Here is a 72,089-nt window from a genome sequence, read left to right on the forward strand (position 1 = left end):
CCTCTTTTGTGCTGCTATTTCAATCTGGGATTTGCGACTGTTTTTGATCTTTCCCCTTTTCCGCCATTATTTCTAGGCCCTTAGGAACTTTCTTCATCCCTCTATCCGAGCAACCCAGCGTGATCTGTTTAGGCCCCATGGGCAATCCAGATCCAACCAATATAATCAACCTGGAAACTGGCAGAACCCCTCTTAAGGCTTCAAATATGACCTCAAATTGGTCCCTTGCTTTTAGATCTTGGCCGAGTGTCACCCCAGGATGGAGGAATTGGTTCCGGAGAGTAGCGAGAGTTTATCGGGCTGATTGGGAGCAATATGACATTAGCCAATGCCTAAACCTCTCTTTATCTGAAATGGTCAAGAATGAGCCGATGCTCGCATCGGCCTCCTATTTCTGCTCTGACGCCATCAATGCCTTCTTGTTTGGTCATGGCCCAATGACTCCAACCTTACTAGATGTCATGATGTTGACTGGTCTAAATATCACTGCTCCCGACTGATCCTTTAATTTCTTAGACCAAGCTTTCTTCAAGATAAAGACCAGAACCATCGGTGGTTGGAGCGGATATGTCACCGAGAACATGAAAATTGGTTCTGTGACAGTCAGGGAACACACCGCTTTCCTCAACATGTGTTTGGAAAAATTCATCTTTTGTGGCAAAACAACCGGACCAACCAACAATACATTGAAGATGGCCGAAACCCTAGCCAGTGGAAACCCAGTGCCTCTTGGGAAACATCTTCTTGGATCAATTTACCACTTACTCCATCAAGTATCGGCCAAGCTAAAGGCTGATCAACCAATCTCCAACTTAGGAGGTCCACGGTGGTTCATTCATCTATGGTTGAACATGTACATGCATAAGACCATGGGCATCAGGCTGTCAGAAATGTCTTTCCCATCAGAAGAATTTGACGAAGAAGAAGACCCAATCACTCGCCGTTGCACCTCCTTCAGCGAAGCAGCTATTTTGATCACCAACAACTCCAATATTTTTGGCAAAACTGATTTCTTCAAATGTTTCTATAATGGTTTTACCGAGAATTCCACCATCTGGTTTGCGTACCATGATGACAATAAGGAATACGAAAACCCCTTCAAATTCAGCCTTGATTCCTGGAGAGATGATGAAGGAGCCACAAACATAATGAGAGATGCCATATCTCCAAGAATTCTGCCTGCCAACTTGACTTCTGGAAAGAGCGCCATCGGCTATGAATTCTGTTATCCATCAATAGTAGCCAGGCAATTGGGATTTGTTCAAGTACCGCCTCTTCTTTACTTTGCTGACAAGGTGCAGGCGAGAAACCCAATAGGCAACGCTCTTACATACAATCGGCTGAAGAGTTTGGAACCTGTCATCGACATGACACAGCTAGCCGATTGGCAAATAGCACCACTTACCACCATACCCTTTGCACAATGGTGGTCAGAATGGCAAGAACACCTCTTCCGTGGATCACTAAAGATCTACTGCATTGCCTTGGATGAAAATTACCAAAGTACCGATGATGAGGTAAACACATAAATTTTTCTTGCTGCAGTTTCACCTTATACTGCTTGCCTGCATTCTGACAAACCCTTTTAATAGGTTGATGGTACTTCACCCCCAACGATCAGCAGAAGCGGGCAGTCGATCAGATATTCTCCACCAACTAACTATCCTCTCATCGGTTATGACGCATCAACCCTTGCTGACGTTGTTGCTGGCAAAAAATGTAAGATGACCAGCACTAAAAGAACAGCTCAGAAGACCCAAGGCTCTTCTAGTCAGATCTTAACCATTGCATCGGCACCAAATGTCGATGCTCCAACAGACGTCGTCTCTTCTCCTTCAGAAGGTAATCTTTTCAATCCCTTTTCCTGATTATAATGCACATTTTACTAATCACATCACTCGGCATTCTAAACACAGCTGCCGAAGATACAGACGAGGAGGATGCCTAAGATATCGCCCCACAATCATCTCCTATAGTTCAGGTATTTTACTTGTTATACTCATCACCTTCTGATATGCATCTGACACTTGTATTTTCACACCAGATTCAACGCCTGCCCTCCAAGAGAACTAGAACAACCGCTTCACCAGTTCAGGTAACATAACCATTTTCTTCTTTTGATTCAATCTTACATCTGACATCGGTTTCTCTATCCAGCAAACATCAACTGTCGTGCAAGAATCATCAGTTATCCCTCAAGACGCTCTTCCTGATTCTGGTGTCCTAGCATTGCTACTTGCATCCTCTTCTGCACTGGTCATCGATGAAGTTCCTCTGATACAAGTAAGACTTTTCATTTTTCTAGAAATTCAGAAGGGCAATACTCAATTAACATTCTCTCTTCCTTGATCTAGCACAAGACAGTCCAGACAACAGTCTGTTTTCTTTTCAACTTAGGACCATCGGTGCAGAGGATGAAGCCACATTATCAGCAGAATCGGCTCCACTATCTGAAGAAACCAAGGCCAAACTCCATGAAATTCTACAGTTGTTGAATCAAGACATTGGCCAACTGGTTCAAGATGCTGAGCCTATTCGCAACATCCTGAAGTCTCTGAAGGGCACTCTCTCTGAATCTCTTGAGGAAGCACTGCATCCCGCTGCTTACATTGAGAGCCACCAGATCTCAGAACAAACGCACCTTCAATGTGTCGTTCTGAGCTGCTTCTCCACACTATATGATGAATCTGTTGATGTATTCCACTGTGGAGACTTCTCCCTTTCCAGAAAACTTGGTGAAATCTGGAAGCTTGTACTTGTGGGGTAATGGCAACTGATCATAAGCAGCTGGATATGGAGTTCTGTACATCAGATTCTGCTGCTTTGGCTTTAAATCAAACTGCTTTCTCATCACCTTAGCAATCTTGGATGCCCAGTCAATCTGTTGACCACCAGCTGATGCTGCCTGTGGTGCTAGTGGAGTCATCGGCAAAGCTGCCGATGCTGGCTGGACATTCGGTGTGGTCATCGGCTGAGTAGCCGATGCGGTCTGCGTGACTTACTGAGGGGATTGATTGGATGGCGATTGGTAGAGCACCATCTCATTACCATAACTTCTCTATGTTGCCCTCTGACTAGGCTGCTGTTGTGCCATAGGAGGTATGTTGGGCACATTCACGTGATGCACAAAGCCAGTCGCAAGATCATGGAAAACCCAGGTGACTCCATTGGCATGGGGAATCGTATTTGCTAGAACTTCTGTAGGAGACTTGGGCTGCAGTACCATTGCCAGATTCTGTTGTTGAGGTGTCGGCCATGGGGCCGACACATTGCTTGGGCTTGCTGGCGAAGGCACTGATGCAGGTGTAACTGACGACTGTGAAGCCGGTGCGGTATCTTGAGGCTGGGTCGGCTATGGAGCCGACGCATTGACTTGGTGATTCATCGGCTGAGAAGCCGACGTACTTGGTTGCCCTGTTGGAGATGGAATCATGTATTCTGGAGGCATACCAAATTCAGTAGTAGGATCCCAACCAGTTGGGTATCCTGACATGAAGCTTCCCTGTGCATATGTAGCCATTGGCGTGGAATTGGTGTACACAGGAGGAAACTGAGTTGACGCCACAGTACTAATCGGTTGTGCATCTATGACACCCTCATCTACCTGAGCTTGAGGATGAATCTGTGATGTCCCAGTAGCCGATCCAGTAGGAGAAAAGACCATCTGACCAGCCTGTTGATAGGCCGGTCCCACAAAGCCAGGTGTTCCCCTGTCTTGTAGTGTCTTGAGCACAGCGTTGTGGACATAGTTAGCCATGATCGGAGCATGATTCACAAAAGCATGTCCAATTGCCTAATTCATCTGATGTATCATCCTGTCCTCCTTCTGTGACTCATTGTAGGGTGGAAGAGTAGGAAAATTGTACTTTTTGATTACCTCTCCACTTCTATTGGTACTGTAGGATAAGAGGCACTGCCGCTCAAAAGCTTCCACGATCGCCTGGAGTTCTGCCTTTTATTCTTCCTTCAGCTTATCCTTGTCGATTGGGATCTAGTTATGCTCAGAAAACTCTGCTTTCCTGTCAGTTGACATCTTGATGTTTTTTGTCCCACCGGGCATGCCAAAAGATGTGTTGACGCGAGATGATCACACACCAAGCCCAAGAGCCCCGTTCGCCAAGCCCGGACTGCACTTGATTTGAACCAAGGCGTGTCAGTCAATTTGACCTATAAATTGACAAGGAAACAACAAACAGTCAAATTCAAGAGTGTATCAACTGGATTTCCGAATCATTCTTACGCGGGGTATCGGCAAAGCCCTGCCGATACAGAAGACGACAATAGATCGGGTATGATAAATGTGTAATAAAAGCGATCTATGAGGGATCGACAATGAGCTGCCTATGCCGATAAGCAACTAGACAGCTAGATCTAAAGCCGACACGTGCCAAGTAACAGTGTACAAACCCACAAATGTATGGACTGGACAAAGCTAAGCTTATGATCAATCTAATCGGCTTTACAAGATTTATCGTGATAAATAAGGAGCTTACAACCTATTAAACAAATCACTAAACCGGGTAGTTTGTCAATGAATCTAAACGAGAAAATAGCGATGTGCCCGAGATCAAAGCTTAGATAAATTCGATAAATTTTGAATAGATCTGAATGAAGCCACAGCGATGCCCCCGGAAGCTAAAGCTCAGATTTACTCGGTAAACAAAAACTTACCAGCAAACCAAATTGCTCGAATGTGAGGCGTCCTTGATCAGCTTGAAAGAACTCACGGAAAAGAAAAAGATGGTGAAGCCGCCAACGAGAAAGTAAATTGCAAGTAGAGTAAATTTGTGTCTGTTGGATGTGTATCAATCTTTACAATAGCCGGAGGGCTCATATTTTTACCCCACGCTAACACAGTCCTAGCCGATTACGGCAAAAGCATGATTCTATCTAAAGCAACAAAACTATCCTAATAAACAAAACGACACCTTCCAAACCGAGACCTCTTCGTACCAAATCCATCCATAAGCGCCAATATATCAAAACGGTACCAAATCACGACTGATCCTGCCATGCACATCGCCATCTTCCAACCCTGTATCCATTTCCTTCACCAATCCTTTGACACGTGCCAAAAAATGGTGTCAACAGAGGCTAGCAAAACAATAGGTACACAAAGGAGATAGATCGGTAGATGACAAGTGCCTTCCTTGAACGGACTCACCATTCGACAAAGCTCAAAATAACTCAAGATAGCTTATATAGGTTCATATGATACAATGTTATGGCTTTGTGTAGGATATGTAAACCAAAGGGAAATTCTTTACCATATTTTATTTTAAAGAAATTCCGAGAGGTTCCCTACTAGAGCATGCAGTTTTATTCGATTCGGGCCATCTCAAATCTCACAACAACTTAGACTAGGAAATCAAGTTCATGCTCCCACTTAAACCAGATTTTAGTGGAACTACTTATGTGCCAACTAGTTCAAGTACTAGGAGAGTAAAAAGTTGTAAACAAGGCACTTGCAAAGCATGGACAGAGCAATTATACATCATTTCCATGATAAGAGCTTACACGGATTTCCACACATAAAAGCTGGGAGTTTTATTCAAAGCATGAAACATTTTTTTGTGTTTTAATTAATTTATTTTGTTTTTGTTTTTATTTTTTTATACTTTCATTTTTTTTGAGTTTTTGAATGATTTAAACTAACTATTTTTTTAGGACACAAGATGAAAGGACATGTCAGATGACTTACCTGGACAAAATGCCCCCCTCCCCCACCAAGCTTGAATGAAGCTCAATAGGTTTGCCATCTTGGCCGATTTTTTTTATATGCAATGTAAAGTGAAAAGAATGCATTTGCGAGAATCTAGACATGCCATGATGTGAAAGGGAAAACTATGCAAGAAGATAATCTATCCTATATGCAAATGCAGGAATGGATAACTACCACGTACCTCACGGCAAGGGCTCGAGTTTCTCATCCTAATCGAGACTATCCATACCTTGGGTTCGGTCGTCGTCACCTAATGGAGACGTTGGTGGCGACACTTTCTTCTGCCATAGGTAGAGTTACTCCGATCTCTTTCTTCCCAAATTCCAGAAAATTCCTACATTGGATATTCCACTTCGCATTCCGTTGGTTATACACCTTAATCTCCTCTCGAGTTCAAAGATTCTCCACAAATTCGATGAGGGAATACGGCTTCTCCAGCTCTTTCACGGACTCCTTCCGGTTGAAACTTTTGATCTGTGAGCATTTTTCATCCTTCGGTCTGAAACTGAATCTCTCCTTCTGCCCATTGATGTTGAGTTGGATTACTCCAACTCCCGCATCAATGTGTGCATTTTCCGTACTCAAGAATAGCCTCCCCAATATGAGAGAGATCGTAGTGTACACCTCCATGTCGAGAATGACAATCAACAGGGACGAAGAAATTGCGTATTTTCACCGAAATATCCTCGACGATCCCCGCGGGATCATGAATTGATTGGTCTGCTAGCTGCAAACACATGGCAGTAGGAGCAAACACATGATGGTTAAGTTTATCATAAATTACCTTTGGCATGATGCTGATCCTTGCTCACAGATCACAAAGAGCGTGCTTAAAGTGTTGAGCTCCGATGAAACATGTGATGGTGGGGCATCCTGGTTTCTTTTTCTTCTCCCAGAGAGGACTGAGTATAGCGACCTCGGTGGTCGGCAGGACCCTCTTATTGCCAAGGATACCCCTGAGATACTTGGTGTATGTGAAAACCTCCATAGTATCAAGAAGTGGTATGTTGCCATAAAACTTCTTAGTTTCCTCAACGAACTTGCCGAGTTGCTCGTCGGCCATCGGCCTCCTTCTCCGCTCTGGAAACGGTAAGGCGGTTGTATCGTGACAGTCCCGTGAAGTTCTAGGGGGTTCCACGGGGTCTTCCTAGGTAGCAATGGTGTTGGATTCTTCGGCCTCCTCCAGCACCCCGTCTTCAGCATCAGTATTCCTGGTGGTTACGGTCTTTGTTGACGGCCATTATTTCACATTTTGGCCGTCAACTTCTCGGAAATAAATTGAGTTTTTGCACCATGTTCCATGCATAATTTATTTAATTCTAATAAGTTCCACATGTTTTGTATGAGTTGTGCTTGCAAGAGTCCACTGTCCAAAGATGGTCGAAATCAGAGAAAATCATGGCCGCCCGGCACATTCTGTGCCGACCGGCCTGACACCTCCACATACATGGTTCCAATATTCTTACTGGAGCAATGTGACACATTCATAAGGTTCCAGAACAAGATGAACATCTTATATCTTGTTGGTGGACTCGGAAGGCACAAGGTTCAACCCAAAGGCCCACATGCCAGTGCCAAGATCGTCAAATGGGGAAACCACCCATTCCAGAGGCAATGTGGAGTGTTTATGTGCAATGTCAGCAAAATGAAGGGCCGAGGGGCTCCAGAGGCAGGCCGCCCGGCCCAAGAAGGAAGCATCTGAGGAAACCACCCAGAGAACCGACATCCAGGAGAGATCAGGAGCCGTCCACGGGTGGTCGGTGGCTAGATGGCACACCCCTAGGGAGGGCCGCCTGGGCCCACCTTGCAGAGTCTCATCTCCCGACTTCATGTGGAAGTTAAGCACCACCACTACAGTTGCGTACACTGGGCACTACCTGAATTACCGGCCTTCTACCGACCTTGGAAGCCTATAAATAGCAATCTCCCCCTCACTTGTAAACACACACTCAAAGGAGCAATTCTCTCTTCTCAAGTCTAGTGTAGGTTAGTAGTTGGGAGTTAGAGTCGACTGGAGCTTGTCTCGGGGATCTGGAGTCGTCATCGGAGCTCGGTATAAGCTCTTGTATCTTTTCCTTTGACTATTTTAATATTAGTAATCTTCTTTATTTACTTGAGTCGGCTTTACTTTCCACAAGTTATTTATCTTTCCAAGTACTAGTACTTGTCTGTGGGAGTAAGTTTTACCTCTTGTTCAGTTTAAGTGCTCTTTCTTGTTTTGTCGGAGTTAGTCTTACAGGTTTTCTCGCCCGTACCACTGTAACGCAAGTTAGTTCACTATGTTGAGGGGGATTTCTCTTGAAGGCCACAAGAGAAATCCTAGTACCGAGAGCAGACATGGTGTCTGACTCAGTGCTAGCTAGGAAGTGTGTTCCACCCCACGCCACCGCAGTGGTAGGCGGCAAGTGGTGACAACCTTGTCCGTCCCTCGTAGTCCACCACGGTTGGGTGTTTTCATAGCAGTAGTTGCCGAAAGACGTCGGGCTCCCTTCTCATCCCTGTCTGAGCCCTTCTCTTAGGCCGCCGAAGTAAGCTTCTGGTTCCAACATCAAGATAGAGGCTTAGATTAGTTCTAGTGAGGCTAGCTCAGTAGTTTAGAAGTATTTTAGGAGTCCTTCCTTGCTCGTTGTCCTCCCAGCTGCTACCTCTCTAAGGTATAGAATCTCCTGTGTGTCAAACGGTCATAGACTGGTCATTTATCCTACCCGTTATCTGGCTTACCCCTGCTGAATTAATTGGTTGATAAACTCAGTAAAGGTTGCCACTACAATTTACGATATACTTTACCATAGTGCTTCCCTGAGGATTTCACGATACCCCAGAATACTCCGAGGTGAAGTGCTACACCAGTGAATTCTGTGCGCTTGCAGAATACCTATTCAGATTAAGCATAAGAGACACCAACAGTCCTCCACTGTGTACTTGCATCCTGCGGAGGAGGTGGTTTATGTGCGGATTGTCTTGCCCGCACAACTACCGCATTCACACTTTCTTTCGGGGTCACTTCCGGTTGCCCGGATAGCTTCCCCGTGTCATGGTTAAGGCAGGATGGTGTACCTGCATCCTGCGGAAGATGTGACTTTTGTGCGGATTGTCTTTCCCGCATAGCTACCGCATTCACATTTTCTTTCAGGGTCACTTCCGGTTGCCCGGATAGCTTCCCCGTGTCATGGTTAAGGCAGGATGAGCCCAGCTGAGTTACTTTAGTTTCTAACAATTTGTTGAAACTCAACTGATGTTTAACAACAGATTTAAACCCATCTAGTTGCATAGCCAAAGACTCAAGAATTTTATCATTAGTAAGAAATTTCTCACTAATGTTGTCATTCATTTGTTTTTGGCCGTTCATGAAGTTTTTAAGCGAGGGCTGAAAACTGTTATTAAAATTGTTACCTTGCTGTTGGCCGAAGGGTAGGTCGGGCTTAGAATTCCAACCTTGTTGAGGATGACAATCTGAGTCATTGGGAGTGTTGTTCCCAATGGAGTTCTCGTCCTCTTGAGTGAATGGGAAGGATTTGCCCGAGTGTCCAGTATTGCCACATTTCTCACATGTCATCTGAGACTCCAAAATCTGGTTAACCTCCTCGTGTGGAGATTCCAACTTTTTCATGAGAAGATTCATCTTGGCTGCCAGTATATTTACATTGTCAATTTCATGTATTTCTTTTGCATGGGCCAGCTGCCTACCTCCCTTCTAACTCAGGTTGGAAGCAATCTTGTCGATGAGCAATTTAGCTCATGCAACATCGAGAGAGAGGAATGCTCCTCCCGCTGCTGTGTCCATGTGATCTTGCGATCACTGGTTCAGGCCATGGAAGAAGTTATGAATGATAAGTCATTCTTCCATGCCGTGGTGTGGGTATGCTGCAATGTATTCCTGAAGACGTTCCCAGGCTTCCGGGACTGTCTTGTCCTGCAGTTGTTCAAAACTGGAAATCCTGTTCCGAAGGGCATTGGTCTTGCCCACTGGAAAGTACTTGACCAGAAAAGCATTGGAGCACGCATCCCAAGTGTCGAACGTGTCCTTATAGGTGTAGAACCACATCTTTACTTTCCCAAGCAAAGAGAATGGGAACAGTCAAAGACAACATTATCCATCATTGTGCCTTTTGGGTTGATTATGCTGCTCACTTCCAAAAAATTCTGCAGATGAGCGTGGGCATCCTCTGATGCCTTTCCGCAGAAGGGACTTGCTTGAACCATGTTGACAAGCCCAGTCTTTATCTCAAAGCCATCAGTGACTTGGTCATTGTTCAGTCCAGCAGGGATATGGCTATTAGACGGGGCTGAGAATTCATGGAGTGTCTTCTGAGCCAGGGGTATTGAAGCTGGTGTTGTCAAGCCTTGGTCCTAAGAAAATTTCTTCTGGTAGGATGACTATGCGTCAAACAATTCACCCAATTATTTCTAGTCCTGCACTGCTCTGCAGAAATCACAAAGATACCGAGAGCAATGGTAATCCCACTAAAATTACCGGTGATAAGTAGTAAATTTTATCAAACTATTCGATGATATCTTTAGCCAATTGCTTCCCCGGTAACGGCACCAGAAATGCTTGTTGGCATTTCTTATGCTCAATAGAATATGAATTCTGCAAGCGCACACAATCAACGCTATAGCACTTCACCTTGGAGTATTCCAGGGTATCATAATTTTCCTCAGGGAAGGACTATGGTTAAAGAGTATCAAAGAATCGAATGACAAACTTTACTAGAGATATCAACCGACTAACTTAGTGGGGGTAAGCCTGATATGATAGATAAGATAATAGCCACGATGACCGTCTAACACAGGAGACTCTAATCCTTAGAGAGATAAGCAGCTGGGAGGACAACGAGCGAGAAAGACTCCTAAAACACTTCTAAACTATCGAGCTAGCCTCTCTAGACTAGCTGACTCAAAAAGATAAAGAAGATAACTTATATTGATAAATGTCAAAGGAAAAGATACAAGAGCTTATAACCGACTTCCGGTGACGATTCCGGAATCCCGAGACAAGCTCGACTCGACTCTAACTCCCAGACTACCTAACCTACTCTAGAAAGTAAAAGTGAGAAGAGAGAACTCCTTTGATGTGTCTCACAAGTGAGGATGGGGGGTCTATTTAAGTGAGAGGATGGGGGGTCTATTTATACTAGCTAGAGGTCGGTATTTGGCCGCGAGGTGTCAGGTGTAAGCAAGAGGGTCGGTTGACGCAGCTTCCACGTGAAGTTGAGCACGAGACACTGCAAAGTGGGGCCGGCCGGCCTCCCCTATTCCAGCCGGCCTGGGATTTCCTCCGTTTGCAACCGCCTTTCTTGTGGACACTCCTGATCTCCTCCTGGTGTCGGTGTGGGTTGCTTGGCTTCAACGCTGAAATTTGTAGGCCGGCCGGCCTGGAGTTGGCACGTCTCGGCCCTCCATTTCACTGGCTTGCTGAACAACATGTGTATGAAGTCCAGAGAGGTGGTTCCGGTCCAAAAGATCGGGGTAAGTGCTGCAGGTGGGCCCTTCAATCCATGTGCTAGGCCTTTCAGTCCATTTGATCAAACCAACTTGCAATCCTTGGTTTAAAGGCTTTGTACACATGTCTCTTCGCTCCTGTACCAAAGACGGGGCACACATAGTGGAGGTGCTAGGCCGGCCGGCCGGCCTAGGTGAGGCCGGCCGGCCTGGGTTTTTTTTTCCAATTTTGCCTCATTTTTGGTATGTTAGTTTCTGTAACCACAACTCATCCAAAACTTGTTGCACTTGTTAGAAATAAGCAAAATATGTATGGAACATAGTGTGAAGCTCATTTTATCCACGAGAAGTTGACGGTCAAACTGGGAAATAATGGCCGTCAACAATGGACAAAAATTTCTAGATGTTAGACCTATACTGCAAAAAGCTATGTGTTGACGTAAATTTCGATCAACACATGAGAGCACTCGAGCGTACGAGTTGCAAACTGGTCAGACGGCAGCACGATCACGCCGGCCGGCCAGACTGGTTGAGTAAATGGTCAAACTGGTTTTCTAGAGTTTCACCGAAATCTGTCATTCGAGAGGGATAACTATAAAACTTATGTGGTGAACGACGGCGAGGTTGACGAGCAAACCAGCAAAGGATAACCAACGCGCTTACGTGATGAAGAACGACTAGTTTATGAGCTAACTAGCAAAGGCCATTAAATCTCTCGCTCGGGAGTGACCCCGTCGGGGTGTGAACATCGTTGGACGTGCCCTAGGTTGACCAGCAAGCCTTAGATGCTATCTATGGCTGTAGGGGTCAGTAGACAAACAACATGTTGAGGTTGGAAGAGTTATGGTTTGGAGAGGTAAAAAGTAGATGCAAAGTTGATTTGTTCAATTGGATGTGTCTCAATCGGCCATAGCCCTTTATATTTATAGGGTGGGAAGGTTAGTACCCATTAGGTGTCGAAACACTTATATCACGTGTCAAAATACAACTCTTAACTCATATTGGGCTTTTTTGATCGGTGCCTTCTAACCGGTCTGACCGCCCCTGGACTGTTCTGACCGGTTAGACTGAGGTGCAGGTCTTCCTGGAGGCATAACTTTCTCATCTGGAATCTAAATTGGATGTTCTATATATGCATTTTTATCGCCTCGATGAAATCTACACAATGGTGCAGTACAATTGGTAATTTCACAAAAATTTCTAGACCAATCTGACCGATTTACATGACCAGTCTGACCGGTTTGCCTAGATCGTCCAGCAAACCTTAACTGTGTCAATTTTAGGTGTCAACATATGCCCCCTGTTTCTTGGTCAAGCTTACGTACCAAGAAACATTTCTCATAGCCAAAATTGCAATGAAACAATGAGAAGCACCTATACATAAATCACACCTTGTCTCTAACGATGAAGGAGTCTAATTAACCACATATCTTGATATGGCTGAAGATAATGGTTTCACTTTGCTACTCATGTTCCTGCATCTTTGTGAGATATGAGCCTGAGTACACACCACCTTGGCTATGAGTATTTGAAATACTATTCAAAAATCATTCCAACATCTTCAAATGTCCACGGATGCACATATTGACCAAATTGCGATCACTGGCAATTGGTCTTTACAATGTCTTCCAAATTTAAGACCGAGAGTATAGAATGGCTAAAGATAGTATCCACCAGACTTATATTCATGAATCATAAATCTCTAGCTAGAATAAAAGAACCATATTCGGCTTGCTTATTGGTGTAAAACACTACAATCGGCCTCAAAAATGAATATGCCACAACCAAGATGCAAATGGTCAAGATTAAATTATTGTCAAGAACTAAACCACGATATCTTGATGGTATAACTCATCATCAAAATATAACTGAATGTAAAATGTGGATCCTTTATACATCTAGAATTCTGCTAATAATCAATAAAAGATTTTCCCCAAACACTAACCTTGGCTGCATTATGATTTTGGGCAACTATAGCCGACTTAGTGTTTTCAGCAGGAAAAATGGTTAGACCGGTTTTACCGGTCTTAGAATCCGGTCAAACTGATCTCATGAGCCAGTTGGACCGGTTTATCCAGAGAGAACACTTTGGCATCAAGAAACATCGCCCCTTTCATCTGAAATTGACCCTTTTTAATCATGTAGCAAGATGTTTTATGTGTCAAAATATTAGCTCTGTTAATGATATGTCTAGGTGTATGATAAATGATGAATTCATCAAAGCAAGATATCACATCTAGACATTCTTATAATAAGAATTTAGTGATTCAAATAATCATTAATTTAACTAAGTTACTTGCTGCACCTATTAATATTAAACCACCAAACACTTTTGGATACATACCTATAGATTACAAGATTTCTAGATCAAATACAAAACTTCATATTCGGCCTAATGCAAAAGTAATTAAATCGGCTATAATTCCCAAAATAGCATCACTTGATGAAATAAAACATTATCAATGCCAACTCTTTCAAGCCGATTCAACAAAGTATAAAATCCATAGGGGAAAAATACACAACTTATAAACATCTTGCCTCCCAAGCATCAAATCATGAAGATGACGACAATTGAAATCCCACCGGGGAATCACCAATTTAGCGCGATGACCAAAACATTCATCAGCTATACATATTGCTAAGGTCGGTAATAAAGATACCGGCCATATATAATTCATCCATAAGAGTATAAATAACCAAAATAAATAGAGAAAAAATATGCATGTGAAAACTGAATCATGAGAATCTCATAAGTATTTTGGCTTTGTAAATTAATAGCAATCAAGATTGCAATTAATTAATATGCATAATAATATGATTTCAACCCTACTTGATATAAAGGCCCGTATGGAACCCAAGGATCAAAATTAAAATATGAGAGGTAACCAAACAAATTATAGGATGGATTCCATGACATAGGCATATGTGGCATTTGTGAATCAAATGGATGATGTACTGACCAATAATTTAGATGATTTGATGCAAACCTAATATTTGAAGATCGTCTCTTAGACCTTCTCTTCTCCTTTAATTGTGTTGCATTTTGTTTGTGAACATCATCCTTGCCTTGAGTTCGATTGCTCCCTTTAGGAACCCACACCATGTTGCTTTCTTTCAACTCCTGGACACTAGTTTCTGGAGCTTCTTCTTTTGCCAATTTGATAAACCGAATAAGCATCTCGGTCGTACTTCAATTTTGGACAATGGCAGTTCCTTCTTGACTTTTGTCCATTTGAACTTACTTTGTTCAGATTTGACACTAGAAATATCAGCACTCAATTTTCCCTTTCCTTTGCCATCAATAGCCGAAGTCCTCAACACAACAATAGGCTTCTTACTAATTCAATTCAGATCTGAACTTATACTTTTGCAGCCATCATTTTCACCACATAAACCTGTTTGACAACCTTTTTCTTCTCAAGAACTCTAGACCGATTCTTTGACTCAAAATGGTCATTTTCAACATATGGTTTCCATGCATATGATGGCTCTCTTGGTGAGCGGCTCTCGTACCCGCCCCTGCAAACCGCCATTTTTAGCAGCGAACAGTAGGGGCGGTTGCGCCATCCGCCCCTAGAAATGGATTTTGGCCCGCCCCTACAAACCGTTTCAGTGGATGGAGCTACCAGAAAGTGTCATCTTACTTTAGTTCAACTTCAAGATGAACTACAGTTGACCTTCAGTCTAGGTTATATATATACTGAGCTTGTCTACAGTTTCACATAACAAGTTGACTAGCTGGTGAGTCGTCATGCACACAAGGAGTTAAGGAGTTCTAGAATTTTAAGTATAATCTGTCATATGATGTTCTCTCTAGATCTAAGAAGATGTATATTTAGTAGAGAACTCATTTGTTCATTTTATTGCAATAGCTCAAAGGTGGTAACAGAATCATACGATTATGTATGTACAAGTTGTAAACAATATGTATATGAAACTATCCTACAAATTGGATTTTATGTAATCATATATGTGGACCTGCGTGTGTGTATATTATTTTCTTATCTTTTTTGGCTGGTTTAAGAAGTTGTAATCATGCAGATCTATATTTGTAAATATATTATTTGTTTACCTCTTTTAGCTCTCTGCGAAGCATCATTGCAAAGGCATCGGGCAAAGATTTGAATCATTGTCGAGTGCCTTGATTCAGGCACATGGCAAACCCTCTGTTACCGTTATTTGGCCATCCCCCTAACTTTTTTTTTGCCGAGAGCCAACTCAGCACTTGGCAAAGCTTTGCCGAGTGCCCGAGAAATAGCACTCGGCAAAGGCGGCTTTGCTGAGTCTTTGGTTGCCGTGTGACGTATGTCGTGTGTGGCACTCGGTAAAGTCTTTGCCGAGTACATTTAGGGCTTTTGCCGTGTGCCTTAGGCACTCGGAAAACAGGCGGAATCCGGTAGTGGACTACGTTGGTGTGAGCTACCCCAACTCTTCATCTGCTGTGCTGTGCGTCTAGTGGTAACCATCTATATATGCTCATCTGTTTACATGAGATCTTTGATGAACGCAGTAGAATTATGAATTTATGCTGGCGTAACATTTCCTTTTCCTAACAAATTACAGATTGGCTATTCAAGATATACAATCTATACTATATATTTAGCCATAATGTATATCGATATCTATGTGCATACTAAAAGCTATGTATTTTATTAGATAAACCAGGATTTATAGTTTGGAACAGAGAGGGTATTATCTTTCAGTATTTTCTTTTAAGATAATAATAGCAGGAGGAAATTGTCACATACCAAAAACGATTGTTCTTTTGAGGTGAAAAAGAGAAAATTCATTGTTCTTTAATTTGTATTGAAATTATTACTACAGACCATGTTCTTCCACGCATATTCATATTGTTCCCAACTTTTTATATATAAAGTACACAGTACATTATTTTCAACACAGTCTCACATGTTACATATATACTGATCACAAGATCCATTTATTGGCCAAGTGGAGGAACCGTAAAACCTGAAAAAAAAAACATACGAAATCAATCTTACATATACTTCAAAAAAAGCATATATAGTTATATGTATATATGTGCAGAGTAGTCTTTCACTTACTCCCGCACTTGTAGCCAGGCTTGAAGGGCCTCTTGCAGTAGTTGGAGACGTAGAGGACCTTCTCCATGCACCACACCTTCTCTACCTCCTTGGTGACCCTTTTGCAGAGGCACGGGATGTCCGCCTTCTGCCACACAGCGCAGCACGCTGCCGACGGCGGGATCTTGGGCTCCGCCGGGAACATCTCGTACTTCTTGCACTCCCGGATCATGTCCTCCCGGTCCCCGTCGCAGCCCCCGGCCAACGTTGTCCCTGCAACAGCAAGGACAAGCAGAAAACCCAGAAGTAGTTTCACCATGGATATATAGCTTGTTGTGTTTGTGTGGTACACGAGATGTGTGCTCCTTCTGTGAGTTCTTTTGGTGGGATCGTTGGGCTTATATAGGCTCGGATCAGTCGGGGGATGCCCTTAATCGTAATGTTGACGCAGATGTGTATACTACATCTGCTTTAGATGTGCACCTATATCATACAAAGAGATATCGAATTCTATCCACAAGGAACCCCAACAAATATTTAACTATATCATATTGACATACTGTTCATATTGTATAGATTTAAAAAGAATTGCATGTCTGCTGGAGATGTATAACCACATATCAAACCCAGACATCGAACAAGTGTCCACAAGAGGATACATACATTCCATACATCCCTATTCCATGGATTAGAAATTAGAAGATAAATAAATAGCATGTCTGTTGGAGATATTGCGACGCCATACATTTAGAGATTACTACAAAACATGGATACTGTAACACACTCTTGTAACACATTCATCATTGTGTTACAGAGAAGTTTAATAGTAACACAAAACTATATGTTACAGATAACTGTTGTAACACATTGCACATGTTCTATAAAAATGTGATACAGAAAATATTTGTTGTAATACAAAAGTAATGTTACACCTAAAGTGTTACAAGGATAGTAGTATTTAGTAACACATACAAAATAATGTTACAATTTAAGTGTTACAAAGAAGCCCTGCGTATTGTTTCCCTTTCACGAAGTGCCATGAATGTGGCACTAGATATCATCACGAGTAGGCAATTGGGAATGTAGAAGAAATCACAAAAAGACTCATTTGTTGACATCAAGATACAACTATATTTAACATGAGGTCAGCTCGATAGATAATGATAAGGCAAGGAGTACATGTACAAACAAAACTTTGAAAATATGACAATAAAGTATATTGTACTAGTTTTTATTACAAATCTAGCTTTTGCACTGTGATGAAAACAAACTATGATATATCTGCAACTCATAGCTATCTCCAATTTTTATAATTCTGCAATAAAAAGAGAAAAATTAGTAACTCCAAGTGTCACACATGAGGGAAACTTGGTGGAGGAATATGAGTTGTAGCATATATGAACTATAAACTTTGCAAAATCTATAAAACATGAACATTGGCTTAAAAAAAATCTACATTATTAGTAGAGATAACTAGCTAGTAAAAATTCATAGTGGAATTTCACATTTATTTTATACAAATTACTTTTTACGTTTGTATTTACATGATCATTTGATTTTTGTATGAAATTAAATTCTAGAGATACTAATATTTTTAAATAATGTAGCTATATATAGATCTTTTAAAATAATGAGATAACTTCAATAATGAAATAAAGAGGACAAATTATAGAAATACAAACTGTTGAAGAAACAATCTATGATTGGTCATTCAATCCACTAGTGCTAATATCCACTGTTGTTCCCTCAATGTCCGTTCTAACCCATTGATGTCTGATCTTTGCATTATTAAACATCTCTCCGAGGTGTGTGACATGGAATGGTTCAGTTTCGATATCATCTTCCCATTCGTCACAAGCGGCATCATATATATCTCTTGGGTTCATCTTCATGACCACAGATCACCCAGGATTTAATTTATCTTCAACATAAAACACCTGGTCAGCTTGGTTAGGAAAAATGAAAGGTTCATGCCCAATCTTTTCTCCAGTATGTATCAGGTGTGAGAAGTTGACAAGTGTGTAGCCATATTTGTCCTTTTGTATTCCTCTTCCAGATAGAACATCAACCCATTCACATTTGAAAAGAACCACCGAAAATTTTCTAGAGTAGTTCAACTCAATAATATCAATTATCCTCCCATAGTATGTCACATCGCCTAAAACTGGTCTATCATCACTTGCACTGGCATAACTAGAAGTTTTAGCAGTCAGCACTACTCAACTATTTTGTGTCACCCCATCCAACCGTTTGGGCCTAAATCGAAAACCTCGACTGTTGAAAGCACGGTACCTTTTTGCTGCTTCAACAGGACCACGGGCTAGCCATCTGATGTCATCTTTCATACCATCAATGCCATTTTCCCTCTCAATCTGCATAATCTGAACAACCATAAAAGTTTAGTTTTGCACTTGAGTTCTAGATGTAAAGGATGTGAGATATGACACTTACATGGCCTCTAAACCATAGATGGAACTTCTCATTTTGTATTTTCTCGACATCTCTATGGCTCGCTCGACGGCCATTATGCCTAGCCGTGATTTGTTCAGCATGAGCCCTGTAAGTACCTTGTAAGGAAACTTGTGTCATGAAAAAAATTGAATTTATATTTCTGAGTTTGAGATATATATATTACCTAAGGTATGGATTGACATTAGAACAATTAAATAGCACATATCTATGTGCTTGTAGTTTTGCCAAACCTCTTATAACATAGCTACTTGGCTTTCCAAGTGCCATGCCAGCATAAGAAAAAAGAGTTGATGCCTGGCTAGTATCACATCCCTGTGTTTCATCATAATCATCATTCCTTGAGACCTTATTAAGCAAGCTTTCAAAACCATCAATAAATCCTGAACAAAGTGCCATAACCTCTTTTGCTAAAACTGATTCAGCAATGCATCCCTCTGGACGAGCTTTATTCCTCACAGTTGACTTCAACTCACCAAGGTATCTACATAGGCCAACATTGTATAAATAAAATGTTAAATAATAATGCACAACAAAAAACAAAAAATGATCCTCTAAAAATATAAAGAACAGCATACCTCTCCACAAAATACATTGATCGATAGCAAACAGGACCACCAATTTTTGCCTCTGATGCTATGTGAAGGACAAGATGAACCATAACAACAACAACAACAACAACAACAACAACAACAACAACAACGTAGCTTTTTTTCCTAAGCAAGTTGGGGTAGGCTAGAGATGAAACCCGAAAGAAATAAGTTCAAGGTTCAGGCACATTGATAGCTATTCTCCAATCGCTTCTATCCAAAGCTATCTCTTTAGAGATATTCCAATCCTTAAGGTCTCTCTTAACCGACTCATACCACGTCAGCTTAGGTCTACCTCTACCCCTCTTTACATTATCGACCCACTCAAGAACCTCATTACGCACCGGCGCCTCAGGCGGCCTTCGTTGGACATGTCCAAACCATCTCAGCCGATGTTGGGTAAGTTTCTCCTCAATTGGTGCCACCCCGACCCTATCCCGAATAACTTCGTTCCGGACTCTATCCCTCCTTGTGTGCCCGCAAAACCACCGCAACATCCGCATCTCTGCTACACTCAGTTGCTAGACATGTCACCTTTTTGTAGGCCAACATTCAGCATCGTATAACATCGCCGGACGAATTGATGTCCTATAGAATTTGCCTTTTAGCTTTTGTGGCACCCTCTTGTCACAAAGGATGCCAGAAGCTTGCCACCATTTCAACCAGCCAGCTGAAATTCTATGCCTAACAACTTCATCAATGTCGCCATCCTTTTATAGCACCGATCCTAAATACCGAAAAGTATCCTTCTGGACCACCACTTGCCCATCTAGACTAACGTCTCCCCCTCATGCCTAGTCGCGCTGAAATCGCACATCATGTACTCGGTCTTGGTCCTACTAAGTCTGAACCCTTTCGACTCTAACGTGCGTCTCCACAGCTCTAACTTCCTATTAACCCTTGCCCTACTCTCGTCAACTAGCACCGCATCATCAGCAAAGAGCATACACCAAGGGATCTCACCTTGTATATCCCTTGTGACCTCATCCATCACTAAAGCAAATAAATAAGGGCTCAATGCTGACCCCTGGTGTAGGCCTATATTAATAGGAAAGTCAGTGGTGTTGCCATCACATGTCCGGACAAACATCGTCGCATCCTTGCACATATCCTTAATGAGGGTAATGTACTTAGTTGGGACTTTGTGCTTCTCTAAGGCCCACCACATGACATTTCTCGGTACTTTGTCATATGCCTTCTCAAGGTCAATGAAGACCATGTGCAAGTCCTTCTTCTGCTCCCTATATCTCTCCATCAATTGTCGTATTAAGAAAATCGCCTCCATGGTTGACCTTCCAGGTATGAACCCAAATTGGTTTTGGGTCACACTTGTCACTCTTCTTAGGTGATGCTCGATAACCCTCTCCCAAAGCTTCATCGTATGGCTCATCAGCTTAATCCCACGGTAGTTAGTACAACTTTGAACATCGCCCTTGTTTTTGAAGATAGGTACTAATATAATTGTCCTCCATTCTTTTGGCATCTTGTTTGACCGAAAAATGAGATTAAAAAGCTTAGTTAACCATACAATTGCTCTATCTCCTAAGCATCTCCGCACCTCAATGGGGATACCATCAGAGCCCATCGCTTTACCTCCCTTCATCCTCTTCAAAGCCTCCCTGATCTCTACCTCCTGAATTCTCCTCACAAAACATATGTTGGTATCGTCAAAAGAGTCATCTAACTCAAGGGTAGGGCCCTCACTCTCCCCATTAAACAACTTGTCGAAGTACTCTCTCCATCTATCCATGATCTCCTCATCCTTCACTAGCAGTCGATCTGTCCCATCCTTAATGCATTTGATTTGGTTGATGTCCCTTGTCTTCCGCTCGCGGATCCTAGCCATCCTATAAATGTCCTTCTCCCCTTCTTTCGTGCCTAGTCGCTGATACAGGTCATCATACGCCTTACCCTTTGCTACACTCATAGCTCTCTTTGCAACCCTCTTCGCTAATTTATAGCCCTCGACAAGATGAACCATCATAGTAAAAAATCCAAGTGGAAATATCATCTCCATTCGACATAATGTCATTACAATTCTATCTTCTAACTTCTCAAGTTCATCTTTGTAGAGCACTTTTGCATTTAATTCTCTAAAATATCCGCATAGATCAAATAAGGCAGATGTAACATCATCGGGGAGAAGACCTCGCAAAGCAACAAGCATAAGTTGTTGCATTAGTATATGACAATCATGACTTTTTAGGCCTGTAATTTTTGCTTGAGCAACATTTACACATCTAGAGATGTTACTAGAATAACCGTCTGGAACTTTTATATCATGAAGGACCTTACAGAACTGTTGCTTCTCCTCTTTAGACATGTTATACAAAGCTGGAGGCAAGTAGTACTTATCATTAGCCCTTCTTTGTGGGTGTAGATCTGGACGGATGTTCATTTCTTGCAAGTCTTTTCGTCGTGCCTGTAGATTGTCCTTTGATTTTCCCTCTATTTCTAAAAGTGTGCCATATGTATTTTCACAAACATTCTTCTCAATATGCATAAAGTCAAGGTTGTGCCGAAGCAAATTATACTTCCAGTAAGACAAACAAAAAAGGCCACCAACACCCTTCCATGTTTTTGACTTTTCAAAGTCAGAAATTGATTTTATCTTTTCCAAAATAGCTTCTCCAGAATAGGGTACTGGTTTTGATCTATGCTCTTTAGTTCCATCAAAAGAATCCGCATCATATCGAAACTCATGGCCATCAGGCAAGAATCGTCGATGCCCCCATGTAACATTGCTTGTACTTCAACCGTTTGTAACTTGTTTCTTCTTCACAAGAAAAGCAACCCAACTGGCTATTGGTACTAAACTGTACCAATATCCCAGCCCCAGGATAGTCACTCACTGTATATAATAATACAGCATGAAGTTGGAACACCTCATCTCGATATGCATCATATGTAGGCATACCATATTCAAAAAGCTCATTTAGGTCATCATAAACTGGTTGCATAAATGTATGAAAGTCCTTTCCAGGGTAACCAGGAATTGTTAATGTAAGCATGAGAGAAGAAGCTTTCATGCATAACCATGGAGGAAAGTTATAGGGCACCAAGACAACAGGCCACACAACTGTGGGTTGAATTACACTTCCCAAATGGGTTAAACCCATCACTAGCTATTGCAAATCTCATGTTCCGAGAATCTAATGCAAAGTCAGGATATTGAGTATCAATAGCTTTCCAAACATCTGAATCAGCAGGATGGCGCAATGCCCCATCCTTTGTACGCTCCTCATCATGCCATCTAGTTAACCTAGCTGTTTCTTTGTGCATAAAAAGCCTTTTAAGCCTAGGTTTGATTGGAAAGTAGCGCAGTACCTTATTTGGGATTGCCTTTCTTCTTTCCTTCTTTGTTAAGGCTGTGTTGTCTGCTTTATTTTTCCACCTTGAAGCCCCACATTTTGAACAGAAATCATGATCTTTCTTATCCTTTCGGTAAAGCTGACAATTATTTGGGCACACAAGAATTTTCTCATACCTAAGACCAAGCTTTGCAATGATCTTCCGAGCCTCTGCAAATGTTTTTGGTATATTAGCACCATTTGGCAGAGCAAGCTGTAAAATTCCAAGCAAATCATCTAATGATTTATTGCTCCACTTGTTGATGGACTTCACATGGAACAAGAGGACTAAGAAAGTTAGTTTTGATAATTCACAACCTTCCCATAAAGGTTGATCAGCATCTGTAAGCAAATCAAAGAAAGCTTGTGAATCTGCATCTAGTCCAGCTTTAGAAGAACATGCAACATCATGTTCATTTGTGTTTAGTCCATGGTCAACATATCCAAATGCTTCCTGGAGTACCTGGCGCATATTATGGTTTAGATTTGGAAGTTGTGACTCTGAATCTTTGTTTGCAGAGATATATGATGCTGTTTCCCCATGGCAACCCCATATGGTGTATCCACGCAGCATTCCGTTGCACAGTAAGTGATCATACACTGTATCCTTCTTTTGTAGCATCCTGTTAACACAATTGAGACATGGACATCGAATCTTCGCATCGGGCTTCTTCTCCCTATATGCAAACTTGAGAAAACCTTCTACCCCAGCTATATAGTCATCACTTGGTCTTTCAGAAAGCAACAACTTCTTAATTTCTCTTAAGTCCATAAGCTCTGCTTCTGAAATTTCACAGCCTGAAATTATTATGAAGCACTGAATTTCCATTTGTAATAGTGATTTCCGATTTGAGGCACTAATTAATTTAGAGATCCAAGAGTTAACATTTACATGCTTCACGTTTCTCGTATGCAGGGAAAACCGAAGAATGGAAAATTACTACTAGAATCATCAACTACAAAACATTACTATTGAGTCAGTGGAGTATGAATTCCTGATCTAGACTACGTCTCAAGTAGTATGAATATGATTAGGATACTTTCCCCTAACTTACATGGTAGTAAATAATCAGCAGATGTGCTTATCAACATTTTAAAACTAGTAAAAATTTTATTCTCACTTGTATTTAATTTGTGCATGTGTGTCAGATGGTGAACAATCCACAAGTAACATGAAACAAGTACTTGAATTATGCCGCAGTAAAAAGTAGCTGAGTCTGAACCAGATAACAAGATCAACTTGAGTCTTCTATTATATCCAGTCTAATGTAGTACTTCTACTATGCACATTTTGCAAAAGAAATCAAGAAAAGAAAAAATGCATCTAGTGTTACCTTACTTTTTGTGGAGAGACATGCAAATAGCGATGAGCAGTAAATAATTAGGTAAGACTAAAGCGATAACAAGACCGATGACAGGACATTCAAGGAATTTTGAACAGGCATTACATGAAAGGTTCACTCTCGCATTTCAAAGAGAATGGTGTATTATCTTCGTCGATGAATTGAGTAGATCTACTATTTGGTTAAGATATTGTGCTTACAGTGAACGATCCGTCGGCCTGTGACTGGGAGCCTGGGATACGGGGACGCCGGTGCTGGGGCTCGGCGCGGCAGCTACTCGGGGCAGGGGCGAGCGGCGCGAGTGGGGACCCGGGATGGCGGCGGGCGGCGGGCGGCGCGCGGCGCGAGCAGCTCCTCGGGGCAGGGGCGAGCGGCGGCACTGCTTCAACCTGCGGTCGCGTGATATCGGACGTCCAACAGGGATCCTACGATGCTCCCAGATTGGCTCGCCATGTGCTCCCAAGTCTATCTAGCTCGGCTCTCCTGCCTAAGGCTCGGCTCGGGCCACAGGAGAAGGAAACGCGCGATTGGGGCGAACACGACCGGGAGTCCCCGCCGGCCGCCGCACGCCGGACTCTCGCCGCCGGATTCCTCGCCGCCCAGCCTCATCCCTCGTTCCCTGTCGCAGCCGCTCCATCTCCTCCACGAGGACCGCCGCGGTGGCCTGGCACGCACCCCGCCAGAGGCGGCGTCGCGGACAGCAGGCCGCCCAGTGGGCGCAGCCGCGTGGGCACCTCCGGCGGCTGCGCAGACGGCGGGGTGCCCAGTGCCAGCAGCAGCGTTGGCCCCCTACAGCAGAGGCGCGGCCGGCCGGCTGCCCAGCGCAAGCACGTATGGCCACCGGCGGCGCGGCAAGAGGGCGAGAACATTCAGATACTGTGATTGTGCAGTCTTCTGTATTTCCTTGCTACGCACCATGTTAGTAACATAGAATTTAGTCTCCATGTCAAACTTGGATGGATATCTGAAGTGATTCGCCGAATACTGTGCTGTTCTTTCAATATGTCGTCAGAATATTCAGTTTTCAGATAACTGTGGTTCTTTTCCTGCACGTAGCTGAATTTTAAAGTCTTGTCTGATCAAATGATTTGCAAACAATTTTTTATAATTTTGCTGAACAATCAGCCCAGCTGCTTGTTTGCAAAGCGAGCAACATTGGAAGGTTGTCTAAATGCCACTAATGCTAAATTCATGCAAGGTGGCTTTGATTAGCATTAATGTACCTGTTGTTTTGCCACTCACTCATGCGTTGGTTTTGTACTCATGACTTCGAAATATTAAAGAAACTGACGGCATTTTAGTCCACATGAATCGGGTGTCAAATGATGCAAAGATCAATTTCAGTATGAAACCTAAACATTTTTAGCAGATAACACCCCTGAAAAATGGCATATGCTAGTACAGTTGCAAAGACAGCAACAGGACGTTATTTTCTCATGTAGAAAAAAAGAATTTTGTTTTCCAACGAACCTGGCACTACCCCTGAAAATGATTGCAATTAAACGAGACCAATAATAAAGGAGACAATGGCTAACTTTAGTTTTGAGCATAGCACACTATCAAATAGGACACAAAAGCTGTACATACAAGGTAGCAAATGACAGCATGAAGGGGAAATCCTTTCACCAGGAAATCAAATGCAGGGCACTTATTTATGGTCGGACAGCATGCAAAGATAAAATCTGTAATTCCAGAAGGGTATACTTGAGGTAATTCCCACAAATGGGTACATGAAACCTGATCAACATCTCCCACCAGCTTATGTTCTGAATTCAGACATGTAGAATCCAGGAACGAACATCAGAGTTACAAGCCTGAACAAGAACCAAATAAACCAAACAAAATGATTGCCATTTGACACAAAAGAGTGAAATGAAAACTGTATGTCCATACAATTAGAAATCAGCAATAACATCATCTGTGTCATCTGTGATTGCCCCCTGCAAAATAAACAATGCAAAATAAACTTGGTCAAAAGTCGACCTGATTTCTAGCTCCCCATCCAGCCCAAACTCTGAACCTGGGAACGGAATGGACTCATCCATTCAGTTTCGTCAGAACCTTCCAATTTCAGCCTGATGCTCCAACTTGATCCTTATTTTAACCATTTAAATCTAATTTATTCTACTCAACCACCACTGTATCTTGTTAACCATATAACAAGGATTCCATTTTGCATATATAAACCCCTCTCCTACATGTAGATTCTTCCAAAAATTTCAGACTAAAGGTGACCATTTCACCCTGTTCTTAAAACTGAATTGGCAATTGCCATTCAGTATTGTCAGTTAAACTGACAGTGCCGAACTCAACTATGATCTTCCAGAAACTTAAAATTTTCTCTCCTTCCTGTCAAACCACTTGACCATGATAGTTCATATAGATTAAAGTTTACTCACACTCCCAAATCTCCCAAAGGTTACATAAGAAATCTTTTCTCAAAGACCAAGTTAGAAAATTGATCCTTCAACTTTGTCCGTCAGAGTTTCAGACTTTCATTTCTTAATCGTCAACTTCAATAATTTAATTGAGAGGCTTATAAGCTAGGATTGCTTCCAAACTTGGTGCCACTAAGTTTCAAATGCTTCAAACCGAACATCTCATATTCTGTTCAAACTTTTCCAAATTCAAAGATCCACATTTGACTTTTGGTCAACTTCCATCCAAATTGCAAGTGTTTCCCACGGCCTATGGAAAAATAGAGAAAAAAAAAGAAAATCACCAAAAAGAAAAAATAATATTACCATCACTAGTCACATTAGTACTATTATGAAGTTTCTTACACTACCTTGTATTTTTCTAGAATCATTGTTTTTTTGGCTCACAGATTTCTTTTCCATCCAGTTATCCTTGATTCAATTAGTTCCCCGCCAATTTTTTTGGCAGGATTAGTTTGCCGCATTTTTTTTAGCCCGTGACTGGTTTCCCACCAAAATTTCCCACCCCTACCGTGAACACAGCCCACCTCGCAACAATTTGACCCGCAAACTGGGCAGTTCAGTTATATCTCCCCTTCGACCCCCACCCTCCCTTCTACTCCCAGCTCGCCTCCATCTCCAGGATTCCTCCAAGATTATCCTCACTCAAACCTCCTCCATTCGGTAGTTTCAGTACAGGCACTGTCTCTTCCCGCGCTTCTGACCCTACTGCTCCAGATCGGCTCGATTTTGGTACATCTTGGTCTGGAATTAAGTAGGCGATTCATTGATTTTGGGAGTTACTTTGGTATCCTTGCACAATGCACCTTTAGTTGCCTTCTGAATCTAACATTGTTGATGATATCTGATTCTGAAATTATGGTCAGCATCACCTAATCTTATTTTGATACTAAATCTGAAGGACTTTTGCTGCCAATGTTTAGTGTATACTGATTATGATGGTGACATTGAATTGGAGATGCAACATGTGTCGTTTATTTTGGATGCCTACGGTTACAAATAGGCCACTCATTATTAAATAATTTAGGTCTGAATCATGGGATCTTGATTTTTTTTCCCAGTTAGCGAGCATTGCATTTTACCCACCTATAACTCAGTATATATCTCAAAAGGTACCAAGTGATTGAACCCTTGCTGACCATATATATTTTCTCTTGGTGCTCAATTTTAATAAGATTGTGCTGCCATGGCTGAGGATATTTGGACCCTAAATCTGGTATGCGAGGGGGCAGCTCCAGGACAGGAAAATGTACAAACGGAAATGGACAGAGATGAGATATGCTTCTTCAACTTGATTGAGCTGATCGAGGAATATGGGTACACATCAATTGACTATCTATACTACAAGAAAAAAGATAATTTGGTTGCACTACAAGGGGATACAGATGTGATGAAAATGCTTGAAGAAAACGAGAGCAAGAAGAATGTTAGCTTGTTTGTGACAAGGCAGAGAATAGCCACCATAGCACCGACCAAGTCCAACAAAGAACCATCCAAATCTGCAGCGAATAAAGCTAAAGGTACCATGAAGTCACAATTCGCTCTTTTCTGTATATGTTTCAGCATCCAGGAAAATTTTATATATTGTCCGAATAGTAGTTATATCAATAAATCATCCAAGAGAAGTTACATCTCATCTGTTCATAGGCATTATATGACTCTGAATATGTTTCTACTTTTCCAACATCTGTTCATAGAGAAAAGTGGCAGAAAGAAAAAGCAGCAGCTGAATATAATTCAATCCAAAGAACAATATGCCAATGAGGCTGACCACCAGCTTGATGATGATGACGTCCAAGAAACACCAGGTACAGATTTGTTTGGAATACTAATCAAATATAGATGTATCTGGGAGTATTAATGTAACCCTGTTTTCAAAGGTGATGATAATAAAGTAACCAAGCGAAAGGGAACCGTTTTGGCGCATGTTTGGGATTTACCAGAGGAAAACCGAATATTAGTGAAATGTAACCAGCTTGGGCAACCTATTGGGAAAGAAGGTGGTCTATTAGGGCAATTTTTAGGCACTATATCACGAAACGGTGGTTATTGTCCTTTACATATCAAAGATTGGAGAAAGGTAAAGAATGATAATGCTGAAACCATATTTCAATGCATTCAGGTATGCTAAGTTTTTAAAGATATTATGATATGATGAGCTCCAAGTACAGTCACTACCAGCCAAATAATTAAATTTACTCAATACCTCTATGGCTCCGTTTGGATGCAGACATTGGAAGCCTTGGTATTGAATTGAGCTCAATACCAAATAAGACCAGCTTTGGTATTGGGCCGAATACCAAAGCTATTGTTTGGATGGAGATGAAATTGTAAGATGGAATTCGATGAGATAGCAAATACCAATTCGTGTTTGGATGTCCATACCGTCAAATTGAGAATTGGTACATCATTCTCCTCCGTGTGCAGCCGATGTGCCCCTTCCTGCTCCGCGCAGCCGTTGCCTCGAGCGCCCCATTCTCCTGTGTCGACGAGGAGAGGACGCCGGCCATGGAGAGGGGAGCGGCGCGGCCATTGGAAGGGGAGCTGCACCCAGAGGGAGGGGTCCAGAGGAGGAGGAAGGGAGGTGGGCGACGCGGCTCTCCAGCGGAGAGCGAGGGAAGGTGGCGCGCGCAGCTATCCAGCGGAGAGGGAGGGGAGGAGGCGGCGCGGCTCTCCATGGAGGAGGCAGGGGAGGGTAGGGGTGGCACAGTTCGCCGGCGGAGGAGGCGGAAGAGAGGAGGGGTGGCACAGTTCGCCGGTGGAGGGGGAAAAGGAGGGGGTGGCGCGGTTCGCCGGCGGAGGAGGTCGGGGAGAGGAGGGGTGGCGCAAGTTCACCAGCGGAGGAGCGGAGGATGCAGGGGAGAGACGGCGTGGTTTGCCGGCGGAGAAGGCAGGGGAGAGGAGGGACAACGCGGTTCGCCGGTGGAGGAGGCAGGGGAGAGGAGGGGCGGCGCGATTCACCGGGGGAGGGGGAGGGGAGGGGCGGCGCGGGTGACAGGGGTCGGGCCGCCACCGCATCTGACTGGAGGGAGCGAGGGAGTTGAGCCCGCGAGTGGGGAATCGCGGAAGAGACCGATTCAGCGCAAAACCGAGGGGAGTGGCTCGGTATTGAGATGAAGGGGATGCAGGTGCAGTGAATACCGCTTGGTATTGATGTCGAATTCCAATGCTAATTCCAGGACCAGCCAAACAACTGATATTGGATGAACTCAATGCCAATTCCGAATTCCAGGCTTCAATATCTACATCCAAACAATGCCTATCTGATTTTAGACCAAGTTCTTGTATCCACGCTCATGTGAGAAGTGGATACTGAAGTCAATCGGTAGAGATTGGAGAAAGTACAAGGCAACACTAAAAAGTAAGCTATATAATCAAAAGAAGAAAAGGACAGCTTTGTACAAGCTCTGTCCAGATGATATTGATGAAGATCAATGGAAAGCCCTAGTAAAATATTGGAAGTCAGCAGAAGGAAAGGTCAGTAATATGCATCAATATTTCTACCATTCTCTTTTGTTTAGAAACCCAAAGAATATCTATTAATTTGTTGTATGTACTATAGGCCCTTAGTGAGAGGAACAAATTAAGTCGTGAAATGAAGAAGACAACACATACAGCGGGTACAAAGAGTTATGCGCGTTGGTCCGAGGACTTGGTGAGCCCCTTTTTCCAATAAAGCTATTAGTTTGAGGCCTTCGTTTGAGAAAAATGTGTCATCTATTTTTTTCTCATCATTCTGGTATTGGAATTTTGTCTAGAGACAAGCTGATCCTGCAAAAAGGAAACCACATAGAGCAATGGTTTACTTAGCAATTCACAGGAAAATGGCGAAGGAAACAAATCAGCCTACGGTATGATATATACACACAATGAAGTGAATATCAGGTCTGTAAACATCCTGTTCTTACTTTACTTATCATTAGTTTTGTTCTTTTTCTATTATAGGTTCAGTTGGAAAATCTAATTGAAAAGCAACCAGAATTAGCACAGAATAGTGAGGGAAGAGTTGCATGGGAAGGAGATGCATTGCATCAAGTATTGGGAGAGGAGAAACCTGGACAAGTACATGGAATGGGATTGCTTCCAATTCCTAAACAAGTTTATGGCGGAACAACACGTCATTTCAAGGATATTAATATAGCTACACTGCATGGTTCATCATCTGATGTAGAGACTCATATGTTGGAGGAAATAAAGCAACTCAAGGAGCGTTCAAGAAGACAAGATAAAGTAATTGATGAACTTATAAACAAGAATATGCACCATGAAAGGGAAGAATCGACAAAGGTACAAATGTCTTTTACTGACACTATGCTTCAAAATTTATCTCAAATTTACTTTGTGAATTGGTTGATCATTTTCAGGATGACCATAACAAATTTCAGAATCAGGTAGTTTCTTCCAACAGAAAGGTACTTTTTTTTATTTTCAATGTTTGAACATAAATGTATCTCTGGGCTATAATGTTGTTTTGAAATTGCAGAGAGTTCAATGTGCAGAACCACACAATGTAGATATTGTCTCTCAACAGAGGGATGAATTGGTAACTAAATATCACTCCTAATGCAAATACCTTTCATCTTTTCTACATACGTGTACATACATGAATTGGTGATCCAGTTGTGTAAAAAAATGGTTATCAAGTTGTTGCTTGTCACTTAGCAACACCTTGTTAGCAACAATCCTGTGCGTTCATGAAACTGTCCAGGTTTAGAGTCTAAGAGCTGAGTCTTTAGTAGCTGATTCCCAGCTGCTAGTTAGTGAGAATAATAGCCAAATCAAAGTAGTAATGGCTGTAGCTATTAGATGATTGTCCTAGGCTAAGTGTACTGCTGGGATCAAATAGGAGGATAATAAGTCAGAAAAGGCAGCAAGCATTTGTAGCACCAAAACCAGTGTGTACGTGTGTGTTCTTTATGTGTGAGATCATGTGCTACATGTGAGCCTTCTTCGCTTTCACGCCTAGTATTAGCTGATTATATTTTGAAATTTTTATCTAGTGTCTTAAATTCATATGTGTTTTTGTTGGATCCAGTGTCAAGGTGATGCAAATCACATAGAGTTCTCAGATCAGGAAGCACATCCATCATCCCCACAATGCTCTACTAATGATTTTAGACAAAAAGAGGTATGCTATTCAGGCCAAATCATTTATATGTGTTATATTAGCTAGGCAATGTTACATCCATTCAATAATATTATTGCACTCCGTAACTTTATGTAAATATACAAATGTTCACTTTGATTTCAGGTTGGTGTGCGTACACATCCTTCAAGTGATGGTAGAATAAATAGGAAAAGAAAGGTACATAAGAATTACACTTCTTTATGAGTTATCCATGCAAAATATGTATCCAAAACTTGGCATGATTCTGTACCTAATATCAAATGATAAAGGACCAGCAAGGAGCACTCCAAGATAAACCTACAGGACAGAAGTGTTCCAAATATACACGACCTCAGAGAATTAAGGTAAACAAACATAATGTTCATTCTGATTGGATTATCTTTATCTTTACTCAACTAATGATTATTGATGACTACGTCAATTCAATTTAGGATGGAACCACAGTAATACTTAAGTCTGCGAGTTATCCAAATAAGGCAATTGTGGCTTATGCAACCATTTTGAGCTCTAATCCAAAAGCAAATGTTGGTGGAGTTGAGATAGGAAAGCAATTCTACAAAGTGCGTATCAATCATCCTATTATACAAGATGAGCCATTAGTAAGGCCCACAAGTGGATACAAGAAAATTGGTGATGCTCATGCCAAAGGAGCACCGATTGCTTGGCCTTTGATTTGTGTATGTTGCAACTAGCTTTCTACATATATAATTTCTCTCTGAAGCTTGTAATGATCATTTGTACAACACTCATTCTCTATGCAGGTTGAAATGATCAATGGATGAATATATGTACTTGGATATACACACACGCATGGACCGTGAAGACAAGAATTTCAAGAATATTGTTTATTTTTTGCATTTCATTTGCTGTAGCGCACATTTGTAAACATTTTCTCTTCTTAATCATATCATTGTGTAAATATACTTTACATTATGTGAACAAAGACTATGTTACATTCCTACAATCAATGCAACTTTCTGTTGCTACTGAAATTCATGATTTGAGTGATTGTGCAGTGTGTTATGTTCCCTCCAAAATATATATTTAGGCTATAGTTAGTTTGCATATGAATAATTGTTATTTAATTGAAATTTTAAATGTGTTACAATAGGTAAAGCATGTGTTACAAACCACGTGTTCCTAAAATTCCAAACGGTATCCTCATAGTGTGATACTAGCACAACGAAAAGTGTTACTACAGATAAAAAAATATGTTACAATACATAATTATTGTAACACTAACAAATGTTCCAATAGATAACAAATTATGTTACAAAGTAGTAACACTTTTCTAGATATAAAAGAACACATGTTTTGTGTTCCAATAGATCAGATAGTAGTAACATTGGATATTGTAACACTAATAGGATATGTTACTAGGAGATCTAGTAACACATTAATTGAGCTATAGTAACACAAGTCGGTGTTACTAAAACTCTGTTTCTGTAGTAGTGATTATGACTAGATCCATGTCTGTCCGTTGCTACGGGCAGCAAATATTTTATAATGTATAATATAGAGTATCATATAAGACAATAATTCAATGATATAGTTTCATTGTAATCACTACTACAGAACAGACCTTTGATCCAAGCCATTTGTCCCGGCTGCTTTTGGGCCCGGGACCAAAGGTGTCTTTTATCCCGGGTCCAACGGCTAGTCAGGCGAGCGGGGGTGGGGACAGGGGCCTTTGGTTCCGGTTGGAGGCACCAACCGGGATCAAAGGCCCACCCTTTTGTCTCAGTTGGTGGCTCCAACCGGGACAACGTCCCCTCGGCCCATTGGTCCCAGTTGGAGCCACCAACCGGGACAAAAGGGGGTCCTTTGGTCCGGGTTTGTGCCTCCAACCGGGACAAATGTCCTTGGCCCCCTTATCCCATTGCCCCCTCCTCCCGCCCGAGCCATTCAGCTCACTTGTTCTTGCTGTTCTTGGGTCGGGCGAGGGGAGTTCTTGCTCATTTACTGACCACATTTGTGAAGATCTTTGATTCCCCCGTCCATCCATCAACGCTAAAGGTTTGGGGCTTGTTTCTCTCTTCTTTCATTGCTTGGGTAGCTCATTTCATGCTTTAGAAATAGAGAAAATGTGTAGTTCATTTCTTGCTCATTTAGATTGCATATGTAGGTGTGATTTACTTGTTTTAGTTGATCCAAAGGAGTGTAATATACTTGTTTTAGTTGATCAAAAGAGTTGATGTGATTTTACTCTTATTAATGGCTATATATTATAAATGAGTGTAGTATATTTTTTATTTTTAGATTGAGATGAGTATGCGGATAGTAGAAATTTTTAGAATGAGTGTAGACAGTTCATGTGGTTTACTTGTATATATGACCGTATTGTGGATAGTGTTGACAGCCATTATATCACATTTTGATTGTCAACTTCTCGGAAATAAATTGAATTTTTGTACCATGTTCCATATATATTTTATTTAATTCTAATAAGTTCCACAAGTTTTGGATGAGTTGTGCTTGCAGGAGTCCACTGCCCAAATATGGTCGAAATCAGAGAAAATCTTGGCCGCCCGGCACATTCCGTGCCAACCGGCCTGACACCTCCACATACATGGGTCCAATATTCTTATTGGAGCAATGTGACACATTCATAAGGTTCCAAACAAGGCGAACATCTCATATCCTATCGGTAGACCCGGAAGGCACAAGGTTCAACCCAAAGGCTCACATGCCAATGCCAAGATCGTCAAATTGAGAAACCACCCATTCCAGAGGCAATGTGGAGTGTTTATGTGCAACATCGGCGAAACTAAGGGCCGAGGGGCTCTGGAGGCAGGCCGCCCGGCCCAAGAAGGAAGCATATGAGGAAACCACCTAAAGAACCGACGTCCAGGAGAGATCTGGAGCTGTCCACGGGAGGTCGGTGGCCAGATGGCACACCCCTAGGCTGGCCGGCCTAGGGAGGGCCGCTCAGCCCCACCTTGCAGAGACTCATCTCCCGGCTTCGCGTGGAAGTTAAGCACCGCCTCTACAGTTGCGTACATCGGGCGCTACCTAAATTACGGGCCCTTCTACCGACCTTGGAAGCCTATAAATAGCACTCTCCCCCTCACTTGTAGACACACACTCAAAGGAGCAATTCTCTCTTCTCAAGACTAGAGTAGGTTAGTAGTTGGGAGTTAGAGTCGAGTCGAGCTTGTCTCGGGGATCCGGAGTCATCATCGGAGCTCGGTATAAGCTCTTGTATCTTTTCCTTTGACTATTTTAATATAAGTAATCTTCTTTATTTACTTGAGTCGGCTTTACTTCCCGCAAGTTATTTATCTTTCCAAATACTAGTATATGTCTGACTCAGTGCTAGCTAGGAAGTGTGTTCCACCCCACGGCACCGCAGTAGTAGGCGGCAAGCGGTGATAGCCTTGTATGTCCCTCGTAGTCCACCACGTTCGGGTGTTTTCATAGAAGTAGTTGCCGAAGGACGTCGGGCTCCCCTCTCATCCCTGTCTGAGCCCTTCTCTTAGGCCACCGAAGTAAGCCCCTGGTTCCGACATCAAGATAGAAGCTTAGATTAGTTCTAGTGAGGCTAGATCAGTAGTTTAGAAGTGTTTCAGGAGTCCTTTCTCACTCGTTGTCTTCCCAGCTGCTACCTCTCTAAAGCATAGAATCTCCTGTGTGTCAAACGGTCATAGACTGGCCATTTATCCTACCCGTTATCTGGCTTACCCCTGCTGAATTAGTCGGTTGATAAACTCATTAAAGGTTGCCACTACAATTTATGATACACTTTACCATAGTGCTTCCCTGAGGATTTCATGATACCCCGGAATACTCCAAGGTGAAGTTCTACATCGGTGAATTCTGTGCGCTTGCAGAATACCTATTCAGATTGAGTATAAGAGACACCAACAAGTATTTCTGGCGCCGTTGCCGGGGAAGCAATTGGCTAAAGTTATCATATAATTGAATGAAAAACTTTACTGTTTTATCACCACATGGGATGCCTGCTCCAATGCATTCCTGACGAAATACTTCCCGGTGGGCAAGACCAACGCCCTCCGGAGCAAAATCTCTGGATTTCAGCAGCTGCCGGATGAAGCTATTCCGAAAGCTTGGGAGAGATTCCAAGAGTACATTGTAGCATGCCCCCACCACGGCATGGAAGAATGGCTGATCATACAGAGATTCTTCCATGGCCTGAACATGCCAGCCCAGAACCACATCGAATACAGAGATCCTTTCGCTCAGCGTCAACGCAGCAAAAGCACTGGTAGAGAAGATTGCTTCCAACCATAGTTGGAAAGGTGAAAGGCAGCAACAGCCCAGCAAGGGAATTCATCATATCGACAGTGTTGATATGCTTGCTGCCAAGATGGACCTTCTCATGAAGAAGCTGGAGTCTCCGTACCAGGAGGCCAACCAGGTTACGGATTCTCGCATGACATGCGAGACTTGTGGAGAAACTGGACACACGGGAAACTCTTTCCCGATTACTCTGGAGGAAGCTCACTTCGTTGGAGCGAACAACTCCAACAACTCTGGCTTCCGTCCTCAGCAGGGTTGGAATTCCAAGCCCAACCTCCTCTGCAGTCAACAGCAAGGTAAGAACTTTAATAACAATTTTCAAGCTACTCTAAAGGACCTAGTTTATGGCCAAAAATAGATTAATGATAACATTAGTAAGAAATTTCTTGCTAATGATAAAATCTTGGAATCTTTGGCCGGACAACTAGAGGGCATAAATTTTGTTATTAAAAACCAGTTGAGCTTCAATAAAATGATAGAAACTCAGGTTGCTACACTGGCCTCATCTTGTCCTAACAATAACTCGGGAAAACTTCCTAGGCAACCAGAAGTTTCTCCTAAGGAGAATGCTAGTGCGGTAACTACGCGGACAGGTAAGTCCATGCAAGAACCACCATATTCTAAAGATGCAGGATCTCAGCGGAAAGTCGTACCTGCCAGCAATACCTCTACTGCAGACGAAGATCAGGAGGAGGCCGAAGAGTCCAACACAACTGCTGCCCAGGAGGAAACCGTGGAACCCCCCAGAACTTCACGGGAGTTTCATGACACTACTGCCTTATCGTTTCCGGAACGGATAAGGAAGCCGGTGGCCGACAAGCATATTGGCAAGTTCGTCGAGGTAATAAAGAAGTTATATGTCAATATACTACTTCTTTATGCTATTCAGGTCCCAACCTATGCCAAGTACATCAAGGATATACTTGGTAACAAGAGAAACTTGCCCACCACCGAGGTCGTGCAACTCACAGAGGAGTGTAGCGCAGCTATACTCAATCCTCTCCTGGAGAAGAAGAAAGATCCAGGATGCCCCACAATTACATGTTCAATCGGGAGCCAACACTTTTCTCATGCTCTTTGCGATCTGGGAGCAAGCGTCAGTGTCATGCCTAAGGTAGTTTACGATAAACTAAATTATCATGAGCTTGCCCCTACTGCTATGTGCTTGCAGCTAGTGGACCAAACGGTTCGTTACCCCGCGGGAATTGCAGAGAACATCCCGGTAAAAATCCGGAACTTTTTTATTCCTGTTGATTTCGTCGTCCTCGACATGGAAGTCGACGCCAAGACGCCTCTCATTCTGTGAAGACCGTTCTTGAGTACCGCAAATGCACACATTGATTTTGGAGCCGGAGAAATTCAGCTCAATATCAATGGGCAAACGGAGAAGTTCGCCTTCAGACCGAAGGTCGAACAATGTTCTCAGGTCAAAGCTTTCAACCAGAAGAAATCTGAGAAAGAGCAGGAGAAGCCATCAACCCTCACAATCGATATCCTTGCCGAGCTCTTGGAATGACTGAGAATCGACAAGGAGATTAGAGTGCACAACAACAGGAACGCAAGACGACGAATCCTTCGCAGTGAATTTGAGGAATCGGAGGCGAAAGCGATCAAAACAAAACCTGCCACAAAGAAGGAATATCGGAGAAAAGTGTCTTCGTCTGGAACTCCATCCGGCGATGACAACCAAACCCAAAGTATGGAGAGTCCCGCTCCGGACTTGAAATCCATGCTATCGCCATGAGAACCATGGTACGTATCCATTCTTGCATTTGCATATAGGATAGTTTAATTTTCTTGCATAACCTTTCTTTCTTTTCAAGTCATGGCATGTTTAAATTTTCTTGAATCAAAATTTAAATTTTTTGTTTGCATCAAATATCATTGCATATAAAAAAATGATCGAATTGTAGGCCGGCCGGCCCCACCTAGGCTGGACGGCCCCACTCTCTCATTTGATTAGGGGGCAGCCGGAACCAGGGACATGAGTGCTCGTGGGAGCAAAGAAAAGTGGCCGCACTCATCATGTAGAGGGGGGTAGGCCGGCCGGCCTCATCATGGCCGCCCAGCGCCTCTCCACCACTCCTGTGGTGTCATCACGAACCGGAGCATGAGCACCTGCAGGTCTAGCACCTAGGCATCGACGTGGAGGAATGGAGGCCGAGGGAGGTGCCGCCCGACACACCATAGGCCGGCCGGCCCTGCCCCTGTGCGCCTCTATAAAAGCCACCATGTCATCATCGTTCATCGCACCGTCGCTCTGAGAACGCAGGTCACTCTCCTGAGCACACATTCCCTCTTGCTTTCTCTGAGTTTTCTTGCTTAATGAAGCTTTAAGGAGCTAATTAAGTAAGGTAACTCAAGTGCTAGCCCCACAAAAATAGTAGTAGTGCTGAGATTAGCTCAACACTAATCCAATAAAATTAGTAGTAACCCTCTCTTAAAATGAAAATCACAAAAATATTTCCCATTGAATAAATCAAGGTCTGAACGAAGAACGGTTTGTGGTGGATTGATCCCCACAAGAACGACTAACCACTAACCCCTCCGATTTATTTTTCCCTGTATTTTCTTGGCACTAATCTTTTGCAAGAGTCATGTCGCTCTGGGGGAATATCAAGGGCAAGGTGAAGAAGCTGGGCTCGTCATCCCGATCCCAGAGTTCGCGAGCGTCATCGGCCTCTCAGGATGACATGTTGGTGGACTCTATCCGCCGACCGTCACGATCTGTAACACCCGGAATCCGAAGTATGAAAATACGCTTTACAAGTTCGAATACATATTTTATTAAATGGTTGACCAGGTATTTGAAGAGAGCTCAAAAGGTTGACTTTTTGATTCGTTGGTCGGATGAATAATCCGAGACCACGGATGCGAAGATCTCGCCGAATGCAATCCGTTTGACTACTCATATGCATCGTTTGAAACTAGGATCAAAGAGTTAATTTTTATGCATTTGAAGCAGATCGCAATCTTATGGTTGCGATAGTACCGGTACACATCGTGCGTTGCCCGAGGAGGGGTGCGATGTAAAAGAAGTCATGGCATTTGCATTCATGAAAGTTGTCACAATATTATATGTTATAGTTGACTTGATCGTTGGAGTATTTATACGTGAGAAGCAAACATTAAGATCTGTTGATGCTTGACCTACTTGTGATCTAAATAACTTTTCAAAATAAATTGCTTGCTGAGATTTCAAAATCTCACCCTTGCTTTACTCCTTCCAGGTTTTTGAATCATTTCATGAAGGGGATGGGGAGTAGCAGCACATTCCACTATTCACATTTCCACTTGTTTTATTTGTGCTGTAAAAGTTAAATGTTGAGTTTTGTTAGAGATATTTTTTTCTTCTTGTTTAAACATTATTCTATCTGCTTCCGCATCGCTTTAATTTTAAGTTGTTGCTGTTCAACTCTCTTGCTAGATTCAGCCGTTAGTTAGAAAGTTTAGTGGCATCCTAGGAATCGGTGGCCTAGGGTGTTACAGTTGATATAAGAGCTTTTGGTTTTAGACCCTTGGCTTAATAGTGGTTGTTAAAATTTTACTCAATAAAATGTGACACACTTGCACATGTAGGTTTGGTATGGGTTTGCATATATTATGTTGGTTTTTCATTTCGAATTTTTTGATTATGATTTCAATTACATGAATTTGATGTGTTTGCCTATTTGATTGTTGGTGGTTGTAGTTATGCCTCCTGTTATGCGTAGTCGTGGTCGTGGACGTGGTCGTGGTCGTTCTGGAGCTAGTGGGCAGCCGGCAGATGCTAATCCCACTCCTGAACAGGTGCCACAGGCTGATCCTAGTCCAGCACAGTTGCTAGCCATGATGCAGGCAATGCAGAATGAGATACAGAACTTGAGGCAGGGTGCTCCGGCTAATGGTGCTGCTCCAACTAATGATGCTCCCACTGCTAGTGGCCCAATTGCTGGGGTTGGTGCTGCTTCGGCAAATGTTGGTGCTCCTGAGATGCCTATTCCTGTTAGTGCCATATCCTTGATGCAGTGGATGGGTATGAATCTAGACACTTTTGATGGCAGTGGTACCCCAGTCCAGGCAGCGGATTGGCTAACTTATGTTGAGGACAAGATGGATGTGTTTGAGGTGGTTTATCAAGACCGTGTTCGCTTCTGTACACAGCTGCTAAAGGGGAAGCTCAAATTTGGTGGAAAGGTGTGCAGGTAGCCCACCCAGCTATGTATGGTTCAATGTCATGGCATGCCTTTGTGAGGCAGTTTGAGCGGAGATTCTATCCTGCCACTTTTCTTGATAAGATGAAGATGGACTTGCATAATTATGTGCAGGATAAAAAGACAGTGACTGAGTATGAAGTGGGCTTCAACCAGATAGTTCGCTTTGTTCCACATGTGGCCTATAATGATATGGAGAAGGCAATACAGTTTCGCCAGGGTCTTAGGCCATCAATCAGACACATGCTGGGAGCTTTTCCACTCATTGACTTCCGTACTATTGAGGAGCAGGCTTTGGGTTTGGAATTGCAGCATTTAGTCACTACTGAGATGCATAAGTCATCAGGTGGGGAGCAATCCCACAGCCAAAGTGACAAGAAGGGACAGTCTGGTGGTCCTATACACAAGAAAGGGAAGTTCCAGCATCACCAGCCATACCATGGAAAGTCTTCTCAGTCCAGTATTTCAGATAAGAATGCAACTCACTACCGAGCTGTTGCGAAGCCTGGCATGGGGCTTGTGTGCTTCCGTTGTGGTGATGCCCATCGCCGTTCAGAGTGCCGATGGACCGGCAAATGTTCTATTTGTGGTATGGACCATAGGGATGTGGTTTGTAGGAGGAATCCCAATGGGAAAGTGCATTGGGAGGTAGTGCCTTCTTCAACTTCAGCTTCTAGTGGTGGCAGCAACACCCTCTGCACAGCAGCAACTTCCCATGCTACCCACTCAGCAGTACCTGCCAGCACCAGTGTATCCTCAGTACTTGATGGCGCCTCCGACTATGTCGAGTACTCCTCCGTTGCCGCAGTCTGGGGCTTTTCGACAGCCTCAGGCTACTGTTCCCCCAGTTCCTCTTATGCCTTGGGGTACACCTAGTGGCCATACTCCAGGTTCTTCCTCTACGGGTGTTCTGAGGATGTATTCTATGCCCTCTATTAATGACAGGGATCGTGGAGATGTGGTGACAGGTATTATTTCAGTTGATTCATTTGATGCAAGTGTTCTTTTCGACTCTGGCACTAGCTTCTCATTTGTCTCAGAGGGTTTTGTAGTTCGTGCTAGTCTATCTATGCAGAAGATTAGTCAGCCTGTTCTTGTTAGTTCAGCTAGAGGTCCTATATCAAGTTATTCTGTTTGCCCTTGTTGTTCTATTGTTCTTGCTGGTGAGGTCTTTGTTGCTAATTTGGTGGTGATTCCTTTAGAGCCATTTGATGTTATTCTGGGTATGGATTGGCTTTCTCAGTATCAAGCAATTATCTCCTATTTCTGGAAAATGATTTCTTTACAAGCACCTTCGGGTAGGGAGGTGATCTTTCAGGGGAGTTCTATGAAGTACTCTCTGTCATTGTTGTCCCAAATGTTCCCAGATCGCTGGACAAGGAAGTCAGGTATTCTTTTGGCTATGGTGGATGGTAGTGAGGTTGCCTTACAAGTGGAAAATATCCCAGTGGTGTGTCATTATTCGGATGTTTTTCCTGATGATCTTCCAGGCATACCTCCTGAGCGTGATGCTGTTTTTGAGATTAAATTAGTTCCTGGCATAGAACCTATCTATAGGACACCATATAAGATGGCTCCAATAGAGCATGTGGAGTTGAAGAAGCAGCTAGATGATCTTCTTGCTAAGGGATTCATAAGACCTAGTAAGTCGCCTTGGGCATTTCCAGTGTTGTTTGTTGAGAAGAAGGATGGCACTAAAAGGCTAAGCGTTGACTGTCGCGGTCTTAATCAAGTGACCATCAAGAATAAGTACCCTCTACCTCGTATTGATGCTCTCTTTGATCAATTGAGGGGTGCTAAGGTCTTCTCTAAGATCGATTTGCAATCTGGTTATCATCAGATAAGCATTAAGGAGGAAGATATTGAGAAGACAGCTTTTAGCACAAGGTACGGGCATTTTGAGTATGTTGTTATGTCTTTTGGACTAACGAATGCTCCTGCTGTGTTTATGGAAGTGATGAATAGGATGCTGCATGAGTACTTGGATGACTTTGTTGTTGTGTTTATTGATGATATATTGATCTACTCCAAGTCAGAGGAAGAACATGAGCATCATCTTAGTCTTGTCTTGGATGCTCTTCGAAAGAATAAGTTTTATGCCAAACTAAAGAAGTGTGCTTTCTGGCTTTCTGAAGTGAGTTTTCTTGGTCATGTCATCAATCAACATGGTATTACTATAGACCCGAAGAATGTTGCTTTCTTTCAACTCCTGGACACTAAGTTTCTGGAGGTTCTTCTTTTGCCAATTTGATAAATCGAATAAGCATCTCGGTCATACTTCAATTTTGGACAACGGCAGTTCCTTCTTGACTTTTGTCCATTTGAACTTATTTTGTTCAGATTTGACACTAGAAATATCAGCACTCAATTTTCCCTTTCCTTTCCATCAATAGCCGAAGTCCTCAACACAACAATAGGCTTCTTACTAATTCAATTCAGATCTGAACTTATACTTTTGCAGCCATCATTTTTCACCACGTAAACCTGCTTGACAACCTTTTTCTTCTCAAGAACTCTAGACCGATTCTTTGACTCAAAATGGTCATTTTCAACATATGGTTTCCTTGCATATGATGGCTCTCTTGGTGAGCGGCTCTCGTACCCACCCCTACAAACCACCATTTTTAGCAGCGAAAAGCAGGGGCGGTTGCGCCATCCGCCCCTAGAAATGGATTTTGGCCCGCCCCTACAAACCATTTCAATGGATGGAGCTACCAGAAAGTGTCATCTTACTTTAGTTCAACTTCAAGATGAACTACAGTTGACCTTCAGTATAGGTTATATATATACTGAGCTTGTCTATAGTTTCACATAACAAGTTGACTTGCTGGTGAGTCGTCATGCACACAAGGAGTTAAGGAGTTCTAGAATTTTAAGTATAATCTGTCATATGATGTTCTCTCTAGATCTAAGAAGATGTATATTTAGTAGAGAACTCAAAGGTGGTAACAGAAACATACGATTATGTATGTACAAGTTGTAAACAATATGTATATGAAATCCTACAAATTGGATTTTATGTAATCATATATGTGGACCTGCGTGTGTATATTATTTTCTTATCTTTTTTGGCTGGTTTAAGAAGTTGTAATCATGCAGATCTATGTTTGTAAATATATTATTTGTTTACCTCTTTTAGCTCTCTGCCAAGCGTCATTGCAAAGGCATCGGGCAAAGATTTGAATCATTGTCGAGTGCCTTGATTCAGGCACATGGCAAACCCTCTGTTACCGTTATTTGGCCATCCCCCTAACTTTTTTTGCCGAGAGCCAACTGAGCACTTGGCAAAGCTTTGCCGAGTGCCCGAGAAATAGCACTCGGCAAAGGCGGCTTTGCTGAGTCTTTGGTTGCCGTGTGACGTATGTCGTGTGTGGCACTCGGTAAAGTCTTTGCCGAGTACATTTAGGGCTTTTGCCGTGTGCCTTAGGCACTCGGCAAACAGGCGGAATCCGGTAGTGGACTACGTTGGTGTGAGCTACCCAACTCTTCATTCGCTGTGCTGTGCGTCTAGTGGTAACCATCTATATATGCTCATCTGTTTTCCTAACAAATTACAGATTGGCTATTCAAGATATACTATATATTTAGCCATAATGTATATTGATATCTATGTGCATACTAAAAGCTATGTATTTTATTAGATAAACCAGGATTTATAGTTTGGAACAGAGAGAGTATTATCTTTCAGTATTTTCTTTTAAGATAATAATAGGCGGAGGAAATTGTCACATACCAAAAACGATTGTTCTTTTGAGGTGAAAAAGAGAAAATTCATTGTTCTTTAATTTGTATTGAAATTATTACTACAGACCATGTTCTTCCACGCATATTCATATTGTTCCCAACTTTTTATATATAAAGTACACAGTACATTATTTTCAACACAGTCTCACATGCTACATATATACTGATCACAAGATCCATTTATTGGCCAAGTGGAGGAACCGTAAAACCTGAAAAAAAAACATACGAAATCAATCTTACATATACTTCATAAAAAGCATATATAGTTATAAGTATATATGTGCAGAGTAGTGTTTCACTTACTCCCGCACTTGTAGCCAGGCTTGAAGGGCCTCTTGCAGTAGTTGGAGACGTAGAGGACCTTCTCCATGCACCACACCTTCTCTACTTCCTTGGTGACCCTTTTGCAGAGGCACGGGATGTCCGCCTTCTGCCACACAGCGCAGCACGCTGCCGACGGCGGTATCTTGGGCTCAGCCGGGAACATCTCGTACTTCTTGCACTCCCGGATCATGTCCTCCCGGTCCCCGTCGCAGCCCCCGGCCAACGTTGTCCCTGCAACAGCAAGGACAAGCAGAAAACCCAGAAGTAGTTTCACCATGGATATATAGCTTGTTGTGTTTGTGTGGTACACGAGATGTGTGCTCCTTCTGTGAGTTCTTTTGGTGGGATCGTTGGGCTTATATAGGCTCGGATCAGTCGGGGGATGCCCTTAATCGTAATGTTGACGCAGATGTGTATACTATATCTGCTTTAGATGTGCACCTATATCATACAAAGAGATATCGAATTCTATCCACAAGGAACCCCAACAAATATTTAACTATATCATATTGACATACTGTTCATATTGTATAGATTTAAAAAGAATTGCATGTCTGCTGGAGATGTATAACCACATATCAAACCCAGACATCGAACAAGTGTCCACAAGAGGATACATACATTCCATACATTCCTATTCCATGGATTAGAAATTAGAAGAAGAATAAATAGCATGTCTGTTGGAGATATTGCGACGCCATACATTTAGAGATTACTACAAAACATGGATACTGTAACACACTCTTGTAACACATTCATCATTGTGTTACAGAGAAGTTTAATAGTAACACAAAACTATATGTTACAGATAACTGGTGTAACACATTGCACATGTTCTATAAAAATGTGATACAGAAAATATTTGTAGTAATACAAAAGTAATGTTACACCTATAGTGTTACAAGGATAGTAGTATTTAGTAACACATACAAAATAATGTTACAATTTAAGTGTTACAAAGAAGCCCTGCGTATTGTTTCTCTTTCACGAAGTGCCATGAATGTGGCACTAGATATCATCACGAGTAGGCAATTGGGAATGTAGAAGAAATCACAAAAAGACTCATTTGTTGACATCAAGATACAACTATATTTAACATGAGGTCAGCTCGATAGATAATGATAAGGCAAGGAGTACATGTACAAACAAAACTTTGAAAATATGACAATAAAGTATATTGTACTAGTTTTTATTACAAATCTAGCTTTTGCACTGTGATGAAAACAAACTATGATATATCTGCAACTCATAGCTATCTCCAAGTTTTATAATTCTGCAATAAAAAGAGAAAAATTAGTAACTCCAAGTGTCACACATGAGGGAAACTTGGTGGAGGAATATGAGTTGTAGCATATATGAACTATAAACTTTGCAAAATCTATAAAACATGAACATTGGCTTAAAAAAATCTACATTATTAGTAGAGATAACTAGCTAGTAAAAATTCATAGTGGAATTTCACATTTATTTTATACAAATTACTTTTTACGTTTATATTTACATGATCATTTGATTTCTATATGAAATTAAATTCTAGAGATACTAATATTTTTAAATAATGTAGCTATATTTAGATCTTTTAAAATAATGAGATAACTTCAATAATGAAATAAAGAGGACAAATTATAGAAACACAAACCGTTGAAGAAACAATCTATGATTGGTCATTCAATCCACTAGTGCTAATATCCACTGTTGTTCCCTCAATGTCTGTTCTAACCCATTGATGTCTGATCTTTGCATTATTAAACATCTCTCCGAGGTGTGTGACATGTGACATGGAATGGTTCAGTTTCGATATCATCTTCCCATTCGTCACAACCAGCATCATATATATCTCTTTGGTTCATCTTCATGACCACAGATCACCCAGGATTTAATTTATCTTCAACATAAAACACCTGGTCAGCTTGGTTAGGAAAAATGAAAGGTTCATGCCCAATCTTTTCTCCAGTATGTATCAGGTGTGAGAAGTTGACAAGTGTGTAGCCATATTTGTCCTTTTGTATTCCTCTTCCAGATAGAACATCAACCCATTCACATTTGAAAAGAACCACCGAAAATTTTCTAGAGTAGTTCAACTCAATAATATCAATTATCCTCCCATAGTATGTCACATCGCCTAAAACTGGTCTATCATCACTTGCACTAGCATAACTAGAAGTTTTAGCAGTCAGCACTACTCCACTATTTTGTGTCACCCCATCCAACCGTTTGGGCCTAAATCGAAAACCTCGTCTGTTGAAAGCATGGTACCTTTTTGCTGCTTCAACAGGAACACGGGCTAGCCATCTGATGTCATCTTTCATACCATCAATGCCATTTTCCCTCTTGATCTGCATAATCTGAACAACCATAAAAGTTTAGTTTTGCACTTGAGTTCTAGATGTAAAGGATGTGAGATATGACACTTACATGGCCTCTAAACCATAGATGGAACTTCTCATTTTGTATTTTCTCGACATCTCTATGGCTCGCTCGACGGCCATTATGCCTAGCCGTGATTTGTTCAGCATGAGCCCTGTAAGTACCTTGTAAGGAAACTTGTGTCATGAAAAAAATTGAATTTATATTTCTGAGTTTGAGATATATATATATTACCTAAGGTATGGATTGACATTAGAACAATTAAATAGCACATATCTATGTGCTTGTAGTTTTGCCAAACCTCTTATAACATAGCTACTTGGCTTTCCTAGTGCCGTGCCAGCATAAGAAAAAAGAGTTGATGCCTGGATAGTATCACATCCCTGTGTTTCATCATAATCATCATTCCTTGAGACCTTATTAAGCAAGCTTTCAAAACCATCAATAAATCCTGAACAAAGTGCCATAGCCTCTTTTGCTAAAACTGATTCACCAATGAATCCCTCTGGACGAGCTTTATTCCTCACAGTTGACTTCAACTCACCAAGGTATCTACATAGGCCAACATTGTAAAAATAAAACGTTAAATAATAATGCACAACAAAAAATAAAAAAATGATCCTCTAAAAATATAAAGAACAGCATACCTCTCCACAAAATACATTGATCGCTAGCAAACAGGACCACTAATTTTTGCCTCTGATGCTAAGTGAAAGACAAGATGAACAACAACAACAACAACAACAACGACAACAACAACAACGTAGCCTTTTTTCCTAAGCAAGTTGGGGTAGGCTAGAGATGAAACCCGAAAGAAATAAGTTCAAGGTTCAGGCACATTGATAGCTAGTCTCCAAGTGCTCCTATCCAAAGCTATCTCTTTAGAGATATTCCAATCCTTAAGGTCTCTCTTAACCGACTCATACCACGTCAGTTTAGGTCTACCTCTACCCCTTTTTACATTATCGACCCACTCAAGAACCCCATTACGCACCGGCGTCTCAGGAGGCCTTCGTTGGACATGTCCAAACCATCTCAGCCGTTGCTGGGTAAGTTTCTCCTCAATTGGTGCCACCCCGACCCTATCCCGAATAACTTCGTTCTGGATTCTATCCCTCCTTGTGTGCCCGCAAAACCACCGCAACATATGTATCTCTGCTACATTCAGTTCCTGGACATGTCGCCTTTTTGTAGGCCAACATTCAGCATCGTATAACATCGCCGGACGAATTGTTGTCCTATAGAATTTAACTTTTAGCTTTTGTGGCACCCTCTTGTCACAAAGGATGCCAGAAGCTTGCTGCCATTTCAACCAGCCAGCTAAAATTTTATGCCTAACATCTTCATCAATGTCGCCATCCTTTTGTAGCACCGATCCTAAATACCGAAAAGTATCCTTCTGGACCACCACTTGACCATCTAGACTAATGTCTCCCCCCTCATGCCTAGTCGCGCTGAAATCGCACATCATGTACTCGGTCTTGGTCCTACTAAGTCTAAACCCTTTCGACTCTAACGTGCGTCTCCACAGCTCTAACTTCCTATTAACCCCTGCCCTACTCTCGTCAACTGGCACCACATCATCAGCAAAGAGCATACACCAAGGATCTCACCTTGTATATCCCTTGTGACCTCATCCATCACTAAAGCATATAAATAAGGGCTCAATGCTGACCCCTGGTGTAGGCCTATATTAATAGGAAAGTCAGTGGTGTTGCCATCACATGTCCGGACAAACGTCGTCGCATCCTTGTACATATCCTTAATGAGGGTAATGTACTTAGTTGGGACTTTGTGCTTCTCCAAGGCCCACCACATGACATTTCTCGGTACTTTGTCATATGCCTTCTCAAAATCAATGAAGACCATGTGCAAGTACTTCTTCTGCTCCCTATATCTCTCCATCAATTGTCGTATTAAGAAAATCGCCTCCATGGCTGATCTTCCAGGCATTAACCCAAATTAGTTTTGGGTCACACTTGTCACTCTTCTTAGGCGATGCTCGATAACCCTCTCCCAAAGCTTCATCGTATGGCTCATCAGCTCAATCCCACGGTAGTTAGTACAACTTTGAACATGTCCCTTGTTTTTGAAGATAGGTACTAATATACTTCTCCTCCATTCTTCCGGCATCTTATTTGACCGAAAAATGAGATTAAAAAGCTTAGTTAACCATACTATTGTTCTATCTCCTAAGCATCTCCACACCTCAATGGGGATACCATCATGGCCCATCGCTTTACCTCCCTTCATCCTCTTCAAAGCCTCCCCGATCTCTACCTCCTGAATTCTCCTCACAAAACATCTGTTGGTATCGTCAAAAGAGTCATCTAACTCAAGGGTAGGGCCCTCACTCTCCCCATTAAACAACTTGTCGAAGTACTATCTCCATCTATCCATGATCTCCTCATTCTTCACTAGCAGTCGATCTGTCCCATCCTTAATGCATTTGATTTGGTTATATGTATATATGTGCAGAGTAGTCTTTCACTTACTCCCGCACTTGTAGCCAGGCTTGAAGGGCCTCTTGCCGTAGTTGGAGACGTAGAGGACCTTCTCCATGCACCACACCTTCTCTACCTCCTTGGTGACCCTTTTGCGGAGGCACGGGATGTCCGCCTTCTGCCACACAGCGCAGCACGCTGCCGACGGCGGGATCTTGGGCTCCGCCGGGAACATCTCGTACTTCTTGCACTCCCGGATCATGTCCTCCCGGTCCCCGTCGCAGCCCCCGGCCAACGTTGTCCCTGCAACAGCAAGGACAAGCAGAAAACCCAGAAGTAGTTTCACCATGGATATATAGCTTGTTGTGTTTGTGTGGTACACGAGATGTGTGCTCCTTCTATGAGTTCTTTTGGTGGGATCGTTGGGCTTATATAGGCTCGGATCAGTCGGGGGATGCCCTTAATCGTAATGTTGACGCAGATGTGTATACTATATCTGCTTTAGATGTGCACCTATATCATACAAAGAGATATCGAATTCTATCCACAAGGAACCCCAACAAATATTTAACTATATCATATTGACATACTGTTCATATTGTATAGATTTAAAAAGAATTGCATGTCTGCTGGAGATGTATAACCACATATCAAACCCAGACATCGAACAAGTGTCCACAAGAGGATACATACATTCCATACATCCCTATTCCATGGATTAGAAATTAGAAGATAAATAAATAGCATGTCTGTTGGAGATATTGCGATGCCATACATTTAGAGATTATGACTAGATTCATGTTTGTGCGTTGCTACGGGCAGCAAATATTTTATAATGTATAATATAGAGTATCATATAAGACAATAATTCAATGATATAGTTTCATTGTAATCACTACTATAGAACAGACCTTTGATCCAAGCCATTTGTCCCGGCTGCTTTTGGGCCCGGGACCAAAGGTGTCTTTTGTCCCGGGTCCAACGGCTAGCCAGGCGGGCGGGGGAGGGGACAGGGGCCTTTGGTCCTGGTTGGAGGCACCAACTGGGATCAAAGCCCCCCCTCCCCCCTTTTTGTCCGAGTTGGTGGCTCCAACCGGGACAACGTCCCCTCGGCCCATTGGTCCCAATTGGAGCCACCAACCGGGACAAAAGGGGGTCCTTTGGTCCAGGTTTGTGCCTCCAACCGGGAGAAATGTCCTTGGCCCCCTTATCCCATTCCCCCTCCTCTCGTCCGAGCCATTCAGTTCACTTGTTCTTGCTTTTCTTGGATCGGGTGAGGGAAGTTCTTGCTCATTTACTCACCACATTTATGAAGATCTTTCATTCCCCTGTCCATCCATCAACGCTTAAGGTTTGGGGCTTGTTTCACTCTTCTTTCTTTGCTTGGGTAGCTCATTTCATGCTTTAGAAATAGAGAAAATGTGTAGTTCATTTCTTACTCGTTTAGATTGCATATGTAGGTGTGATTTACTTGTTTTAGTTGATCCAAAGGAGTGTAATATACTTGTTTTAGTTGATCCAAAGAGTTGATGTGATTTTACTCTTATTAATGGCTATATATTATAAATGAGTGTAGTATATTTTTTATTTTAAGATTGAGATGAGTATGTGGATAGTAGAAATTTTTAGATTGAGTGTAGACAGTTCATGTGGTTTACTTGTATATATGACCATATTGTGGATAGTGTTTACGGCCATTATTTCACGTTTTGACCGTCAACTTCTCGGAAATAAATCGAGTTTTTGCACCATGTTCCATGCATATTTTATTTAATTCTAATAAGTTTTACAAGTTTTGGATGAGTTGTGCTTGCAGGAGTCCACTGTCCAAAAATGGTCGAAATCAGAGAAAATCCACATTCTGTGCCGACCGGCCTGGCACCTCCACATACATGGGTCCAATATTCTTACCGGAGCAATGTGACATGTTCATAAGGTTCCAGAACAAGGCAAAACATCTCATATCCTATCGGTGGACCCGGAAGGCACAAGGTTCATCCCAAAGGCCCACATGCCAGTGCCAAGATCGTCAAATTGAGAAACCACCCATTCCAGAGGCAATGTGGAGTGTTTATGTGCAACATCAGCAAAACGAAGGGCCGAGGGGCTCTACAGGTAGGCCACCCGGCCCAAGATGGAAGCATCCGAGGAAGCCACCCAGAAAACTGACTTCCAGGAGAGATCAGGAGCCGTCCACGGGAGGTTGGTGGCCAGATGGCACACCCCTAGGCCGGCCGGCCTAGGGAGGGCTGCCCGGCCCCACCTTGCAGAGTCTCATCTCCTGGCTTCGCGTGGAAGTTAAGCACCGCCTCTACAGTTGCGTACACCGGGCGCTACTTGAATTACCGGCCTTCTACCGACCTTGGAAGCCTATAAATAGCACTCTCCCCCTCACTTGTAAACACACACTCAAAGGAGTAATTCTCTCTTCTCAAGTCTAGAGTAGGTTAGTAGTTGGGAGTTAGAGTCGAGTCGAGCTTGTTTCGGGGATCCAGAGTCGTCATCGGAGCTCGGCATAAGCTCTTGTATATTTTTCTTTGACTATTTTAATATAAATAATCTTCTTTATTTACTTGAGTCAGCTTTACTTTCCGCAAGTTATTTATCTTTCCAAGTACTAGTACTTGTCTATGGGAGTAAGTTTTGCCTCTAGTTCAGTTTAAGTGCTCTTTCTAGTGTAACTCAAGTTAGTTCACTAGGTTGAGGGGGATTTCTCTTGAATGCCTCAAGAGAAATCCTAGTACCGAGAGCAGACATGGTGTCTGACTCAGTGCTAGCTAGGAAGTTTGTTCCACCCCATGGCACTATAGTGGTAGGCGGCAAGTGGTGACAGTCTTGTTCGTCCCTCGTAGTCCACCACGTTTGGGTGTTTTTATAGTAGTAGTTGCCAAAGGACGTCGGGCTCCCTTCTCATCTCTGTCTGAGCCCTTCTCTTAGGCTGCCGAAGTAAGCTCCTGGTTCCGACATCAAGATAGAAGCTTAGATTAGTTCTCGTGAGGCTAGCTCAGTAGTTTAGAAGTATTTCAGGAGTCCTTTCTCGCTCGTTGTCCTCCCAGCTGCTACCTCTCTAAGGTATAGAATCTCCTGTGTGTTAAATGGTCATAGACTGGCCATTTATCCTACCCGTTATCTGGCTTACCCCTGCTGAATTAGTCGGTTGATAAACTCAGTAAACGTTTCCACTACAATTTACGACACACTTTACCATAGTGCTTCCCTGAGGATTTCACGATACCTCGGAATACTTGGAGGTGAATGTTGGCACCTACAAACGTCACCTAGCGATGACGCCCGCAGACGCCAATTTGGGACGGCAGTATTTCATGAACCACGAATAGATCCGCATGCGCACAGAATACCGCTGTAGCATTTTACCCGGGAGTATATTGGGGTGTCATTTATATTTCCGCAGGGAAGGCGATGAGTGAGAGAATATATAGATCAGTTGGTGAGCTCTATCTACATTGGATATTCTCATGCATAAACAGTGGTAAGATAATAACATGGTAGGAGGTAGTGTGACACACACACAAACTACTCTCTTGGATAAAAGAATAAAGGTTACTTTAGGCCGGGGGCAAGGTAAAAGTCAGAGCTCGAGTCAGCTGTGCTAGGCTAGCTATATCTACACTTTCTCATTAGTTAGCTCGTCAGAGGTTAAACTACACAACAGAGATATCGCTATCGAAGTAACGGGAGGAGCCAGTACACCCCGGCGACTTTATGTACCTCCTACCCCCCATACCGAACGTGGAGGATTACTAAAAGGCACGGACAGGGTTGTCACCACCTGCCGGCTACCTCTACAAACTGTGGGTATAGTTGACATCCAGCAACTCTTAGCTAATCTAGACACCATATGTACACTAGTAAGGGATACTCTAGTGTCCCGCGCGGAGCCCCCATCCTCTGGATGGATAGACATCACACTAGAGCAATCATATGAATACTAGAGCAGTTGATAGAGGTCTAAGAACAAAAGACTAACCATCTCCAGCACATGGCGATCATGCAATGCAAGCATTGAATAATAACGCAACCATGACAAAAAGCATATACTCGATAACTCAGAATATACTTCAAGCAGATATCGGTAACCATAGTCTAATTCTATTACAAACGATCGAATATTACAAGAGAGAGATAGAGATGAACCCATACCAGACTCTCGAGCAACTCCGGCGACTTGATGACTCCTAGACTTCTCCTGAACTCCACTAAACCTAAAGACTATCACTACTAGAAAACGGGCCAAATGTCCTGGCCAAAGGTACCAGTTGCTTTTGCAACCGGTACTGGTTGCAAAAGCAACTGGTACCTTTGGCCAGCGGCGATCAAAGGTAAGGGGTTTGGTACCGGGTTAAAGCATTACCTGGTATCAAAACCCCAGTATAGGCACCGGTTGGTGCCACCAACCGGTACTTATACCTTCTTGTTCTTTTGGTACCGGTTGGTGGCACTAACCGGTGCCTAAAGGGCAGACAATGGCACCTGGTTTTGCCATGACCCGGTGCCGCCACGTGTCCACAACAAAGGCACCGGTTGGTAACTTCAACCGGTGTCTATGCCTATTGTTTGGCACCGGTTGTTGAGCACCAACCGGTGCCTTTGAGTCACACCTATAAATACCCCAACCCCTCCCCCCTCCAACCTGCCGTGAACTCACTGTTCATGGCAGCTGAGTGAGGGGAGGGGAGGCGAATTTTTGTTTTTTTAAAAGGTTAGTTATTTTTCTCCATAACTTAGCAATTGGTTTTTAGAAGCAGTTATCACTTAATTTAGTTTATACATGTGATAATTATTTTTAGTTGTAGCATTTTATTGTAGTTATATGCGTTATCAATTTATTTGATATGTGAATACTATCAAATTATTGTATTTATATGCTGTGTCAATTTATTTGATAAGTGAATAGTATCTATTTATTATAGTTATATGCATTATCAATTATATATTTGAATTCAAATTTTGTATGGAAATATTATCAATTACATATTCAAGGGTGCTTTATTTAGTTCCCTTCAAAATTCCAAAACTTTACAAGATTCCACATTCGAGATGCATGCTGCGCCAATTCGAGACCCGCAGCTCAGCTAGGCCAGATGGCCACATGTGTCGTTTCTTGTAGAGAAACAAAGTTTTTACACAGTCATGCAGTCAGAAGGCCATATGCATCGTTATAATTTTGTAGTTCAGTTTTATTAATAGCGTATTCAATATTAGTTATAAATTGGTAGTATGAATGAACAATTTGTACACTACAATGATGTATATAAATGTATTGTGGACCCAGATGAATCGGCAATGGATGTACATGGCCGACCGGTGTTCAAAGGAGTTCATTGATGGCGTGCACGAATTCACAGAAGCGGCCGAGAAACACAAGTATGGAGGTTTCGTTCGTTGTCAATGCAAATTCTGTAAGAACGAGAAGGATTACTCATCATCAAGAACCATCCACAGTCACTTGTTCACTAGTGGTTTCATGCCGAATTACTATGTTTGGACCAAGCATGGCGAAAGAGGAATTATGCTGGATTATAATGTAGAAGAAGAGGACAGGATTTCTGACTTTGCAGCCAATTATAATGCCTTTTTCAATGACACTGCAATGGGTGAGCCTGAAGAAGATACTGAAGGATATGTTGTAGAAGATGATCTTGGTCAGATGCTGCGCGAAGCTGAGGAAGGTTGCGAAACAAAAAAGGAATTGAGAGATCTGAAGCGTATGTTGGAGGACTACAGAACATTGTTGTACCCAGATTGCAAACAAGACCAAAAGAAGTTGGGTACGACATTGGAATTGTTGCAATGGAAGGCATCAAATGGTTTGTCTGACAAGGGATTCGAGGAGTTGCTGAAACTTATAAAAAACTTACTCCCTGAGGGTAACACCTTGCCGGCGACAACATACGAGGCAAAAAAAGTTGTTTATCCTTTAGGATTAGAGGCACAGAAGATACATGCTTATCCTAACGACTGCATCCTATATCGAGGTGAGTATGAAAATTTGGATTCATGCCCTGTATGCAACGCATGCCGGTATAAGATCCCTCGAGATGATCCAGGCGACGTTGAGGGGATGCGTGTCAAGAAGAGGGTGCCTGCCAAGGTGATGTAGTATTTCCCTCTAATACCATGTCTGAAACGTTTGTTCATGAACAAAACGAATGCTAAATTGATGCGATGGCACAAAGAAGAACGTAAGTAAGACAATATATTGAGACACCCCGCTGATGGGTCGCAGTGGAGAAAAGTGGACAGAACATTCCCAACATTTGCAAATGATGCGAGGAATATAAGGTTCGGCTTAAGTACGGATGGCATGAATCCTTTCGGCGAGCAGAGCAGTGGCCATAGTACCTGGCCTGTGACACTCTGTATATACAACCTTCCTCCCTGGTTGTATATGAAGCGGAAATTCATTATGATGCCGGTGCTTATCCCTGGCCCGAAGCAACCCGGTAACGATATAGATGTGTATCTGAAACCACTGATTGAGGATCTTCTATTGTTGTGGAAAGAGGAGGCTACAAGAGGATGTTGTCCAAAGTTTAGTCAGTCTGGAAATGATATTTCCTCCATCATTCTTCAATATTATGACACATCTTCTAGTTCACCTGGTCAAAGAGATTGGTATTCTCGGTCCTGTTTTCCTTCATAATATGTTCCCTTTTGAACGATACTTTGCAGTCCTAAAGAAATACGTTCGTAATCGAGCTCGTCCAGAAGGAAGCATTGCGAAGGGTTACGTCACAGAGGAGGTCATTGAGTTTTGTGTTGACTATGTGGAAGAACTCTGCCCAATTGGGATTCCAGTATCACATCATGAGGGGCGGCTGATTGGAAAGGGCACACTTGGAAGAAAATCAGTAAATGCCATAGATCATGCCACGTTGAGCAAAGCACATCTCATAGTTCAACAACAATCAATCTTGGTGGCTCCATACATGGAGGAGCACATGCAAATTGTGCGAAGCATATACCCTTTGAAGTCTGAGACATGGATTACAAAACATCATAACGATACATTTGCCACCTGGTTGCAGAAGGAAGTCATGGCCAACAATCAAATTCATAAGCAGCTAGCTTGGCTGGACAGGGGTCCGGCAAATTCAATCCTGATGTACCAAGGATATGAAATTAATGGTTACACATTTTATACAAGAGCCCAAGATAACAAGAGCACCAATCAAAATAGTGGTGTCTGTATAGATGCCACCGACTCTAGTGGCCAAACGAACTCATATTTTGGCTACATTGAAGTGATCTGGGAACTCGACTATGGGCCGTTCAAGATACCTCTATTTCATTGTCAATGGGTTAAACTCACAGGAAAAGATGTCGATATCAACGAGTACGGAATGACAACGGTAGACCTCAAAGAGCTTGGCTATCAAGACGAACCATTCGTCCTAGCTAAAGATGTCACTCAAGTTTTCTATGTGCAGGACATGTCTAGCAAACCAAGAAAGGACAAGTCCAGGAATAAATCAAGTTTTGTAGGTGGCGGAGATGAGCCAAAGCACCATATTGTTCTGGCAGGAAAAAGAAAAATTGTGGGAGTCGACGATGTCACAGATGAAGAAGAATACAATAAGATTGAAGATATGACTCCGTTCGCAGTGGAGGTTGACACAAGTATTCTTTTAGCCGAAGAGGAGGCTCCGTACGCACGTCATGATCATAATGAAGGGACGATTGTAAAGCGAACCATCGTTAATATTCCCTTAGTTGAATGATTATGTCTTGTAATATTTTCTGTGAACATTATCATATTTCTTATGCAATTAATTGATTTATTGGGCAATTAAATGATTTATTATGCAATTATTTGATTTATTATGATTTATTATGATTTATTATGCAATTAAAATGATTAGTTATGCACCTAAGGCACCGGTTTTCGTTCCCCACCCGGTGCCAAAGGGGAATTTCAGTTCCCGCCCGTTGGGCACCAAAGGCACCGGGTGGGAGGTCACCCGGTACCTAAGGCTGCCTTAGGTACCAGGTGACACTATCACCCGGTGCCAAAGGCTTCCACCATATAAGCGTCGTGCCTCCACTCCCTGCCGCCCTCCGATCCGCCGCCTCTACCTCTGCCGCCGCCGCCCCACGTCGACGCTCCTCGCTCTGCAGCTCTGCGCCACCGAGCACTGCTCCCGTGCGCCGCCGCCATCGATGCTCCTCGCTCTGCAGCTCTGCGCCGCCGCAACCGAGAACCGCTCCCGTGCGCCGCCGCCGTCGATCCGCCGCCCCGCCATGCCTCTTCGCCGCCCGTTCGTCACCGGAGCTAGGTGAGGTGGTGAGGAAGCCACATACCCCCTTTCCCCGCTCTCTCTGTCGATCTATCTCGCCGGCGATTCCTCGCCGAAGCCGCGGCTCCGCCCCCTGGCCACCGAGCGGCCACCTCCGGCCACCGCCGCACCTCCTGGACCCCCTAGCCATGTTCCCCGTCGCCCCCTCTCCCTCCCCGGCCAAACCCCGCCACGAACCGAGCCCCAGAGCACCGTTTTCGGTGTAATCCGGCGGTCAGCCGCCGCCTCTGCTCGCCGCCGGCGCAAAGCGCTGCCCGCCCGAGCAGCTGGCTCCGCCTAGAGCCAAGCCGCGCTGTCGCCAGAGCTGCTAGCCAAGCCGCCGTCCGCTTGAGCCGTCACCCGAGCAGAGCCGAGCCGCAACTGAGCCAGCAGCCGCGTCTCAAGCCGCCCCCACCCTGTTTCAGCCATTAGATCGAGATCCAACGGATCGGATCTGTTAGATCCGAGCCGAACCAGAGCCGCCCAGGCGCTTTTGCTAAAGAGACCTTGAGTTTCTTCAAAATTAACCCGCAGTCCTTCCTAGTTTAAAAGAAATTCCAGAGAGGCCCTTTCTAGATTTTTCTTGCAAATAAGCCCCTAGAATCTTGTTTTAGCCATATCTTTTACATTTTGACTCCGATTTTAGCGATTCTTGCGCTCACGCGATCCTTACATCATGCTCTACATCATTTTCAACTTTTCCAGTACTTTTCTGGTACATCTTTGCGCCGTGCCTCTATTATTAGTCTTATGTATAGTGTACAATATTTTCATTATATATAGTGTATAATTTAGTTATAGAATTTAGTTATTAGAGAGACTTTATTTAATAATGTATTTAAATATAGAGTGAATAATGCTTGTATTTATGTATTTATCATGTATTTCTATAACTCATGTATTTATCATGTAACTCATGTATTTATCATGTAACTCGTGTATTTCTGTAACTCATGCATGTATTTATGTATTATGAATTCTTCATTCTTAATTATGAAATCAAACACGACGCTCTCTCCTTCTTAACGGCGATCGGTCTCTCGCTAACTCTCGTTGTCTCCTTGTCCCCGACGCTCTCTCGCTGTCTCCTCACCGATGCTCGGTCTCTCGCTCACACACACGCGCGCGCGCACACACACACTCACACACACACACACTCACACACTCACACACTCACTCACTCACTCACACACACTCACACTGACTCACACACACTAACTCTCTCTCTCTTTCTCTGTCCCACTAACACACACACACACTAACTCACACACACACTCACTAACTCTCTCTCTTTCTCTGTCCCACTAACACACACACACTCTCCCTCTCTCTCCCTCTAACATACATACACTCTCTCTCACACACACACACTCTCTCTCTCTCTTTCAAACACGCATATTCGTTCAAAGAATTAAATTCTCCTGCTTCATTTAAGGATGGACACATACTCTAACACATTTTTACAGTTTCAGTTAAGGATGGACCCCTTTGGTGATGACGAGGTCGCCAAGCAATACATGTTAGACGCAATAAACGAAGATGCCAGGGCCAACACCACCCAGCCAATCGCTGAAGAAGATGCTCAGACAGCTGATTCTTCCTGAATATGTCTGGAGATGCCGATGAAGAAGATGATGACTTTGCGCCGCCGCCCAATCAACAGCAGCATGTTCCAGTACGAATCTTAAAACTATATGCATGGTGACTTCAGTAGAATAGTTTTGCGATTAACATATCTTTTCTGTAATTTAGTCGACCTCCGCATCGACTTCGTTGAGCTAGTCAAAAGGGAGACGCCGGCCAACCAAGAAAATGGAGGGAAGATAGGTCATCACAGAAGTGGACGCAGAGGGCTGTCCAAGTGCTCCAGAGGCTGCTAGCACAAATTTTGTCAACCAATGTGGGGTTATTGTTCAGGCAATAATTCCGATCACAACAAGACTATGGAAAATGAGCAAACCCGAAGAACAGCAACACGCCGTGCCTACACATCAGAAGGAAATGCTATGGGCAGAACTTAAGGATATGTTCACTCTTCCTGAAGGAGTTGACCAAGAACTTGTGAAGAAATGTGCCTTGAAAAAGATGGCCCTTGCCTTTGCAACTTTCAAGAAGAAGTTGTACATCAATTACATCAAGAAGGATAAGGAGCCGAATTGGGACGACCTTCCTTAGGTTAAACCATACTGGGAGGAGTTCAAACAATACAAACTATCTGAGGAAGCCCAAGAAAAATCCGAACAAGCCAAGGTGAATGCAGCAAATAAGAAGTACAGCCACCACCTTGGGGCTACCGGGCACAAGAAGTCAATAAAAAAATGGCAGAAGATGGAGCAGGACCTTATGGATAGAGGCATCAGGCCGACGACTTGGGATTGGCCGGATAGATCCAAGTGGTGGTTATTTGCTAATGGCGTGACACTAAACCAGTTGGATGGAAATTTGGTCGTGCCCGAGCATATGCAAAAAGTGTCCCGCGATCTAGTCGCTGCAATAGATGAGACCCAACAAGGAACATTCCAGCCTCAAAGGGAGAATGATGAGCTGACAAGGGCATTAAAGAATCCGGAACACCCTGGACGATCCTGCGGCATCGGCGTGGTCCCATGGAAAGTTGCTTGGGCCGGAGATTCCTCTTATAAGATTCATCGAAAGAGCAAAGCCGAACAGGAAGAGAAACTTTGTGCCATGCAAGAAGAGATGACAAGGAAGGTTGCGTCCTTGGAATCTTAGATGGATGCCATGGTCAATAAGGCAGTGCAGCTAGCTCTGAGCCAAAGGGGCACTGCTGGGTCGCACCCGGATGTTGTGATAAGCCCGGTCTCTCAGCGACGCAGTAGCTGTGCATCCACAGCGGCGCTCGACGTACAAGCGGAACAGCAACCCCAGATTGAGCCAACGGTGGTAGATGACCAGAGGTATCCAGTGGACGATGTCACCATGCCGACACCGTGCGAGCTTCATGTGCGAGCAAGAAATATATCCAATCATGTTGTATACGAGTCAGCCCTGCCCCTGAATTCTTCTACTACAATTCATGGAAGGCCGATACCCCCTGGCTACACATCCGTCACAGTCGAACAGATAGTTGGAAACAATGAGGATCTTGAGCTCGACTTCATTGGAGGGGATGGAGAGAAGACATTGGGAGACGCACTGCACGGGGTCGTTCTATGGCGCAAGGCCGACATCAAACTTACTGCAGGCACAACGGCTCCCGTGTAGACCGATCGCCCGTCTCCGCAGTCTCCCTCACCGCCGTCCCCACAACCACCTCCTTCACCACCATCTCCACCGGCGCAAAGGGCCACGAGTACTCCAACTCCTCCTGACCCAGAAAAAGGAAAGAAAAAGACAACATCCCTCCCAGTGGCTGGAGCCTCAAAGAAGAAGCAAAAAATGGTCGAAAGAAAATTAACCTACGAGAAAACCGCTGAGGAGTTGGAAGAGGAGACTGCTCGATATATTAAAAAACAATTGAAGCCTAAAGTCCCTCCGCCGAGGGAAAAGGTACCTCTAGAACTAGGGAAAAAGCTTCTCACAAACCTAGACAACCCACCAAAACCGAAAAGCTTACCCTCAGACTATGATCATACTCTAACAAAAGCACACAAGGTGATAAATCTGAAGAAAAAATGTGGCAAGACCATTCCTCAGCTTGGCACACAACAAAAAGGACTCGACCCCTCCAGGTGCCAGGGTTGCCACTCCTACACCCGACGGATGTACAACTCCAGGCGGACCTACAGGCCGCGATATTTCTTTCTGAAACTGGATTAACGCTAGAGGAGGCAACGGGGCAAGTGGAGGCGGAAATCGCTGTCGCTCCCGTTCTTACTCCATTCCAGCATGGAAAACCTTTTGTCACTGAGAAAGAGGAGAAAAGTCTAGGCACGCAGATGTTCAATTTGCATAGATGGTACATGCGAATGACGAATGACGAAGGGAAAATATTTGGAGTCAAGTATCGTGACCATGATTTCTTCCACGGGGAGGACGACTTCTGGGTGTACTTTGAAAATTTATATCACATTTACCATCGACAAGCCCTCGACGCCTCTATCATCACCATTTGGGTTTTGTAAGTATCACTTACCTCTACATTAATACTTTTTGTTAACAAGAACATAATTATATGTGTGCATTATAAAATTTCTATTGTATCGTTTAGACAGGAGACCCAAAGAAGCCGAAAACATGGATGGCACCATCAGATCGGCTTCATGTCTCCTTTGCTAGTCAACCAGAAAGTGCTCAACGAAAATTACAAGGAAACATGCAAAAACATGTACGATTCGTTGACTAGGAAAAATTACAAATCCTGTATATTCATACCATACAACTTTGGGTAAGCCTTGGTCGACTCAATCCTCTGTTATATTACTAAATAAATACTAAGTCGTCTAATGCATGTATGTATATATCCTATCTATATCCGCAGTTATCATTGGATTTTACTCATACTTTCCATAGAGACCGGCAATCTTATAGTCTTTGACTCAATGAGAAATCCAAAGTCCGCAATCCAATATATCCTAGACCCCTTGAACAGGTAAGTTCAGTTTGCACAATCAAATCTTTTTTCTATTAATAACAATTCCTAAATATCAAACTTAACTTTGAGCGCAGGGTTTGGAAAAAATTTGTGAAAAATAACAAAGGACGTGGTCAATGGAGGCCCGAATTGAATGTTAACATGGATTATCCGGTATGTTGATTCATATAGATTTGTCTAGTTAAGTATATAATCCCAAATTGTTCTAAATTGAGTAATTTATTTGTTTTTCCTTAAGTGTGCGGGTACTACATATGCGACTACTTGCACATCATGACTCCATGCGGGAAGGCTACTGATGAAGACACGAGAGTACGTCCAAACTGTTCACTAGTATATTTTCATAATTGTACTAACGCACATGATGTTAATCCTTTTTTTCTAAATAATAGATGTCTCAAATGGGGGATGAATGTTACTCTACTGATCGGATCAACGCCGTGTGCGAGCAGCTCGCCGGATTCATTTTGAATGAGATCTTGGATCCTAGAGGCGAGTTCTACCACGACGGTCACATCCCTAGAGGACTTCCATCGACCTCCTGAGGGGACCAGTAGTTGGACTACAAACATGACTTGTACATTTGTAAATATTTTTAAGCATTATGTCTTGATGTTTGTAAATATATTAGTTCATCTAATTAGCTTAATTATATGCTCGCATTTCACTTTTAGTTAGTTTCAAATATTCTCTGAAAATAAACACGAACGACCAATGAACGTATAGTACTGTAGAGCTTGAGTGCGTTTAGAAATTATAAAAGAATAAACAGTAATAAATATAGCAAACATAACTGGATTTGGGAAAAAAAGGGAAAATGTCATTGGTACCGGTTGGAAAGACCAACCGGTACCAAAGGGGCTGCCACCTTGCGTCAGCGTGGCAGCCTCTTTGGTACCGGTTGGACTTTCCAACCAGTACCAATGGGTGCCTAAGGCACCGGGTTAAACACCCGGTGTCCTAAGGCGTGGCCATTGGTCTCAGTTGGCGGGAACCGATTGGAAAACCGGTGCCTAAGGCCATTTGCAACCGGTTCCCATGGCCCGTTTTCTAGTAGTGTATGCAAGGAATACAAGAGAGGAAGAGGTGTGTGTGTGTGTGTATCCTATTCTCTACCCCCCTTCTATTTATAGCAGGGAGCCACCAGCCGCAGCACCCCAAACCAATGTTGTGAGCCAACAGGAAAGCGCGACATGCCTTGGTTGAGGCGGTGGGGCCCACGGGCCTGGCCGGCCGACCAGGTAGGTCGGTCGGCCTGCCCGGGCCGCCAACCGCCCCCAACTTCCTGGAGTGGGCTTGTTTTGGTCTACCCTTGTCCTAAAGTTGAGGCACGGCCTGCCCCAGTTGGGTTTGCTTCAGTTCTTGGGCTTCACTTGGTCCATTTGAGCCTGAATCGGTACTCTGATATTTTTTGTGATTTTGTGTCGGGCCAAAGTGTGCTTGTAACCTGCATATTAGCTTGAAAACACAACTTGCATATTCTAAAAGATAAAGTGTGATTTAGGAACTTTATTGGATAAGGATGCGTGTATGAAATGCAAACTCTCATGATTTTCTGATCAAGTTGACACCTGGAAATGGTCGTTAGTGAGCGTCAACAAGATCCCCCTCGTTGTCCTTTGCTCGTCCCGAGCAAAGTAGGACAAATCAGGTTGTTGATCAGAAAATCACATTGACTCGTACCTTACCTGTCATGTCATAGTCTGAAGCAAAAAGATTCATCTATAAGCTTAAATAAGTTGGTTGGCATACCTTTTCTCAATTACCTTACTCCCTCATGGGGTTTTTTAGCTGTCTCCTTGTCTTGGGCTGTTGAGAGTTAGAATGGTGCATAAAGCAGTACTTACTTGTTCATAGATCCTCAATCCATCTGGAGACACTTTTTTGAAAGATTTTTGAAAACATGGCAAAGCTCCAGGATAACTCTCTCGAGTCACTCATCTTGTATTTCTTTACCAGGGCAGTGTTTGCCTTTGATCTTCCCTACTACTACAAGCCTTTGTGGAGGTCAAGGTAGGATAAGAACAGAGCACACTTGTATTCTATTTATTGTAAAGTCAAAGAGAGGATCCATAGAGAAACAAGTCATGCAATCTCGATCAAAAGGTGCAAGTGTATGAATGGATGGATAGATGGATGAATATGGCTTACTCCTTGAGGTAATGACTTTTCTCTCTCGAATCATCCTTGTCTCTCTCTCTTTTTCTTCTTTTTTTTGAGATATGGTTACCCCTTTTTCTCTCTTTTTTTTGGGTCATGCTTCTTTGGCATGCCATCTTTTCTCTTCTTTTTAGGGCAACCATAATCTGAATTTATTTTATTTCAGGAATGTTCTACGAGAGAGATCACCAAGACATGGAGCATTTATAGATGTGAAGTGGATGGTGGTGCTAATTCCCAGTGTAGTAATATAACAATGGATGGGACGTGTACGTGCTTATGATCGAAAAAGCATGAAGATCATCTTACTAGGGTCGCCTAATTTGACAAAACTCAACAGAATATTAAGCAGCATATGTATAAGGGTTTTTCATGGAATATGACATATGGCTCTGGTAGGACATTGCATATCGCTGGGAAACTTGCCTTTTAATCTTTTTTTAAAATTTTCTTTTTTTTCGAAAACAACTCCAGACTTCAAGCATCACTAAATCAAGCTTGTATAACCTTATTTACCATATCTAAACTCACAACAACTTAGACTCGGATCAAGCATATGCAACCCACGGAACTTTCAGGTTTATTGCCAACATATTTGTATAACCAACGAATATAAACTCAAGAGAACTCTTACTTTCAAACTAGGCACAACAGACATGATAGAGCAAAGCAAAACTCATCCTTTCAACTTATCAAAAGGGAGTTAAAACATTCTTACCGCGCATCATGGAAAAGGGAAATAAAGCAGTAAATTTTTATTTTGTTTTTGGAAGTTTTTATCAATTTTTATTGAAAGCAAATAAAGGGATACAGTTGACTTAGGGTAGGGAACCTCCCCCAAACTAGCTCTTAGTTTAGGGTCAAAAAGCAGGACCTTTCTCCATACCTGATCAGGTTGAGGTCGTTTCGTCCGTACTTGGAGAAGTAGTAGCGGTCGATGACGTCTTGTTCTTCTTGCACCACACCTTCTTGGTCTTCTTTGGTGGCGTAGGCGGCGCAGGAACAGGATCCTCGGATGTTGGATAGATGATTTTCAGATCTTCCCATACTATATTGGTGATGAAATCAATGATTTTCTAATCATCTTCCACTGGCTCAGTTGGTGGAGTATGAATTTCCCAATCCTCCCAAGCTGTCTTGGAAGAGGGGTGATAGTCTTGATCATCCCATCCGGGCTCTGTCCATAGCCCTTTGTTTCTTACTATCCTCATGAATCAGAAATACCTCTTTCTTATTTTGGAATTTAAATTTCATGGTCCTTCCCCTGATACAGAGGCTGATTCTTCCTCTCCCCACATCAATTCTGGCATGTGCATCCTTGAGGAATGGTCGCCCAAGTATGAGCGGAATTCCAAGATCTCCTTCCATATCAAGGACTACAAAGTCCACCAATATGTAGGTATTCTTGACTTTTACCATTAACCTTTCCACAACTCCTTCTGGATATCTTATCGTGGAATCTGCCAGCTGAACACACATAGTGGTAGGCGAAATTGATAGATAGCCTAGCTTCTCGGAAGTCACCTTGGGCATGATGTTAACGCTGGCTCCAAGGTCACAAAGGGCGTGATCAAATTCATAATCAGAGATTGAGCAGTTGATCACCGGGGTTCCAGGATCTTCTCTTATTGTGGCTGCCAACTCGCCCCACGCACCTCATCTTGGGCGTGTGAGCTTCTCTGCATAGCTGAGGGATGTCCTGCTAAGAGGCTCTTTCCACATAGCATTGATGATATTCATGCTTTCTAGAGTTGATTCGGGTTGCCCCAGAATCTTTCCTAGTTCAGTAGCAGGTGTAGCAGTAGCTAGTTGAGCCAATTGAGTTTCTAGTGCCTTATTGAAACTTAGCTGGTTCTTCATAGCAGTGGAGAATCCATCCATTTTTGCATGGATGGTCTCCATAGATTTGTTTGTAGCGACCAACTTCTTCTGAAGGGACTCATTGATCTTCGCTTGGCCATAGACAAGATCTCTCAAGGTAGGCTGGTTAGGACCGAAAGAATTCGAATTCCCATTACCTCCTTGGTAATATGGGCGTGGTTGATTCCACCCCTGACCTCCTTGTGGACGAAACCCATTGCTGCCATTGAGGAATAGAGCTTCTTCTTGGGTTTCTGGGCAATTGTCGCCTGAATGTCCAACATTCCCGCAGACCTCGCATGTCATGCAAGTTTCCAAGGTTTGAAGTGTTTGCATCTGAGCCTTATCTTGGGAATAATCCTCAAATTTCTTGAGGAGGAGATCAATCTTCATAGCGAGCATGTCGGCCTCCTTGACGGAGTGCATACCTCGCTGGCACGATTGGAGGCGATCATCGCTCCAACCTTGGTTGGAAACCATCTTCTCGATCAATGATGTAGCTCTTTCAATGGTCAGCGAGAAGAAAGCTCCACCAGCAGCGGCATCCACATGATCACGGGATGACTGTGTCAACCCATTGTAGAAGTTCTGTAGAATGAGCCAATTATCCATTCCATGGTGCGGACACGCCAGAATATACTCCTGAAGCCTCTCCCAAGCTTCCAGAATTGACTCATTTGATGCATGCTGGAAGTTCCAAATCTGACAACGAAGAGCATAGGTTTTGCCCGTCGGGAAGAACTTCGAGAGGAACGCCTTGGCACATTTGTCCCAAGTATCCACAGTAGACTTGTTAGCATAAAACCATTGCTTCACTCTCCCCAAGAGAGAAAACGGAAATAGACAGAGCCGGATTGCATCTTGCGATACACCCTTGTAACAAAAGTATTGCAGAGCTCCAGGAATTGCTGGAGATGAGCGCTGGCATCCTCATTGGCCCTGCCACAAAATGGGCTGGCCTGCACAATCGTAATGAGACCCATCTTGATCTCGAAATTTTCTCCTCTGGTGTCAACCTCGGGTCCGGTCGGGACCTGGCTAGCAGACGGAGCAGAGTAATCACGGAGTGTCTTCTGGGCCATAGCTCTAGGACCTGACGACGATGTGACGACTGGATCAACTGCCGAGAGTGATCTCCGAGGTGATACGAGACGAGCTCGTGTCCTCCTCAAAAGTGACTCTGGATCGGAATGAAAGTTTTGTGGCAAGTCAAAACTGGTCGTACATTACCCTATTTTCATATCAACGAAGACAAGAAAACAAAACCAAGTTAGCCTGTTTAGCAAGCGAATACTAATTTTGATTTTGTTCACAACTTTGTATATATATTTCACTCTGTGCCTTCCCCGGCAACGGCGCCAAAAATGCTTGTTGGTGCCTACCAAGATCACCTAGCGATGACTCCCGCAGACGCCAATTTGGGACGGCAGTATTTCATGAACCACGAATAGATTCGCAAGCGCACAAAATACCGCTATAGCATTTTACCCAGGAGTATACCGGGGTGTCATTTATATTTTCGCAGGGAAGGCGATGAGTGAGAGAATATATAGATCAGTTGGTGAGCTCTATCTAGATTGGATATTCTCATGCATAAACAGTGGTAAGATAATAACATGGTAAGAGGTAGTGTGGCACACACACAAACTACTCTCTTGGATAAAAGAACAGAGATTACTTTAGGCCGGGAGCTAGGTAAAAGTCAGAGCTCGAGTCAGCTGTGCTAGGCTAGCTATATCTACACTTTCTCATTAGTTAGCTCATCAGAGATTAAAATACACAACAGGGAGATCGCTATCGAAGTAACGGGAGGAGCCCGTACACCACGACAACTTTATGTACCTCCTACCCCCCATACCAAACGTGGAGGATTACTGAAAGGCACGGACAGGGCTTTCACCACCTGCCGGCTACCTCTATAAACCGTGGGTATAGTTGACATCCAGCAACTCTTAGCTAATCTAGACACCGCGTCTACACTAGTAAGGGATACTCTAGTGTCCCGCGCGGAGCCCCCACCCTCCGGATAGACAGACATCACACTAGAGCAATCATATGAATACTGGAGCAGTTAATAGAGTTCTAAGAACAAAAGACTAACCATCTCCAGCACAGGGCGATCATGCAATGGAAGCATTGAATAATAACGGAACCATGACAAGAAGCATATACTCGATAACTCAGAATATACTTCAAGCAGATATCGGTAACCATAGTCTAATTCTATTACAAACGACCGAATATTACAAGAGAGAGCTAGAGATGAACCCATACCAGACTCTCGAGCAACTCCGGCGACTCGATGACTCCTAGACTTCTCCTAAACTCCACTAAGTCTAAAGACTACGCAAGGAATGCAAGAGAGGAAGAGGTGTGTGGTGCGTGTGTGTCCTATTCTCTACCCCCCCTTCTATTTATAGCAGTGAGCCACCAGCCGCAGCACCCTAAACCGACATTGTGAGCCAACAGGGAAGCGCCACGTGCCTTGGTTGAGGCAGTGGGGCCCACGGGCCTGGGCGGACGACCAGGTTGGTCGATCGGCCTGCCCGGGCTGCCAACCGCCCCCAACTTTCTGGAGTGGGCTTGTCTTGGTCTCCCCTTGTCCTAAAGTTGAGGCATGGCCTACCCCAGCTGGGTTTGCTTCAGTTCTTGGGCTTCACTTGGTCCATTTGTGCTTGAATCGGTACTCTAATATTTTCTGTGATTTTGTGTCGGGCCAAAGTGTGCTTGTAACCTGCATATTAGCTTGAAAACACAACTTGCATATTCTAAAAGGTAAAGTGTGATTTAGGAACTTTATTGGATAAGAATGCGTGTAAGAAATGCAAACTCTCAAGATTTTCTGATAAAGTTGACACCTGAAAATGGTCGTTAGTGAGCGTCAACAGTGAAGTGCTACATCAGTGAATTATGTGCGCTTACAGAATACCTATTCAGATTGAGCATAAGAGACACCAATAGATAGTAGATTTTTTTATAATGAATTATTCAAAGGAGTATAATAGAATTTTTTTAAATTATGAATGGATTATTTTGACACTCTAGTGATGTGATGTATTTATTCAGGCTCGCAATGAAACCATCTAGAAGCTAAAAAAATCTTTAGGAGATATAGAGATTTATTTCAATTAATTTGAACTGATATGGTTAGTTTGGTGGTTATGCAATGCTTTTTTATACATGTATACTTGTTACCACCAAGTGTGAACTGTAAACGAATTAGTGTTGCTATTGAGGCATTAGTCACATCGTGCCTGCAATGTCGCAACTCTTTCTAGACCCTTCATTATGTAGATAGGGTAAGGCCAAGAGCGACGAAGAATAAGAGCTTAGGCAGAGCTGCGACATTGCACGGCACACAATGATGACTAATGCCTCAATAGCAACTATAATTTATTTACATTTCAGACTTGGTGGTATACACTTTAATTGTAATTATCAAAGTAATTAACGATGTATATTTTTCAAGGTAATTGTAAGAGTATATTTTCTTGTTAATGAGGATCTAATGAGCTTTAAGTAATATTTACTTTTTAGCAATGCCTTTGCAACATGATGCCTTCGAGCGACGTGCGTCCGCTCGGGCGGCAGTATGCAATCAATTGAAGCGCACTGGACATTCCCTTGAGTTCCTTCCTGAAGAGCGTGTTGGTGCTGTGAGCGGTCGTATTCGTCGTTGGATTAAGAAAGTGTTTTACTACTTCACAATGTCAAAAGCAGATCGCAAATTTCAGCATGAGTTTAATGTTGAATTGTACGGACGGATGATGATCACAAGTTGATGGCTCGATATAATGCTAGACGTGAAGAGTCGGGGTTGGCAGAATTTGACCGTAGCGTGTCGACATGATATGGTCTAAAATATGAAGGAGTTATGTCCATGAATCACCCCACCCCCATGATGAATAGCGATGAAAACTAGTGGGATGCGGAGCATATCAAAGAAGAATATGATGCCCCTGAATGAAATTTTTCCCCCTGCCAATTCAATCTCCTGGAATTTTTTTAGGAGTCACTCTTGATGATTTAACATCATTTGACCGATTAGCATGTTTAGCCAAAAATTCATTGAAACTGAACTTCAGCTTCTTTCCCTTGTGCTTACAACGGTCTTGACCCCATTGGTCTTAGGACACTTTGATTTTAGTTTTTCTAGGCATCCTTGGTTAGAACCGGTTTGATCAACCGGTCTGACCTATTTGGTACTGGTCTGACTGGTTGGCCCAACTGGTCTTTCCTGTTTCTCCAAGACAGCAGGGGTAACTGATTGTTGTGTTAGAAATTTAGGCAATTTCGGGCACAATTTAATTCCAGAATTAAATGTATAAACTAGCAATATTTCTATGACTTTAAGGAGTAAAATAAAACATGTGAACATGTTTATACTTATCACACAGATAAGCATAAACAATATAAATAACCAAAGTTTCAGGGAGTACCCTGAAGCGGGGCCGTTGCCGGAGGCATTGGCTGCGCTGTTACCAACTGGAGTAGACATCTACTCGGTTGGCCTCAGTCGAAGTAGTCGAACTAAATCGGTGCAGGAAGAAGTTCGCAGTGCAGTCCCGCGAACGGTCACCAAGATGTAGTCGACGTAGTCGTTCGGCCACCAGAATGTAGTCGACGTAGTCGTTCGGCTCGTCCACCAGGAAGTAGTCGTTCAATCGGGCAAAGCCTTTGTATTTTTGAGCAGTCACGCTAAAGTGTTACCCAAAAACCTGATTGCCCGCCTATCCCGTGCAGGATCTCAAGGCGAGCAAGGTTTCGGAGGCCTGCTCACGCTAATTCTGTGCGCGCAGAAATTAGCGTTGGGGAACTCATTTGTTGCAACTAGAGAGGGAGAAGAGAGGAGCCGAGTTGCCTCAGTGCTCTGGTGCAGAATGGATGAGGGGAATGGCACTTCTTATATAGTGACTCAGGTGCTCAGGATCGTTGAACCTGGACACCATCAGAGTCATTTAGGTGATGCGGTTATGGCCATTAATTATAGATTTAATTGCACATTTAATCGCATGATTAATTGCTGTCAACGGCAAAATAGCCATCACATCGCACCGCACCGCACCGCACCGCACCGGCACCTGCACGTCACGTCTGGCCGCGCACGCGCATGCGCACGCGCACCGCACCGCCCGTCCGACCAGCCGGCCGCGCCGCGCCGCGCCTCGTCTCGGCCTCGGCCATGGCCACGGCCCGGCCCGGCCCGGCTCGGCAAGGCGAGCGAGCGCGCGCGCGCGTGTGGTTCACCATCCTCCTCTTACCGGCTTCACAAGTGGTGTACACGAAGTCCACCTTTTAAGTCGGTTGAGATCCTCCTCAATTCCCGGTACGAAATTAAGCATTGATTCCCTAGCATTAATAGTGGGCTTTAAATTCTTTTAATGCTTTAGAAGTAATGGGCCAAGCCCATTACTCCAACAATCCCCACCAAGAAATTCAAGCCACACTAGAAATACCCTCATTCCCTCATTGATATACCAGTATTCGACAGAGACTGTTAAGTTGAACTTCCATCTAGGACAAAGGCTACACTTATTCACAACTGTGCAATGGACTATGCCTTGAATTGCCAGTTTTGTGCAAACAAGTTTGACCAGAGCCCTACACTGGTACTAGGCTGCAAAAGCATCCCCGCGGTTTGGAGCTTATAAGTCATACTCCAGGCCCTTCATGAGTTTCTAGAGAATACCCAATTCTCATAGACCATGACCAGTGGTCAAACTCATATAGGTGTGTTCCTTTCAGATGTTCTGTAGGACAACATCTTTGTTTCAAGAAAACAACTCATTTGTTTAAAAGAAACCACCTGGCACACATTAAGGTATAGACCAACCTGCCATACAGATTAGAAGAGAAATGCACCTTATACACGGAATGAGCCCTTTTCACAAAGGTTCTCTTCTCACAGTCAGACTTTAGTTTGTTTCACCATCCTAATTCACGGGATCTCCGATCACATAGGACAGGTTTCCACTATAGAATGACTCACGTGGGTCTCAAGCCCAATTCCATAGATGCATTGTCTATCACATTTCGTGAAAGACCCTTTGTAAACTGATCTGCCAGATTCTTAGCCGTCTGAACATAGTCCAGGGCTATAACTCCGGAGTTTCTCAATTTTCTGACAGATTTCAACCGCCTTTTCACATGTCTAGATGACTTCATGTTATCCTTTGAACTATTCACCTTGACAATTACCGTTTGATTGTCACAGTTCATTAGGATTGCCGGTAATGGTTTTTCAACTATCGGCAAGTCCATAAGGAGCTCACGAAGCCACTCAGCCTCAACAGTGGCGATATCTAATGCTGTGAGTTCTGCTTCCATAGTTGACCTCGTTAAGATGGTCTGCTTGCAAGAC

At 43.1% G+C, this 72,089-nt stretch overlaps 4 protein-coding genes, 1 long non-coding RNA gene and 1 other non-coding gene across 7 annotated transcripts; 1 reads left to right on the forward strand and 5 right to left on the reverse strand.

The window, feature by feature from the left end:
• Positions 1-16,011: 16,011 nt before the first annotated feature.
• LOC120684404 lies at positions 16,012-16,557 on the reverse strand. The gene is made up of 2 exons (XM_039966272.1): positions 16,228-16,557; positions 16,012-16,132 (listed from the first exon to the last, which is right to left on the reverse strand). The coding sequence occupies exons 1-2, from the start codon at positions 16,523-16,525 to the stop codon at positions 16,104-16,106; spliced, it is 327 nt and encodes a 108-aa protein (XP_039822206.1). The 5' UTR covers positions 16,526-16,557; the 3' UTR covers positions 16,012-16,103.
• A 1,637-nt stretch (positions 16,558-18,194) lies between these two features.
• Positions 18,195-18,770, reverse strand: LOC120686812. Its single transcript, XR_005680383.1, has 2 exons — positions 18,658-18,770; positions 18,195-18,587 (listed from the first exon to the last, which is right to left on the reverse strand). It is a non-coding gene; the product is annotated as an uncharacterized LOC120686812 (long non-coding RNA).
• Positions 18,771-27,611: 8,841 nt separating this feature from the next.
• Positions 27,612-32,516, forward strand: LOC120684443. Of its 2 annotated transcripts, none has more exons than XM_039966304.1 (13): positions 27,612-27,916; positions 28,094-28,204; positions 28,277-28,518; positions 29,670-29,873; positions 29,959-30,051; positions 30,155-30,247; positions 30,342-30,683; positions 30,761-30,808; positions 30,880-30,939; positions 31,432-31,524; positions 31,648-31,701; positions 31,794-32,201; positions 32,286-32,516. In XM_039966304.1, exons 1-12 carry the CDS (start codon positions 27,658-27,660, stop codon positions 31,953-31,955), a joined length of 1,761 nt encoding a protein of 586 aa, XP_039822238.1. In that variant the 5' UTR covers positions 27,612-27,657; the 3' UTR covers positions 31,956-32,201; positions 32,286-32,516. The 2 variants fall into 2 exon arrangements, with proteins under 2 accessions (XP_039822238.1, XP_039822239.1); XM_039966305.1 differs by having other exon boundaries at positions 31,800-32,201.
• Positions 32,517-35,532: 3,016 nt separating this feature from the next.
• On the reverse strand, positions 35,533-35,639 carry LOC120687016. Its single transcript, XR_005680520.1, has one exon. It is a non-coding gene; the product is annotated as a small nucleolar RNA R71 (small nucleolar RNA).
• An 8,136-nt stretch (positions 35,640-43,775) lies between these two features.
• Positions 43,776-44,333, reverse strand: LOC120684562. Its single transcript, XM_039966411.1, has 2 exons — positions 44,025-44,333; positions 43,776-43,930 (listed from the first exon to the last, which is right to left on the reverse strand). The coding sequence occupies exons 1-2, from the start codon at positions 44,320-44,322 to the stop codon at positions 43,902-43,904; spliced, it is 327 nt and encodes a 108-aa protein (XP_039822345.1). The 5' UTR covers positions 44,323-44,333; the 3' UTR covers positions 43,776-43,901.
• A 4,566-nt stretch (positions 44,334-48,899) lies between these two features.
• On the reverse strand, positions 48,900-49,215 carry LOC120684950. Its single transcript, XM_039966804.1, has one exon. The coding sequence runs from the start codon at positions 49,203-49,205 to the stop codon at positions 48,900-48,902; it is 306 nt and encodes a 101-aa protein (XP_039822738.1). The 5' UTR covers positions 49,206-49,215.
• Between the last annotated feature and the right edge of the window lie 22,874 nt (positions 49,216-72,089).

This window comes from Panicum virgatum, chromosome 8N, assembly GCF_016808335.1.
Source record: "Panicum virgatum strain AP13 chromosome 8N, P.virgatum_v5, whole genome shotgun sequence".
NCBI lineage: Eukaryota > Viridiplantae > Streptophyta > Magnoliopsida > Poales > Poaceae > Panicum > Panicum virgatum.

Bases quoted from the DNA above. Each gene is read 5' to 3' on its own strand.
- LOC120684562 (XM_039966411.1), bottom strand. From the start codon at position 44,322: ATGGTGAAACTACTTCTGGGTTTTCTGCTTGTCCTTGCTGTTGCAGGG. The intron at 43,931-44,024 runs GTAAGTGAAACA...TTTTTTTTTCAG, and splicing joins GCCTGGCTACAAGTGCGGGA to GTTTTACGGTTCCTCCACTT.
- LOC120684950 (XM_039966804.1), bottom strand. From the start codon at position 49,205: ATGGTGAAACTACTTCTGGGTTTTCTGCTTGTCCTTGCTGTTGCAGGG.
- LOC120684443 (XM_039966304.1), top strand. From the start codon at position 27,658: ATGGACAGAGATGAGATATGCTTCTTCAACTTGATTGAGCTGATCGAG. The intron at 30,684-30,760 runs GTACAAATGTCT...GATCATTTTCAG, and splicing joins AAAGGGAAGAATCGACAAAG to GATGACCATAACAAATTTCA. The intron at 31,702-31,793 runs GTACATAAGAAT...CAAATGATAAAG, and splicing joins GAATAAATAGGAAAAGAAAG to GACCAGCAAGGAGCACTCCA.
- LOC120684404 (XM_039966272.1), bottom strand. From the start codon at position 16,525: ATGGTGAAACTACTTCTGGGTTTTCTGCTTGTCCTTGCTGTTGCAGGG. The intron at 16,133-16,227 runs GTAAGTGAAAGA...TTTTTTTTTCAG, and splicing joins GCCTGGCTACAAGTGCGGGA to GTTTTACGGTTCCTCCACTT.